Source organism: Glandiceps talaboti, chromosome 6 (assembly GCF_964340395.1).
Source record: "Glandiceps talaboti chromosome 6, keGlaTala1.1, whole genome shotgun sequence".
Classification (NCBI taxonomy): domain Eukaryota; kingdom Metazoa; phylum Hemichordata; class Enteropneusta; family Spengelidae; genus Glandiceps; species Glandiceps talaboti.
Window position 1 is genome coordinate 11,549,740 of NC_135554.1, and position 72,089 is coordinate 11,621,828.

The following is a 72,089-nucleotide window of genomic DNA, read 5'->3' on the forward strand; positions in this document are numbered from 1 at the left end:
ATAATACGTTTTTGTCACTCGGTCCCGCTTCAGTTACTGCACATACAACTTAAATCATACGCGTACTCAACTGTGACAAGTTCATTAAAACCTTTAATCGTGTGTCTTAACCCTTAAGACGCCCGGGAATAGAAAATAGCAAGGGTGTACGGGTTTGTGAAACATGCACATGGAATCATCCGACACTTATTAACTATGGCTAATGACGGATGTTTCTCTATTTCAACTATCAATTCCATTTTCAAAGGTTGACAATATGTCTCATGACATTAATACATGTATATCAATATTTGATTGATTGTTGTAATATACATGTAATCAAAAAGGCAAGTAGCACATTCACCTCGCAGATAAATCATGGTGATGAAAATGTCAACATGAATGAGTGTACAGTGTTAAATAACTATACCCACGAGAGAGGTTTTTGTTTATGGGTCAATTGCAAGGCGACGAAAATCGGAAATGACTATATGTACTTCAGTTATATGTTGGTTAGATAGAAATAACGATTTTTGTAATTTTAAGGTGCACTTTATTACTGAGTAAAAAGTCATTCTGTTATTTAAATTAATAATTTCCAATGTTTCTTTTCCAAATGTCTAGAGGGTGCCACAAGAGTCACACGTGGTTGTCTCTTAAGAGTTATCATTATTTGATTGTCTGCTATCGCCCATCCAAGCTTTCAGGTAGTTCAGACCAAAGTACATGTCCCTTTTATTGACATCCAAGAACATGCTGAACACATACAATTATAACTACAATTCGAAAACCTGGTATGTCATTTGTGTAGTAAATATGTACTACCAAACCAGAGAGACTTTAGAGTTTCTATCAGGCGACAAAATGCTTTTTGTTATGAATTACACAAACCAAATACAAACACTGATAGCGCACACACACAGGAGATGTTACATTTTACTCACTGTGAATACAGAAAAAAGGGTTCCTGTTTGAATCTTTCTCGTTTCCTCCGACAGTGATGTAGATTTGTGTTCAAAGTGAGATAAAATGTATCATTTTATATGCTTGCGCGCTATCAGTTTCTGTACACTGTTTTACGTAATTTGTAACTGCCTAATTGAAACTTTAATGTCACTCTGGTTTTGTAGTAAGACATGTTTTAATGCACATGCATTATCTCATGTCACTGATAATCATTTGCTGAATGCTAGGGATGACTAGACACGAAGGTACACACGCTGAAGGGTATATCAAACAAAACTCAAGTACCTACTTTAATATCTATTAATCCGGCAACCTACAAACACGTCTTTTTGAAACTTAGGTTATAGAAAGTTTACCCGATTCTTCCAAACTCGTTTTTACATAACAATCTTCTATCGACACATTTGTACATTTGAGCGTACTACAGGTGTAACACGTACCAATAACACCTATTTCTCTCGCAGCATTCATGCTCACCTGTAGGCCAAATCGTACAAGTAGCTCTAAATTTTTAAATACAAACATGCATTCGTGCCGTTGATGGGTTATCTATGAGATCATAGTTTTAAGTACAGGTCACGCCAATCTAAACATAAACACGTGTTCGTGCCTTTGATGACTTCTCCGTGTAAGCATAGTTGTAAAAGCAGATATTCTTATTCACGATGATCAAACATTGGCAGACAATCTGTCTCTCTTCATTAACCCTCATCCTGCCACAGCCATTATCTTTTACGTGGACTTGCATCTGAAGACTTGAAAGTTAATGTTGTATAACTTGTCAGAATATATGTATATTTAGATATTATTGCCTAATATTCTTCGTCGTCCAGCCACGAAAAATACAAGTTACCTAAGGAGACTTGTAACCACGAGTCGCTAGAAACCTTAGACGAGTAGTGATAATCCTCCAGCATAATATATGAAAAATCGGGCAAATAACCAATTTCGAGCACGAGCAAACCAGTGACGTGGACACAGATTGTCGTGACGTAGAGCGACCAGGGTACATACAATCCAGTGTCAATAAATTGGGCATTGCATACCATAATATCCAATACTGTACCTCATCAAATGATTCACATCTATCGTCTAAACGTATACGAGTTCGTTATATCATCAATATTTCCAAAATTACCCCGACTGTATACTTTATATAAACTTGGGATAACCAACAATATCCGATTTCCAATGATTATGCAATATACGGTATAATTTGATTTTTAATATCATAATTAAAATAAAAAAATATTGGATATCAGAATCACGAAAGAAAAATATCGAAATACGAGATAACGAAAACGATTTCCGTTATGATTGAATATTTGTCAATACAGTGGTTGGAATTCAAATATGCTGAGTGTTGCAGTAGTGGAAGAACATCACTCATGAAAACGGTCAAAGAGTACGGAAGGATGTTTTGGTTACATGTAATCTATCTGGAAAGATGTAACAGAATGTAGGTAATAATTGAAACACGTACATGTATTCGTATATGTAGTCGGGATCATCACCCCAGTGTAGCCGTTAATCAATTTTAGAATTGAAACGATTGAGTCGGTGTACACGCACGCGGTTGAATATAGTCAACGTTTCTATTAGAAGTCACAATTTTTACGGTGAAAATTTATTAAAAAATGACGACACTACATCATTTTGATAATTACGAGACAACACCTCTCATCTACTATACACATTTCCCCAAACCTCGCACAAATCAAACATTCGGAAGGAGATCACACCACAAGATTGAAGATGTCACCTGTGGTCTAAAACTTTTCTTTAATAAATAGTCCACACGGTACTATAATTTTTTCATCGGAGAAATATTGATTCAAAATCCACATTCAAATATATTATTACCAGGATAAAAATTTAAGTCTGGTAGATTTGTGTGTAAAAATGAAAAGTAACGGTGTTTTCATCAAATGACCGAAACAATTTGTTATATACTGAATACTCATTGTTCTTAGATCGCTAGATTAACTGTGTGAACGGTAGACGTTTCCCAGGTGACAACAGAAGCATATCGTACGACTGAAATGCCATACATCGGTGATTATTCGTTCAAAGATGGCAGTTAAAGAGAATAAAGTTTAATCGACTGAGACATTGATAATACATTTTTATGAGGTACGCCTCAGCTGCCGCAAGATCACATTTCTCCTCTTGGGGGCCAAGCCGCTACTATTTACAACAGACAGTCTGAAATAAAAAGTGTGAACAGACGAGAATTAAATTCAATTTGATTTGTGTTGTAAATTAGAGGAATAGTTTTACGAACTAAGTCGGCAGTCAAGGCACTTCTTATTTGACGATTACATACATGAATCGATCAATTTGTTATGAACTTGAATATCGATTACAATAACTGTACTATACAAAGGGAGCATACACAAATTTACAATGACAAACACTTCACCTGACACATGATAGAGTCTTCTTGCTCCGTCAATACAAGTCATATTAGCAATTACATTGTATCGTTTGTCAACATAAATCTTACTTACATTGCTACATTGCCTCTGCGTGAAAGAACACTAGCCTCAAAGAACTAAGCCGAATTATTTTCAATGTAACATATATACTCTGTATTAAGATAATGGTATCTCACGCAAAGAAAAATATTTAAAAAAAACTTGAATCTAATAAGGAACTTTGTTGAGTCATAGGACAGGTCACGTAATGAAATGTGGCAATTTCGAGTAGACAATAAAATGTAACAATGTCTGACGCGTTTATTGAGTCAGAGGATGAAATGTGGCAATGTTGAGTAGATGTTTGACAAGTCAGACTATAAAATGTAACAATGTCTAACGCGTTTGTTGAGTCAGAGGATGAAATGTACCAATGTTAAGAAGATTGTCGAGTCGGACGACGCGTTATTCCGGGGTGAAATGGTTTCCATTGTACATTGATGTTAAAATTTAATCAAAAAAAATGAAAAGAAATTACATTATTTCTTCAATGATAACTGCGGTTTCTAATATTCAAAGGTTAGCAATTCAAAGATGTCCTTTAACTGTGTTCAAATACTTGTCACTAGTCTTGTTATGTATCCTAAGGGATGGTCCCGTCTGACTTCAAGTTGATTAATCTCTACGCTTCTAATTAAGTACATGCATTTCAATATCTGTATCTCTGTATTCACATCACATCATGTAGGAAGTTCATTTCTCCCCCTACTTATTTACGGCTCCCTCCCCCTCATCTATCAAAAGTTAATCACCAGATTGTGCCTTCTTAAAACTCAATTTATCTCACAATCTATTACTGCATCTTCTAATGCCTAGTTTTTCTTCTATTAAACATTTTGTACCTTTCTTGCAATGTATTGAGTTGTGAACACTGAGTTTGTCAATTTTGATTCTCTTTGATTTTTCAAGTAGAAATTGTTTTTATCAATTAAAAATCCAAAATAAATACCCCAATTTTCATCCATATGACCACTTTGAAGTTCATGATATTACAAAGTGCTAATCAATTATCTTCCCTAAATGTATAGATATTTCGACTATTTACATTTTTACCCCCCCCCCCACCACCACCACCACCACCCCTCATTTGACACAATAGCTGTGGGAGCCTTGCAGCTGTCCACGTCTCTTATGATACATGTATTTATGCATTCGTCTCAATGGCTTTCACCTGTTGTACGTCGGTGTACCCTTTAATCTAGCTAGGTGTCCCTTGTGTCAGAACAGACCTCCGTACAATCCGTGATACATATATACTGCTATAGTCATGCACCACTGCAAGCTAACCACCTTCACAGTTTTAGAATAATTCTATAACTGGTCGATTCAATGGTTTTTGATAGTATGTTTTAATGGTGTATACGTAGTCGTTAATAAAAGGTTTTTACGAGCTTTGTCATGCACGCTTTCTCATGATATCTATTGTGAAATAGTATTTTCAATATTGTGACGATGTCTGCTCGCGTTACTTAATATTTCATTTAGAATGCCATTGTTAAACACGTATGGGAAATAAGGAAATAAATCTGATTGAAATGCGCTGAGAGATGAATATCTCGACTAGCATATATTCCCACGATTGCAGCTTTTTTTTACTTAGATGATCGCGCCGAGTAAATTGACGTGAAGAAAACCGTCGCAAACAGTAAACTTATAAGCTTCTTTCTTAACACTATAAACGATAGCATATCTTGTATGTGATTGTGATGACACGTAACATATAATCTTTCTGTTAACTAATGCCATAATGGTGCTCTGTCAACATCGATTTAAAAAAACACGGCGTCACGTTTCACACCGACGGCAAAAACGTCTTTGAAATCCGATAAATTTTAACCCAAAATGCAATAGTGATTATTTAAGGGTTAGTGCCTAATACAAGTTAATAACAACTACACCAAGATTTGTGTTTGCAATAAATCCTTCACGTTTTTTTTAGACCGAACTACTAAGTATTGTATCGCTAATTGGGTTTCATTGTAATCCGATCAGGAATACATTTGTAAGGTCACATAGGGTCAGATTTATCTGGTCGTAGGTGCTACAAAGGGTATGCAGGTATGACTTTATGATTATTTAATCAATTTTAAATTTATAATGTCATAAGCTGTTGACATTTAGAAACATTCTTTTGGAGAAATAAACTTTCATAAACCAATTACATAATTATATATGTGTAGGTCCTAAGTACGTTACCTTCATACAGGACTGTTAGTGATCTTTTACATTTCATGAATATTTTACACAAATTCTAAAGAATATGCTTAGTATATATTTACTGGTAAACTTAATGTTCTCTTCGTGATTTGAGGTTTATACTATCTCTGTCCTTGAAACCATCGTCTAATTGGTTAATTTAGTTAGACTACAGATGTTAACAGTTTTACGTACAATAAAACCTTTAGCTGATTTCCAATTGCAGATGCTGAACAAGAAAACGATTTTTTTCTCGAACAGAGAGCTTTATCATATCGAATGAAACCTTGATATTGCCCAGATTATAGTACAAACGTTTTGTGAGAAAAAAATATAATATTAGAAACGCGTTAACAATTTTCGGCTTACCCCCCACTTGTTTTATAAATAGTAAAGTCGTGTAAGTCGTTAAGCCTTGTCTCTGAATCATTCATATTTCAGTGTAGCTGTTTTACACCTTATTTCTTCTATATCCGAAGGTAAGGTTTTCGATATCGTTATCTCACGTGTTTCCTTTTACGTGCGGTTGTCATGGCAGCCAGCCGTTTTCCTGTATCGAATTTTTCAAAGTTCTCTCATTTTCGTAATTATTCGAAGTACATAGCACACGGTACGTTTATCAGAATTAACGCCTCGGGGATATTTGAAGTATATTTGTAATAATTATAATAAAGCTATTTACGTAGTAATATCGATAATTATAAACACACTCGAAGACTTCTATAGTTTGCTATAGTACATTAACCCCTACTCTAATCACGATTAACATTTTTATAGTGCTGAAATTCCGTTAAAATGAAAGTTATGGAAAATATTCACTCAGCTAATTAGCAGGAGAGTTGGAATTTTTGAAGCTGTATTGAAATTTTATCTTAATGTGATTGTTGACGTACTTGACTTCGAGGTGGAGTTGAACTAATGAAAGTGATTATGTTTGATTGGCAGTGGATTTTTAAGGGGATATAGAAAGCAATATTTTCGTAAAATGGTTACAATTAGTGTAAATATATAGTGCCAAGAATTTGGAAAATGATGGATTAAAGGCACCGAAGCTGTAACCCTTGATAATGTTTTCTTACATGATTCCGGTCTTTGATGTAATTTGCCATTGATGTTATCGTACATATATGCTATCACCCAGTAAACTATAGACTTTGTATATAATTATTGTATGCAACTTATCCGTTTCAAACAGATGTCATTTACGTTGTCAAAATAGTTTCAGGGCCTTCCTAAAACTACTACAGTTTTAGAACACATAATTAGAAGAAACGAAGCCGGAGCGTGTGAACATTTCAGCGGTCGATTGCTGCCACGGGGTGCTTTTTCAAAATATTGACAATTCATTTTATCATAACAAAAGCTGTACCTATATTATTCGGGCTTGTGTATTCCTATCAGGAAGAGAATAATTAAAATTGTCCCGTGTAAATTGTTTAGTATAATAATACACATATTTCACAATTTTCAGAGTTTATGTTCAAATCAAAGTTTACCTTCGATAACTACCCTCGGTTTGCCTTGACAAGTAGATCTTGTAAGTTGCTCAGAGCTCCAGTTTTCCTACAGTAAAAATTGACACACGACAACTCTTCGTCACAGTCTTCGTCTTCCACACAAAAGATCATATGTTGTATTCTGGGTTCTTCACAATAAAATCCCTGACACATGTAGTAATTTGGGCAGTCTCTGTCTGATTTACAGAATGTCCGTGGATACTGAAACGACAAAATTAGAAATTGCACACCGTTTTCCCGCCAAAAATTTCAGACGACGACAACAATTACCATAATAGATTACGATAACGTATTAGCTCAAAAGGTCTGTCTGGGCTACCAGAATGTCCGTAGATACTTTTAATGACAACATTTACAACCTTTCCTCATTTTCTCCGCCAAAACTGCCGGATGGCAATAACTCCTCAGTAAGTTATGTTAAAGTAATGACGTGTTAGCATGAAAATCTGTCTGATTTAAAGGATATTGAAACAACAAAATTTGAAATTATTTTTTGCCGCCAACAGTGTTAGACGACACGTAAATATACGACGTATTGTTACTCCGAAGAAGATTCTCAGGCTGATTAACGGTGACGGTAACGTAACATTTCCAGGACAGCCTGATTTATCGGCAGTACATGAGGAAATACTGGAATATTCATTGTCAGCCTGTGTCAACTCTTAGGAAGTAACAGCATACAATTTAAGAGAGAGAAATCAATCTGCCTCTATGTGCTCTGTACCCATAGATTAGAATTGAGAAATGTACTCTTCTCACAAAAACGAGTAGACGACACATTCGCAGAGTGAGAGTTTTGAAGTCCACCTATATTTTTGTTTGAGTAAGCCCATTTTTGAACATTTGGTGCCAGTGCCAACATATCAGCTTCGCTGTCAAATATTCATCTGAGATAAATAATACTATGTCACTCTGATGCAATGAAAAAATCTGAAATAAGTCCGTTACCAGTGCAACAGTTACTAGACAGTGCTCTTGTGTGAATTATCAATTTTTCTACAATTCGCCATGTCGTCTGGTTGAAAACCCGAAAATTATTTTAAATGTTTGGAAAAAAGACTAAACACAGAGCAAGAAGCCTTAGCTAAAAATAAAACCCACTTTCGCAATGAAATGGTTTGGAGTCATTCCAAATGTCGAGTTATTTACATTGCATATATATGACACCGAAAGACTTTGCAATTCGATATCTCCACCGAGACACACAGGTACATTAGGCTACAGTTCGTCGTGGATGACTTGTCGTGCATGTGTACACAGCAGGCTTACATATCTAATTCTGATGTTACGTTGTGATAAAAAGTGCAATTACGACTAAAACGTCAAAATACTTACAAAAGTGTAGCTCTGAACTGCACAAACCATCGCCAAAATCACCAACAGGATCGTCGTCAGCCTCGTTCGCTCCATTTGTTTTATCTTATTATTTGTTAACAGGTGATACAAGTCTTGTAGAGCTGATGCAGGTCAAATACACACTGTCACTTCAACAAGATAGCCGTCATTTTATAGCCTCGATACATGGTCGACATAGCGTCATCTTCGTTGAGGAAACAGTCAAATCGCAGCAAATTACGTTTTGATTGGTTGATGCGAGGGCGATTGTACGGTCATGGGCAAACTTTTAGTTGGCGGTGATGTGCTGTCAGGCAGATTTCGCAACTAAGATAATTAGGTTCAATGGGCGAAATCATAAGTGGAATGGAGGACACAGCTGATGCACTGGATGGAGTTAAGATTTAGTAAATATTATACTTGTAATGCGGTCGTAATTAGGGGCGTGTCAATTGGCACGTGTATTACATATTAAAGAGTTGTAACTGAAATGTTATCATGCATGTAAAGAGCCGATTAGCCTGTTTAAGGTGCTGGCTGTGGCTCTCGTTTACAGCGCTGACTTGTGACTCTAATTGCTCTCACCATTCTCCTCTCGCAGTCACAGTCAGAGCCGTAAACATGTTAATAACAAAGCTACAGTATTAAGCATACTGCGATTACACCGTATATTTTATAGAGCGAATTATCAGTTTGAAGAAATGTTATTTCCGATAGCACTTTTGGGGAGGGAAATGTATGTCACTTTTGAAGTTTGAAAAAAACGAAAAAAAAAACGGAGAACGTAACAGTTCCGCGATTAAAAGTGTGCACAATATCAGATGATAGCTAGAGAAAGGAGAGTGTATATCGACACACAGCTTGTGGCAAAATTGATGGAAGAATGGTATTAGTGAACATGACAATTTCTATCACCCTAATGCATCACACGGACCTAGTTTATCCCTCCAAAATATTTGATCGACATTTATAGATACATTTAGTCACCGTAAAATGGTATGAGATTATGGAATAACTCCATTAGTCACGATATTGTGAGAGTTAGAATCTTCTAGAAAGAAATGAATTCTTTTTATCTGATCGCTTAAAGGATCCTAATATTGGCAATAGTTAGTACCCTGTTCTTTTGCTTGAATTTTATATCTTTTGGACTAGCGTTCACTGTAGGCTTCGTTATATCGAGTATAGTATGACAATATGGCTCATGTAAACCTCTAAACGAAAGCAAAATTAATTGCTGGGACAAAGTATGATGTCTTAAGCCTCAGGTAGACACGTTTCTGGTAAGACTATACTTGTTGCATGTATAATATAGATAAGTTGGATTTATTTCCCACAGCCATATTTGCAATTAATTCAGTTCGTGTGTCCATTCCTACATATTATTAAGTCGTGATTTATCACATCATCTGTGCATGATACCAAGGAATCGGTTTATACTGATCAAACTTAAACCCAATCTCTTATAATACCCACATTTTGTGACGTCACATTTCTCCTTGTTGTCAACGAATGGTGGTATTTAAATACTCCGAATTTATACTAAACCTAACACAATATACTCCATTTGTAGTGAAAACCGAGTTACTGTAATTAGGATGCAAATATATGTGTAAGTGATGGAAAAGTGCCATAAAAGAAGATATCGATAGCATCTTCCCAGGAATGCGTACATATCCAAGTCAGTCAGTATGCGTTAACTACCATACACTTTCAACGTTAAGCACGCCTGACCCACCCCACAGCCACGTGAGGATCTCGCAAAGCATGCTTTGACAACGAGAGGGATTGTACACTGCTAACTCTAAATTTAGTCGACTTCAGCTATCAACCCCTGTGCCAAAATATTAAAAGGGATACCGCCGTCTTTATCCCCAACCCCCGTCCAAAAAAAAACATTATAGGTTATTTTCTTAATTCCCAAGTGGCCTCAGCGAAGACATGCCGCTAGGTAATAGTGTAAGTGATTCATCTCATCATTATTATCCTATATATATGGCCAAGGTAAGAAGTATTTCCCAGCGGGTACCTACATGTATGCAATATTTACTATCACAAGGACAGTCTTGTGGGAACTGAAACAAACGTTCCCATCGCCTCATTCCACACGACATGACACTTCTGGGGACGAGACTCAGGTTGTTGGTTTGTGAAAGAACAATTGTAATCGATAGCTGAACGATTCTTGTAACGTGTACAAATATATCAAAACTGTCGAGCTTGCACATCGATATTAGATCTAAATTCTATCAATCGTTTGAATTAATATAGAAATATGATGGTGAATATCAAATTGGCTGGAACTTTTATCAAAATAGAGATTGTTTATATCTCCGGATTCTTTGATTGATTACTTTTCCCAGTCTTCTCTGAAATTAATCGTTACATCATTATTAAATGTGCAGTATTATTATAATTCTAGTTAGAGTTCAAGTCTACAGAGTATGGTATGGATAAACATACTCCTATAAAAAAGTTACATATTAAAAATACTATTATAAGAAAGTTAGATTTTGAATCTACCTAGAATTTTGTTCGTTTTCTTTGATTCGTCAACTTTGAATAGTGTAAACATTTTCTGTTCCAATAGAAACGTTAAGAACAGAAGAGGAAATGCACATTTCGTGGGTTTTTTTCTTACCATATTTAAAATGGATACATTGTAAGATACGTCATGTCGTTCAACCCTATTCTGTCTTCTCTTTACGGCGGTACTGGCTGATGCTGACACGGTACTACACGTCGTATCTCACTGACTGTACAAAAGGAATTGTATGTATGCCTAAGGTCGTCCGCAATTGCTGTCAGTCTGGTGTCCAATATCTACATTTTATTCCGTTCCATTCCATTCCATTCAATTCAATTACTGTTTAACATTACATTACATTACATTTCATTACGTTACGTTACGTTACGTTACGTTACGTTACGTAATTACGTAATTACGTTACATTACACCGTAACGGTGCATTGCATTGTACTGTATTGCATTGCATTGCAGTACAGTACATTTCATTACACCAATCACACTACATTATATTATATAGATAACATTATTACATTACATTACATTACATTACATTACATGACATTACATTACATTACACTACATGCTACGTACACTACATTGCAATACATTACATTACATTACATTACATGATTACTATCTTAATAAGCTTACAAGTGAAAGGGGATTGATTTACAGCCACCTAATCTTTGATCGTATGCGATTATCAGTGGGAGAGTGGAACAGATAGTTCCGGCCTGACAAATGGGAGAGTGGAACAGATAGTTCCGGCCTGACAAATGGGAGAGTGGAACAGATAGTTCCGGCCTGACAAATTGTAAACTTTTGTGATAAGGAAGCTAGCTCTGTGACGTCAAATGACCTGAGTATAAATCTTTCGTTTCCTTTCAGTGTATGTTTATGAAAAGTAAAAGTGATGGTACTACAGCTGGGTTTGTCAAATTGGAATAAGGAAGTGGTTAATACGAAGTCCCTTGTGAAGAAATTATGAAGTATGTGTTGTACATTTAGGAGAGCGATGACCCTTCCCCTTTCCTCTGAAACCGTCAGACAACTTGATCATGACTGACTGACTGAGTGACTGACTGACTTTGGGAAATCTGAACCATAATAGTATCCCTGTCAAAACCAATTGTATAATCTGGCGCCTGGTAGGATACAGATTGAAATGTGAAAGGGTTTAATCCTATGCGATTACAGTGGCTGCAATGAATTGTATTCTCCCGAGGGAATTGAAGAAGTATAGACTAGAATCCAGAATGTGTCACTATAGGTCCATGCTAGGAATAATAAGTGTAAAGCGCTTTGAGCAAAGAGTGGGAAAGCACTATTATATATATTTATATATAAAAATGTTATTATTATACCCATTAAACGAGGAAATCTAGTGAAAAACATTTGAAAAGGAAATTTGAGAGAAAAAAACACTCCTTTATTTGTCACTTAACTTTTAATGATTCAATTTATTTTAAGTAAATTGATATTAGTTCTATTGTTAGTGACAAGGGTAATCAGGGAAGGTTGTAAATTAGTTTAAATTACTTCACACAGCCTAAGTTCTGTGCTATTCTTACCATCAATCACCCCACTTCCTTCATTTAACAGACGTATTGTTGAGAGCCACAATACTTTAATTCGAATCTGCATAGACTCTGATGCATACTATAGTTCAAACTGTTGGAGAAAGTATAGGATTGTCATGTATACTTCAAGATAGTTGCTAGTTTACTATTATTTTATCTGTCTCTTTCTTGGTGACTGTATGTTTTATATATTTTTATGGGACATCTTGGTGGCCTGAATTAAAGAAATAATAATAATAATAATAATAATAATAATAATAATTTGGCAAATACTACCATATTTAACTTTATCTAGAATTGAATGATAAATTCTTGTCTTTTAGTTTGAACCGAATGATATAAATAATGCTTTTTATCGGTCTGTCCTTTTAGCAGGGTATGTGTGCTTTTGCGTGGTCAGGTTTCATAGCTGTACTCATAGACATGTAACAGGTCTGTTGAAGCAGGCATGTATATCGGTTTTTAATTCTCTGACTGTATACACTGATCTACGTGTGATTGTATATATTGACATGGGAAGTGAGCGTTACAGTTTACTCTGTAATTTGTATCTGGTGTTAACTAATACGCCACATTATATAGTTTGAAAGTGTAGAAATGTTGCGGTTTTGACATGACTACTACCAAAGCCTAGGCGATGGGATGGCGTGCAATGATTGAGTGCTTCAATGAAAGTACGCCCTCTAGCGGCATGATAGTTACCATGGAGAAACAATCTGGGTTGTGGTCTCCTAATTCACGACGGTTATGGAAATGGTTATTTCTCCCGGCATGTTACCCTCTGATCAACGTACACGTAGTGAGGGCATACCCTCGGCATACCGCCCATAGATATACTGTATTCACACCCAAAGTCGAACGTATATATACTGAAGCTTCTGTATGTACACAATGTACTGATCAGAAGGTACATTTTTAAGTTGAAGGATTTACTCGAATATGTCAGACAAATCCAAGAGCCAAATACATTCATAAACGGGTTTTTAGCTAATTAGGATTCCTTCAACATCTATGCTGTTAGAGTTTTAATGAAACATATTTTACCAATTGTCTATATTTGATTGATTGTATTTGGCCAAACATATTCAGAAAACCATAATCTAAAACGAATATATAATACGACAGTTATCATATTCGCATGAAAGACAAAACAGATACATCACCGAGGATAACACACAAAAAAAGTTTTAACAACTTATTTCCATTGTGGTCCTCACACATAAAATATTACAAAAAATTCCACAAGAACGATGAAAAATAATACATGATAACAGACAAAATATATTAAAAAGACAAAATCTGACCCAACTACATATGAATGAAAATAAAAATAGAACGAGGTCAGACTAATGGAAATAAATGAACTTACTTTCTTCTACTTCAGATAATTTATCATACATACAATTTTTAACTCTTTTTCTTAATTGTCCTCATTGTAATGTGCATATAAATGAGATGTAAATGAATGAATACGGCTGATATTTGATTTTTAGAAACTCACATTGTAAATAAGTATCCCCAACTTTATTTTTATTAGGAACGATCGATGTAATAACATTACCATATAGAGTATCCAAATTAGGCATCTTCGGGTATTTGGGGACGGAGTTGAAAGAAGAGTCTACCTACATTTCCAATATGACTAGTCCCCATTTCTCGTATTTAATCTCAAAAAGTCACCATTTATTGGGTTTGACACTTACATTGATGCAGTCGCTGTTATCTTCCCTTTTATTATTATTGTTGTTGTTGTTGTTAGTAGTAGTAGTAGTAGTAGTAGTAGTAGTAGTAGTAGTAGTAGCAGTAGTGGTTGTGTTGTTATAGTAGTTTGTTCTTGTTGGATGTGGTGGTGGTGGTGTCGGTGATCATGGTGGTTATGTTCTTGGTGATGTTGCTGCTCCTGTTGTTGTTATTGTTGTTGTTGTTGGTGGTGGTGGTGGTGGTGGCGGTAGTGGTAGTGATGGTAGTAGTAGTAGTGGTGGTACTCGCACCTCGTGGCATTCATGGCAGTAGTGGACACTGCCATAAGATCATCGATAACGTCATCACTTAGACTCAGGTAAATACCCCATCAATCTATTCCTTAATCAACTAAATTAGACGTAATAGATCGAATAAGTCGGAAGTGACCTATATTCAAGTTGTATTGTATTGTATTGTATTGTATTGTATTGTATTGTATTGTATTGTATTGTATTGTATTGTATAAATACCTATTAGATGCAACCCTATGTAATCAGATATAGCATTCATGTATAATAATTGTTTTAGCTTCATACGATTTGTTTACAAGTGCGATGACGTAATGTGAATAATTTATTTCTATGTATTATACAAATCGGATTGTCGTAATATAAACTATACTCAACACGTTATATGTAACTGAATCCTGGCAACAAATTACAATTTGTTCATGTTGACCACTGGGGGCGCACTCCAGGTAATACTACTGCAAAGGCACTTAATTTAAACCGACTATTACTTTAATAAAGGCAGAAGTTCTACTCTCGTTTTCTTATCTATTCTTTCATCATGCAAAATTGAATATATGTGTAATGAAAAAATTTGCAACAAAAATTAAGGTTCCAAAATTAGGCTAGGTAAAAAGTTAGGCTAACTCAAAGTTGATGCACTTTTGGAAAACTTCATCACACATTTCTTTTGTTTCAATTGTGTTGTGCAATTAGGGGTTTATCAAACAAAATGGAGAGGTCAAAATGATATCAGCACATTGTGTTAATTTATTTGAAAAAAAAACTATAAAATATTGTCAATTTCCATGAAAACAGGCTGTTGACCTCACATTTTCTTGTATTTTTTTGAAATATGAAACCTTCCTTTATATCACCCTTTCAATTTTTGAGAACTGAGGAACATTCTATCTTAAAAGAAGTAACCAGATGAACAAAATAAACAAATGATATACATGTAGATGAATACAAAATTAAAGTAAGGATGTGTCCTTTTTTTGAACATTTTCATTTCACAATCTTAAATTTGCATTCCGCAACATGACACAACATTTCTCACCTATACATCTCTTGTATTAGTCATCAAGTTGTGCATCACACGTGCAATCATGTTATTACGTCGACGTCACAGGATATTTAATGATATCATAGGAAATGACAATTGTTACGATTTCCAAGAATGGTTGAGTTTATTGAACGTTTGCAGGTAGGTTAATCACGTACAGTTCATTTAGCGAAAGAAATAAAGATTGAGTTATTTTAAAAAGAGATACATTTCAAAGCACCCATATACACCCCCCTGTGTGATAACAAAATACCGTACATTATGTTCTGATAAATATAGCTAGCTACAAAATTCAAAATAAACAGTTCTTCACACCCTTTCCCATCTTACGCTTGAAACATCTATGGTACAAACTTGTGTTGTGGAATTCACGATATTCGTGTTACTATCTGCATGTAAAACTGTTTAATGATAACTTTAATTTTGTGTGTCGTATTTTCTCAAGTGCATAAAATAGTTGGCAAATATGAATGCATTATAAGATCTACACAGATTGGAAATCACAGTAAAATACTAACATCGTGTGTATATTTTCCTAACCAATCAGAGTCGACCTTATTAAATGCTTCACGAATATGATGTCTACTCCTTTTTGTAAGCATTATTTATTTAACAATATCACTTTTGAGAAATCACTCACATGAAATTGCTAGTTTAGAATCAATCGTTATTGCATGCAAATACCTTTGTTATTAATTTCATAACTTGTTCTATATGTAACATTGAAAATGATAAACCCACTCTTAAACTGTTTCTTCATAGTAATGAAAAAAAAGCACTACACCATATATGAACAAACCTTTATTTTGAATTAGAGAAGAAAAAAAAACGTTCACCAGAACTGGAGAAAGCGAGCGAAAAAAAACAGACCTTAAACCATTTATCAAAATACAATAACATAAAATATATACCCCGTTCAAATGTTGTTTAGATTTAACAACAGAACATACTAGATATTATAACTAACGTGGGGTGGTATGAGACGACACATCCACTTCGATTCTCATTTGTGATATCGATGTCTTTGATTTTTTAATTTCTGGACCATAAGTTTTGACCATGGACCAGGAGAACGCCTCTTTTCACTGAAAAGATAAAAGAACGGCATTAAACAAATTAGTTCTTGTGTCTATCACTTAATTAATTAATTAATTAATTAATCAATCAATCAATCAATCAATCAATCAATATCAATCAATCAATTGACAGACTAATGACTACTAGCAGGCTAATTGGCTTTATTATTCAATTGATTGATTAATTGATTGATTGGTTGAAAGATTCTAGCTGTCCCAACAATTTGTCAGCCGAAAGACAGGCAGACAGACATACAGACAGACAGACAGACAGACAGACATCTGATTGATTGATTGATTGTCAGCCGAAAGACAGACAGACAGACAGACAGACACACAGACATACAGACAGACAGACAGACAGACCATGACATAATGCTTGACGGCTGACAATCAATCAATCAATCAATCAATCAATCAATCAGTCAGTCAGTCAGTCAGTCAGTCAGTCAGTCAGTCAGTCAATCAATCAATCAATCAATCAATCAATCAATCAATCAATCAATCAATCAATCAATCAATCAATCAATCAATCAATCAATCAATCAATCAAACTAAGTAGTTGCTTAATGTGTCCGTTAATTCAGGTATTCACTCACGTCCGCCACTCAGCCTGTAAAACAACGGCCAATTATAAAGCCAGAGTGTGAATTAACATTTCGCCAGTCTCCAGCAAATAAGTAATATAATCGGCATATCCGTTGAGAAGTCATTGGGTTCAAATGTCACTTAGCTGGTTGTTCTGTCAATCACAATCTCTCCGTCCCCTCCGTTGTCATTCCATCGGTCAGTTAGTCAGTCAGTCAGTCAGTCAGTCAGCCAGTCAGTCAGTCAGTCAGTCAGTCAGGGAGTCAGTCATGGAGTGAGTCTTAATTTATATCCATCTCCCAGTCATTTGACCAGTGGTGAATTCTGTCTGTCTGTCTGTCTGTCTGTCTGTCTGTCTGTCTGTCTGTCTGTCTGTCTGTCTGTCTGTCTGTCGGCTGACATCGTTGGGACAGCCAGAATCTTTCAACCAACCAATCAATCAATTGAATAATAAAGCCAATTGGCCTGCTAAGAGTCATTAGTCTGTCAATCACTCGCTATACAAGAACTGTGCCAAGCATATGAATACTATCATGAGGCAACGCTACTCCTTTTGCATGTGACAGAGATATAAACGCCAATGCCAATATCTTAGTTACATAATTATATATATTTGAATTCCTATACACATATTAAATTGATAGGATCATGGCGAGCTGCCGTTTGTTTCACAATGGCTAAAGCTCCTTGGACAATATTTGAATAAAGAGTGTGCCTCAGTCAACCCAGCTGTATAAATGGGGACCCGGTAGGATAGAGCGTGCAATGTGAATGATTTAATCATATGTGATTATACATGTAAAGACTGCAATTGATTGTATGCTCCCCAGGGAGTCGAGGGGAGTATAAAGGGCCATTGTGCTGCCATTGATCCGTGCCAGGGTAATAACTGTGATCGCCTTGAGCTCTCAGGAGGGAAAGGCGCATTATAAATTCTCATTATTATTATTATATTGTTAGTACTTACGGCATGTTGTTATCCGGATCACGGCAATACCTGTCGATACATTTATATTTCCCTTCACAGGAATCGTCTGATGAACAGCTATGTAGTTTAATTGTTGCGTCACATACTAAGTCAACACATACTTGACCATACTCACAATCCGAGTTGTATTCACAACTATTCATATCACTGTACAGGTACTGCAAAAAACAAAAGGGAAATAAGTTTAGGTTTGACTACTTTGATGGCGCTGTTTTCAGTTGTCAGTGTATCGCCAAAGATAGTGCGAGCTTGCGTTCGTCTTGTGTATGAAGATATCTATGTTACGAGATATTAGAATGGAATGAATTTTTTTTCTGTTTAATATCAAGTGCCAAATCATACAAACGAAAAGTGAAGGTCAACAAATCACTGATATTGCACATTTCATTCAACAATATAATCTCAAATGATGTTTTATTAAACATATTCATTGTCACAGTGATTGGCATATGTGATTTTTAGGTCGCAGTCGCATTTTGAAGCGTATATTTTTATTTTTGAAGACCAATATCTCAATCTACATATCAATATGGGTACATGATCATGAATGGATGGGTAGGGTTGTGTGCTGCTTACAGGAGAGTTGTCAAATACAAATGTAACAAAATACTGAGCAAACACTAGTGTAAGTGATAATTTGTGTGTTTTCTTCATTGTGTCTGTCCCAACAAGAAACCTTGTGATCAGTTTCACTGATCTTAATACATCGTTTAATAGCATTTGTAAGCTAAGACGACATCTATAATATAAGTCGGAAACAAAATTGATAACGATATAACCACAGGGAGCTCAGGCTCAGTTAGTTTTGTTTACAAATACAAACAAACAAGTAAACAAACAAACAAACAAACCACAAAACAAATAAATAACAAATGAAAAAAAATATTTAAAAAATAAACCGATAAATGAGTAGATAAATAAATGAATAAACAACAACAAACAAACAAACAAATACTACCCCCCCCCCCAATAGTCACCAATGGAGATCTCCGATGGTGACTATTTTATGGGAGGGGGGTGTCAGTATTTGTTTGTTTGTTTGTTGTTGTTTATTCATTTATTATCTACTCATTTATCGGTTTATTTGTTTATGTTGTTGTTTGTCTGTCTGTTTGTTTGTCTGTTTGTTTGTTTACTTATTTGTTTGTATTTGTAAGCAAAACTGAGCCTGACCTCCCTGTGATATAACTGGTACACCATGTATATATTCAGACCCATACAGATCATTTTCAATTATACAGTACCTACGTCATGTCAACTCATGACGTCACGACAAGATCAACGTTTTTAGATCATCTCGTTGTTTATATTGTTGACGCTGTTTTTATTTTGTTGTAGTTTTTGTTGATCTTTATATTGTTGTTATTTGGTTTTTTTTATTATATTTATTGTTGTCCCTATCGTTGTGTATATGCTTCAGGCTTTGTTTTTTTAGTCTCTTCATGCTCTTTGTGTGCTTGAAAATACAATGATTGGGAGATCATGTCGAGACGATGATTTTTCTGAGAAACGATGAGTTAGCGTTGCTGGCCAGCTGCGAAGTGAATTTACAGTGATGACTTAGATCAGCGTCTTTCTACAGAAGCCTCGTCATTATGGTGATTGATACACATTACATGTACGTGTACAGGTAATTTTACAATTGAGTACAAAGTGACTTCTAATCTTCCTGTAGTTGTTTACGAGGTGTTTGTTGATTGTTTCCTCAGTTGTTTTATCACCGTAAAGGATGTAATTACCGTCAAATGTTTAAATTGAAAGGGTTGTGATTTCAGGTGATGTGTTTATTAGTTAAAGATTCCACCATAATATTGATTGATTGATTGATTGATTGATTGATTGATTGATTGATTGATTGATTGATTGATTGATTGATTGATTGATTGATTGATTGATTGATTGATTGATTGATTGATTCAATGATTAATAATTGGTGGTTAAATATAACTTATTTTTTGTGTGATATTGATCAAGTGACTGAATGATTTTTGTGGTGAAATAAACCTTTTTCTTTCTTTCCGTGGCTACTTTTATCTTTCAGCTGTGTATAATTCTCTCTTTATTGACTTAATAAAGACATTGTGTCCATTCTTCTCCTCTTATCTAAATTAAAAACACCCCTAGTCTGATAATTACCAAGGCATCGGTTACAGGAACAATTTTCTTTTATTCTTATCTTCTGGGAGATCACACTCTTTCAATCAATCAATCAATCAATCAATCAATCAATCAATCAATCAATCAATCAATCAATCAATCAATCAATCAATCAATCAGTCAGTCAGTCAGCCAGTCAGTCAGTCAGTCAGTCAGTCAGTCATTTAGTCAGTCAGTCAGTCAATCAATCAATCAATCAATCAATCAATCAATCAATCAATCAATCAATCAATTACATGCCTGCTGATCCCTGTGATTAAACCTCGATTAAACTATTTCTAGTATAATATCTTTGTCAAAGCATGTCTTCTATGACAACAATTGTCATCTCGCGCCCCAAAACTCAGCTTTAACGATTCCCAGGATCTAATATATGTGTCTGATGATGGTTACACACGAGTTGAGAAAGGTTGCACCTATCTAACTATTGATTTGGAGGAAAATGAAAGTGACTGCATGTCAAAAGAGTTATTCACTGACGCAGTTTCCCATAATGTATTCCTTGTTTTAAGACTATAAAATCCTTCTTTTCCAAAAGCTAAGATAGACACATACTTAACACTTTAATATTGGTATTTGTTAGTTTTGATGTGAAATGGGTGGCAGTTGTGTCCTGACGTTGTATATAAAGTTGTACTGCATTCAAGGTAGTGCAACTCTTGAAGACCCATAACATGATGTGGCCTGGAAGATTACACATTGCCAGGCAAAACGTTCGGCCTTTCAACAGACTAATCATTCTAGTGTGAGTATGATCACATTGATAGATTACTGTCAACACGTCACAAAATACTGTTATTGTGTTTCTTGAAAGTGCCTTCGACAGGGTAATATTATTATCACCCTTTCAGCTTGATAATGGACGAGGTTGGCTGTTTCCTTTAAGAAAGGTCCTAAGAAATATTGATTGCATTATCCGTATTCATTGTTAACAGTCTCATCAAATCATTGCAAACCTTACCGAAAGTGGTAATAAATAGTAACACTCAAATTTAATAAGTGACTTTTACCCTCAACCATTATCCGTGAACAACTCCTGTTGGTTAACAACTCGTGTGTAACCATCATCAGACACATATATTAGATCCTGGGAATCGTTAAAGCTGAGTTTTGGGGCGCGAGATGACAATTGTTGTCATAGAAGACATGCTTTGACAAAGATATTATACTAGAAATAGTTTAATCGAGGTTTAATCACAACTGTTCCTGTACTATTGCATTATTTCATTATGTACTGATTTTCGCGGTCTGAGAATTGTCAATAATTTCATCATCCAAGTGTTCGTCTAGTCATTTTTACCGACACTGATAATTTGTACAAATTTCGGCTTCTGTTTTGGTACAAGGAAGAATTCTACTGAAAGGTTCAAATAATGTATGTAGCGCTTCTTTGATGTCATTTATTATTAATCTAACGTATTTGTGTGCGAAGTGAAGCATCACGAACTCTCAATTGGAAGTGAGACCGTAATTTTAAAGTATACCCAGTTGCAATCAAAAACCAAGTATCGTGAATTTTGTACAACACCGAGAAAGCAGATAAGAATGACGATTGTATATTTATTGAAGGTTATACAATTTTAACTTACATCGACTTCATTTTACATTTTGAAATCAAAGCTCCCCCCATCATGCTACTCTATAAATGCATAACAGAACTTCACACTACAAGTTCCGACTACAGAGTTCTGGGGTATAATCTCCAACACTAGTAGTAATTATTTTGTAAAGGCATTGAAGGCGTTTGGAAGTTTTATCCCAATTTTGTTGAAACTCCTTTCTGGATCTTTAGTAATAGACTAGTACAAACATAACTATATATATTATGAATTCCCTTCTGTTATCATCTATTAAAAGAGTATGGCATAGTTTACTAGATTAGGTCCTGTACAGGGATACAGTTTCAGAAATTCATCGAAAAGAGAGATCTAAAAACAAATCCAAGGGGCATGGACAGTATGTATTTATATACATCTTCTATTATAATAAACGAGAACAAAACTGATCATAAAGGTTATATTTCATTTCTGCATTCATGTATTCCAAATAAGTATGGTCTACTTACAGGTGAACATACTGAATTTAGCATATTTTGATTACTGGAGTAGATTAAGTCATGTGCAGGGATATACTATCAGAAATTAATCATAACGTTCTATTTATTCATCCAAAGAGTACAGTTAGTACTTACCTATGTATAGCATCTATAATAAAGTACAGTGAATGATTATAATGTTATGCAGCCATTCCTGCACTTTCAGTTCATTTATCATGTAACTTTAATCTCCGCAGACTAATATTTAGCTTATTTGGTGGACACGGTGATTAAGGTTATTTAAAAGGAGACATGTTGCCGTGGTTGCTTGAAGTAATTATTCATATTCGTGATAGGTAATCTTCCTCTGGCATAAAGAAGATGAAAATGAAATTCAATCTTCGTGTTATCATAATTCTATAGACAGAATGTCATGACAAGTTTACCTATGAGACCCGTGTCGTCGCCTTTACGTCTAACCTCAACATATGTGCGTGGGAAGGGGTTACTTTAAATTTATACAAGTTAAATAACAAGTCTTTAATTTCAAAGATGTATTAAATCCACCTTAATTGTCCAAACCCAAACCATTTCTTCAAGCAACTCTTTTTTTTAGTAGACCAAGCAACGATACAAAAGTTTCATAGACGTGATTCATTTAATACAAAAGGCATGTTTGTCGATTCCTAACCTATCTATTCCTATCCTCTGTCTTTTCTCTTTATCCATAAAGTATACCGAAACTGTATGTGAAATCATACAGTTGTTGGAGAGTCTATGGTGAAATCGACTTTACGTCCACGGGGTATTTTAGGCGGGTGGGAGATAAGCGAGTTGTACAAAGAAACGTATAAAGAATGTGTATACTTATTCAAGCCATCGACTATTACTGTTCTTCCATCTTTTGGCCGGAAACGTGACAAAGGATAACATGAACAAATATGAGTTCTTGTGATTATATATATAGTACATTCATTGTATAGCAATAATGAAAATGACTTAGGTCAAAGTTCAATATCAAAACACATGTCATTTCTTTGCTATAATCCCATGACGCATCGTGCACGGATAGGTCGTGCGACGTAAGAACAGGAAAAACATGTTTGTTTCATTTGGCTTTGTACTGACATGCTGTGCTGTATTAATTTTAAAGGAGTTCCATTTATAGGACACTACTCCAATTTATCTGGGATACATTCCTCTGAGATTTGCATTGGCTTTGCGGGAAATCGTTGAAACACTCCAGGTGTAAAGAATTGAATGTTCATTCCATTTCATTACTTCAAAATTGTCCTTAAGGTCAAAAGAAATGTATTCATCCAAATGGACTCCAGAAATGATTTACTGGGTAGTTAGAGAACTAATGAATGGTTTGTCAACTCTTTCCCTGCCCCCTTCCCTTGAAGTTTCCGTTCGTTTGCCATTGCATTCGTGTCTATCAATCACTTATTACCATCATTTGGTAAAATTGAAACTTATTCAACTGTAATGAGTTTAAATTAAAGAGATTTAGCTCAAAACGCGTCGCCCTTTCTGAAAAGGTTCCACACCATTTTTAGTATTTCTAGAACACCTCATTCGTAATGTGGACGGTGCATTTTGCTAATATAACTATTGTACACGGGAAATTCATCGGAGTGTCATTTGTCGTAACCGCGTACCCTTGACATTAGAAGATCTGAAGTTATCGGAAGTTGATGTAATAGCTTTTTGTCATACTCGTAACATCAACGAACATGTTATTAACTTATTACTCTCAGACACACGGTTTATTGGGTTTTTATGACAAATCTAAGAGATACATTTTAGTACTCATGTCTTTACGTGTTACCTTTTTAAAAAGAAATTACGTATAATTTCAATAAAAACTGAGCAATGAAAATAACACACACGTTATAAGAATGTGACACGGAACTTTAGTATCTTCGCAACGAATCTTGCATTGATTCATCCGGACTTGTATATCTATTATATATGATTCATTTCCCATTTTACCGCTTCTTGATCGACTAATCAGTGCCTACAGAAAGTACTGAATCCTTTTATGAGTAATCTGGAATTGGTCAGGGAACTGCTTAATGATCTGAGTCAATTCATGCCATTAAACTACAAATTTCCAATTGACATAGACGATAAGCTTGTCTAGTTATCTTAAACGGCAAAGAAGACTGCAATGAACGACTCATCTCACTAGAGAAATAATGCTTCCAAGATAGTGAATAGTTTCCCTGTAGAATAAAACGTAGACACGAATGGAATACTTGGCAAATGCTTCGTCATCTGTAAATGTACAGATTATATATATGTTAGTCGTATATACATTGTCTGTACCCCTTTTAAATATAAGTTACATTTACACAATATAACTGTCTGTGCAAATTGCATATATAAAATGCTCGCTTTAATACTTAGAAAACCTATTTTATTATCAATGCACACGTGCACGAACCGATGTCTGGACAAAATTCTAACAGCTGTTCAACATGATTTATCACGAAATAATATACATGTATAAACACCAAAAAGTGAGACTCCCACCATAAAGTCAGACTGTACTCTTTAAAATAGACAATCTCACTTCTTTCAGGGTAATGATAGGATTGGATCGTGGCTGATTGAAGTCTATGCAAATGTGTGTACCCCAAGCTAGCATTGTCTCTGGTGCTGTAAATGTGACTATTTGTATGTAGGCCTACAAGGTACTAAATGTCTAGACGAAATTCAGGCGCGCTCTTGTCAGCCAGTTTGAGAACAATACTTTGGTAATGAAGAAGACGCTAAATTGCAAATTATCACACGAAATATCACAAATTACGCAGAAAGTCAACTATTGAGACACACTAACATATAACGTGGCGAAGGAACATGCTGTGAGAATCGTAGAACCAAGCGATGCCGATTGTATCATATGCAAATGTCGTGAGTGGCAGACGACAGTCACCCAGCATGGTTGATATCTCTCCTGCCTTATTCTGTTCCATCAATAGCGATGCATGCTGTGAGAACCTTAGCACACACTTAAACCTTTTCTAACCATTCAATTTTAGATGAGAGGGTTTAATGTCTTCATTTTCACCCACTTCTTATTTACAGGCATACTGTTTGGATGTCTGATAACGTAATATAGCAATACATGTCACACGAGTTAGGCCTATTTAGTCTTTCTATATGATAAGTAAGTAAGTAATTGAAAGTTGTGAACCGTGTATGTGGATTGTAAGTGAGTAAACTACTTCAAAAGGGACAGGGAATACATATCAAATGTCGACTTTGTGTACGGTTAAGCTTTAGAAAGCCTTTGATCTATATGCATTATTCCGTACAAAATTCGCAGTTCTTAAATTGCTACTGCGATATCCATGTAATACTAATAGCATTATGGATGTTATCAAAAATAATAACTTCATTGTATTGATAATCATCCTAGGTCAAGAACAAGCGTGCAATAGAACGTGATGGTTGCTTCATAAAGTTACTACCAAACTTGAAAGACTTTAGAGTTTCAAGTAGACAGCACCATGTTTTTTTTCCATGTCCTACAAGGTGTGTTCTTTCACTAGTAGAAAAAATAGTACAGTTTACGACATTTTCCGTACTATAGTTCAGATTGAGTTCAATTCTGTACTTTTATGCTGATGAGGTGGACGTTTCTGTACTTTCCCATTAGCGCCTGTCTAATCGGATTATACTCGATCTGAAAAATAGTTCAGATTGCGAGTCGGAAGTGATTTGAATACATTTGCATTTAGTTCAGAATATATTCATGAGTTCACCCCCATAACCGGGCAGTAAACAAATGAATATTCAAATCTATCTCGCCTGCATGTGATTCAAGGCGTGTACACTAATTGTTTGACCCACAGAAAACTAACAGTAACACTATTTAGTTAGTTAGTTGTCTGTGTTTGACCACATGAAGGCAGAGGGGGAGGGTGCAAAAGAAAAGGGTTACACACATGTACAGTGTATGATATGATGAGAGCTACATTTAATGTACATGTACATACGAACTGACATGTATACGTACATGTACAACTACGCTAGCATGTAAACGTTAGCAAAAACTCTTACTACTACCTCAGACCACTAAAATACAGAGTGGTCTGAGCTACTACTACTTGCAAAAAGTATTTACAAGCATTTCCATGTAGGTCAATGAAATATCACCTATGTGGGTTATACTTCAATAGTCGGTCAAACAGCGTAAAGGTCTACATTCTACAATGATAAATACATTCGATGTTAGTCAAAGAGGACAACAATGACAGACATGATTGGTCAACTCGGTGCGATCTAAGATGAATTCACGGTGTATATTTGGTTACGTCGCCTTTGAATTGATGATGATGACGACTCGTCCGACCTAGACTGTTCTGGTCCAGTTTCAAGTGAAAGTCAGAATTATCACGGTGCCATTGATTATACTAACTGTGATGAAACTCGCCCACTCTAGTCTCTATGACTTCATTAGCCCCAAAATGCAAGAACTTAATAATGGTATTGTAAATCGAAGTTCATGCATGCTCTGACTGTCGCCTGTTTTTTGTTTTCTTACATTTTATACAATTTTGAATTGTTAGCTTTGTATTTCCTGCATTAATGTTGAAAACTGGTCTTTTTACTGTGCGTCTTCAATGCGCAGGTAAAATAGTGTGTTAATCTAGCATCGTGAGTACGCGCTCGCTTATGGTTTTGCATACCTTGGACTGCCTGTCATTCAGTATTGTTTTAGCCTACAATTTATTTCTAAAGAAAAATGGTCTGTAAAGGGACTGCTTTAGTTGTCACAGTGCCTTTGTGGATTTATAAATCGATTTATGACAAGTGAGTCTACCTATTTTTTTTCCGACCCACTCAGTCAAGGAGTGCGATACACCAATCACCGTGTATTTAGCTTTGTATACAGTGTATGGATAATAGCAAGTTTCGGGACTGAAAAATCATAAATTGTTTGTTAGACTTATTTTTTATTCAATATAATCTGGGTTGATTGGGAATTTTCAGATATCAGGATTTAAACCTCGGATTTCAACTCAGAAAGGCTATATTTTTTGCCTCAGTCTGAATTATATTAGTAGAACTCTCACCAACGTTCCCAATGTGAAGTGATTTTTTTTAAAGTTGGTGAGAGGTCCTCACGTTGGATTGCAGCACTGCATGTTCTTGCCGAGAAGATAAAGAGGTGTAGTAATTATGGTTTAAAACTGACTTTTACAAACGCCAGTCGTGTAGGGTCTATGATTTTTTATGTTGTGGATGAATGCGGCACTTTGATCTGAACCTCAGACCACTATAATAGGAACAGACTAGAATCGCTTTTTGTTTTAGGTGTGAATGGGGCTCTAAACCCATCTTCTCTGTCGTGCATGGTTACCCTTCAAACCTGCTTCAAGCCGAACGTTGTGCAAAACGATACTTCGTGTCTTTACGGGTTTTTTTTGCAATTCTGTTTTAGTGGCCTGAGTCTGAACAAGTGTTCATACAGTACAGCAAAGTCCCACCAACAAAATCCATAGCAATAGATGCAGGAAAACCTCAGTATGGGCGACGGTGAAATCATGGTGTTAATTCTAAAACTTTTGAAAGCAAGAACATATGTTTGTGCAACTTTTGTATTAAAACCATACCATTCCAATTCAAGGACAACGATTTTGTTCAGAAATGGTGGTAGGACTATAATCCTTCCTACCTCCTTCCTTCCTACCTCCATAGTTCAACACCGCTGATCGTAACTGCATGGTACAGCGCATCTACATTTATAGCAATAGATGCAGGAAAACCTCAGTATGGGCGACGGTGAAATCATGGTGTTAATTCTAAAACTTTTGAAAGCAAGAACATATGTTTGTGCAACTTTTGTATTAAAACCATACCATTCCAATTCAAGGACAACGATTTTGTTCAGAAATGGTGGTAGGACTATAATCCTTCCTACCTCCTTCCTTCCTACCTCCATAGTTCAAAACCGCTGATCGTAACTGCATGGTACAGCGCATCTACATTTATTTCTGAGTTACGGAGGGCATTATTTGATAAGTGCTCAATTCGTCCCTGTATTAGATCTTGTATAGTCATAATATTACAAAGATATGTGATTGTTGTGATCATTTCATTTGCTCATTATGTATTCAAGTGTAGTCAAATTTTCTTAGGTGTATGAGCAACTTTACTTCACCAATAAATTCTACTTTCTCACGAGTATTGTAAAATAACATGGCTATAATATGATACTACATAGCACGTTTTAGACGTATTTGCATATCAATGTCATCTTCAAATTTTCTTGAAGAATTCTTCATCCAGATACTCTAACATACCTGCACACCAAATGTCAGCCCATTCAATCGATTAGTTTTGCGGCTGTCATTCATTTTTACTTTGAATTCTTTTAATTACAAAACAAATGACAGTTTTTGACCCCAAAAATGACCAAAAACAGAAAATTGAAAATATCTTGCTGTCATAAACAAATATGAATAGACTTCTCGATAAAATTCCATTTACTCATTGGGAACATCGAACGTACAATGTCAAAAAGTCGCACTGGCGCAAAGTATCATGGGAAAACTTCCTTTGGCACACCTCACTTAGGAAATATAGCCGCAACAAAAAAGTTAATACTGGGATCATGTCTTTTTAAATTTAGCCTTTACCTTATAGAATAGAAGTATCAAAAGTGTATGCACTAACAAGTATCTGTGGTTTGTGCATCGATGACTTAGTAATTGAACACGCAAATGAATTATCATGAACACTGATCTACTACCGATCCGACCCTGGGATTCGATCACAATTCATGGCGTCGCTTGCCAGTCTATGTCTTGGTCACGCAAACGTGAACACTCTGATATCTGAAACACTTCTTTGCTCCAGATACGCACCTTTTTTCATGGAAAATGTCATATAGTTTGAAGTAAGCTGGGAGAAAATATTAATGAGATATTTGTAGATTTAAATAAGAGTGAAATGATAGTCAAGTAATTTTGAACCATCTCCGTGTATTTTGCTTTAGCGAAAACACTGACAACTACTAGTATGTGATCGCCGATATTAGTTCTCGCAAAACCAATATACCACAACATTAGTGTTGAATCTTTTGTACGAATGCCTGAGCATGACAAAATATCCGAAGAATACAGCGAGGGTTGTTGGCTGAGCCGGTATCCGAAAATCAAATAAAGTCTGTTTGAAAACTGCGACTGTGAGTGTATAGTTGATGATTCAAGGACGGTTGCCTATTAAAGACACATCGGTTTGTTCATGGAGGTTGAAAAGACGTGTTCCTACCTCCATGGTTTGTTCAAAAATGGAGGTAGGCTACCTCGAATATTCAAAGTTATCAGTTTTGAATCTGTGTTGCTATTGTTGACCATTACTCACATACCAGTCCCTCACCCTCTTAGAAGTACAACTGCGAAACTTCAAAGATTATCTACAAGGTTGTGAACTTTGTAGCAAGCAAGGTGGGGGTTATAGGAAGGTGTCATCTCTTTGACACTTACAATGTGGTGATTGTTAACTGCCCTCACTTCGTTTTATTTTGTCATTTTTTTAGCTTTAAGTTGACGACATACCACCTTCCATGCAAAGATTCTGTTTTTAACAAAACCAATAGGTAGAGGTATTATTTGTATTTTTTGTATCGCGTTTAACTTTCAGCGATACCAATTTTACTGAAGTTCAAATTGGTCATTAGCTGAAATTTTCACACAGCAATCTATTTAAATCCTACCGGCATAAGTATTACAGTGTTGTTGTGTTAGTTGTCTGTGGTTTTTGCGTAGTAGAAAGTAACAGCACTACGTCCTCTTTGTCCTACATTATCGGCCTGCAAAAGTCATTTCAAGTTCAATTATTTCAACTTCTTCTTTGTATAGTGGGTAATGTCAATCAAGGTATGGGTTTATTGATTTCTGTTCATTTCTTGCCACCTGCGAAGGGGTCACGTGAGAATCACTTTTGACAATGCACATTGCTTGTCCTTATGCCAGGGGACAGTCTTAGTGGTAGAAAAGCAGTAGAGTATGACAGTTAATACAATTAATACCATATACAATTAATTTGTAGGTGAGGTTGCGACCAAGTAGGGAAAAATGTCAGTCATTACCAGTGAATGGCTCACACCTAAACGACTACAAACGTTTGTCGAGACTTAAGCTTACTGATAAACAGCTAGCTACTCAATGACAACCTAATATACTGCCAAAAACATTCGGCCTTATCAATGGCGACGTACTGACTGCTCGAACTTCTGGACTTACTCAAGGCCTCGCCCGGTCGTCAAATTGCAAAGAACAATGAAGAACAGCTGAACACCTTCCTGTGGTCATCTGTTCCTTTCCGTACCGACTCTCAATTGTTTTGCTGTGTTTACTTGTATATCTTTAATAACAATAGTTTTTTAACTAACACCAATGTTCTTCCACTTTCTTTGCTTTCAAAGTCAGTCACTTACTGTAACAGTTGTAGCTTAACTTGCCAGTCAAAGACAGCCATCCTCAACTGGACACACAGCATGACAACAAAGATATACCAGAAAATCATGACGTTTTGAATCATATCATTCGGCCCCCAACCCTGTTTTTGACAATTAAAAAATGCTCTACTACCCATCACAGCCAGTATCAATCAGACTTTTTCCATATATTATATTCCACCCTAACTTAACCCATATGACCGCCCCATTTATAACTCGTATGTCCGGACATGAACATGATTGGCTTTTCGCTGACCAAGGGGTATGAGACCATATGTGGAAGTGGGGGATAAGCTTATCAAATATGACCGTAGTTCCATGTAAATTAAAACTTATAGTTATGCTTATAGTCGTTACGTTTTCAGTTTATTGTGGTACCCGCTTGATGCTTTCTCTGAAGATGCCGACGGGATCAGTCTAAAATTCAGTTCTGGTGTATAAACTACAATGTATCACACATATCATGACTCTCACTATCCAATCCATCGGCTATACACAAGGACTATACTGACTGTTTTCTATCCAGCACGAAATAAATTGAGAATACGTGGAACTTATATGTACATGAACAGTAGCTCCGACAACTCTGACAAGTCTCTATATACCCCACCAGGCCTCTTTGCTGGAGTTCGCGGAGCGTGTGTTGTCAGTGCTAATCTCGTCTAGTTCCTATCACCGTGTTCCTAAACAGTATCGTTACCATTTACACCTCCACTCACTAAACTTGGTTTAGTCATAGAAAATAGAGAGGACCCTCTCTATTGTCTATGGTTTAGTTAGATACCAATTGGCATCTGGACTAGAGCTAATCACGAGTCCATCACAACGTGCATGCATCATTTTCTGATGTCCGCATTTTGGACATTGAAGTAAATGATTTTACATTTCTGAGTCTCATTCTGTATTTTTCCACTGTTCTATATGTGGTAGCTACTACTTTTGGCACAATTAAAAAAAAAAGATGTTACGAAGACGAAAAAAAATATAATCGAGATGCACGATAAACATTTTTGGAAAAAAGTCACATAAATGACTGCAGTATCGATATTTTTAATTGGCATGATTGAAGACTTTAAAAAATGAATGATGATAAAAGTGAGATTTTGCCTCAGTGATGGTTTTTCTATACAAGCGATAACATCACGATACCGGGTACTTCACAAACATTATCTCACTGACTTCAAAACCATAGTGACTAAATCGTTTCATACAATTAGACGGCATGATGTTTTTTACGTCTCGCACAAGCATATACAATGGTACACTTTACCAAATTGTAATAGACCATGTAAATATTACATTGACCGATGCAGATCTTGCTCGCGCAGGTTGGGTAGATTTATATGCTACGTTATGCCTTAGGCCTAAAAAATAACTGTTTGGTTTCTGTTACCCGACCCACCTAGTTTTTCACTGCCGACCCTTAACTTTTTTTACGTGTTCTTGAAAAACTAACAAAATCGCGACAATTGTGAAGTCTCACGAGACATAGTGGATGCAGAAACTGACATCAACTTAAAAAGACAATATAAAACTGTTCCTCCAATCTGTAATGGTTGTACATCTAATGGAAAGAAGCCAATAACACAGAGATCATTTGGAAAAAATGGAAAACCAGAATTAGACACTCGCACATGAATAAAAATAAATCTACCTACCCCACCTATTTATTTATTTTGCCTAATCGGAACAACACAATTTTTTTAACAGGCCTATTTCCTAACTCAAGCTTAAATTATTGGACCCTTGTGAACCAAAAATGTGCGAAAATACAACGCCAAAATAGTAACGCTTTGCACGGTTTTCACACTGAGCAATACGATTAGATCATAGACAGTGAAGTTCTCCAGTGTCTCTGGTTAGACCGACAACAATGAAACCGTTAGCGGGATCTCAGAGTCATACTCATTCACATACAATTTTTTATGGCTGTTCACGTTGGTTAGCAACATCTCTGTCTTTGAGTTTGAATGAAATCGCTGATATTCCCTACAGGAAACTGTTCTATGGAATTACATGCCAGGAGCGCTTTCAATATCATAGAATGTTTTGTTGATCTTTTTTTTTTCTTTTTTTCTTTTTTTCTTTTTTTTTGGGGGGGGGTGGGGGTCGACAACTTTTACCAAGACAACCATTATATTAATCATTATAGTAACTACCTAGCATGGCTAATAGCCATACTGAGGTAGAACTGTAGATTGCTAAAATGTTATGGGTTGCTGGTTGTACACAACCTCAGCATATGCCACTTGACTTTCAGGCATTAATAGGTGGCAGAAATAGTCCGCACCAGGGCCGCTCTGTAGTCCGCATAAAAGGGTGACTAAGCCCAGACAATATTGTCCAGACCAGATTTGGAGGTGTGAACGCATTTAAAGCTGACTCGATCGGTTCTAAATCTTGGTGCATATTCATGAGGTCGACACCTAGAAAATGAACCATGTGTACATTTCTTTTGTCTTTTGTTAGTTAATTTATGCGGGTAAACTGTGTCTTCACTAACATTTTCCACTAAAAGTTTCAAAATTGTCTTGTTTTTTGAAGGACTACTATAATAATATTTCACCGCCCTTGCTTTATTGTCATATCAGGAAAGTCAAGAACTTGACAAAAGCTATTCAAAACAAAGTAATCAAAGTTGCAAAACCAAAATGGTGCCGTGGAGAGTTGTGTCTGGTCATGTTCTGATCATGCATGGATGTATTAGTGAGAATGGATCATGGAAGTATAACCCACGGTCTGATCTAGTAGCAGTATATCAACGACGAATCTACATTACAAACAAACAAACAAACAAACAAACAAACAACACACACACACACACACACACACACACACACGGTGATATTAAAAAGCACGCAACACAAAGGTTGGTTCACATCCCTCGCATCAGTACCGGTACCCATTCTACTGAGTTATAAATATAAATCACATTCTCAGCTACAACATTGAACTTGTATGATACAAAAATCTTCAGAATGTGCGGGCCATATTTTCACTATCGGCATTGGCAGTCACCATCACTGCCTTAAAAAAAATTAATACAGATAAATGGAAGCAAAAACAATCCTCTTGACGGTAGTTTAGTAGTCAATTATGAATTATGTAACGTTAAATAACGCTATTCAAATATTTCCCTCTATGCCTCCCATATACCGATAGTAAATCTTCAAACATCTATACAGACATGCGGACTTTGCTCCCTACTAGATACATCCATGTTTTACGTTACTTTCGTATTGCAAATTTAGCTGATGATGTCATGTCAAAGCCACGTGGTCTAAAAACCTGAGTCTCCGTACATACATTTCGATATGAAATTATTTATCCGTGATGTTTAGAATTTTGGTCGGTCAATATAGTTTCAATGACCAAGTGTGACCCCCACTGATGTCTAAAGTACTAATATCAGTACCTGACCGGCCATGGCCATGGCCTTGTTTTTGTTTTTGATTTTCTTGATTCAATATTCAAATCTACGTAATGTCTGGTTTGTTAGGCCATAAATTCCAAGCATATTTACCATGATATCACAAATATAGACCAGTTACAGAAAGTAATAAGTGTCAGCAAAATACTGTAATATCGACACTGTTTCACGGATTTTAGGGACGCTGGTGCTTGGATTATTTTACGGTTGACATTACCTAGCCAGTAATATAAGGAGTAGTACATGGGTATTTTATCCCTGGACTCTGTTTATATCGAAATGGAATAAGCTGAAACAGTTCTTCTTTGAGCAGGAAATATGTTGTGATTATGGATATTATATATATATAATTGCCAACACATCGGCAACGAGAGTAATGACATTGACTATACGTAATATGTAAAGATGTAGTGTAAAATTGGAATACGGTCGTCAGGAACTAGATTAGGGTAGGGGGAGGCTCAGGAGAAAAATTGTTGTCACGGGAAAAAAACGAATTGGGACGTGCGTGAAAATTCGGATTGTCTGAAAGGGGCCCGGAGTCACGTACAAATATTTTGCTCATGAGTTGAACCAAATTTAACTCCAGGCTTGTAGAGACGAAAAACCCGACTTTCTTCTACCCTCAACATATATATATATATATATATATATATATATATATATATATATATATATATATATATATATATATATATATATATATATATATATATATATATATATATATATATATATTTAGTCACCTGTTCAACTTTAACATTGTCAATAAAAAGGTCGGGCACTACTTTAGGGTTCTTCCTAAAGTCGACCTTTCGTCCAAGTAGTTTTCTTTACACCAAGTAACAAACCTATCAACTTCATCGAAATAAGTACGGTCAGAATTTGACAGGTCAACTAATGCAGAGTTATCAGAATATTTGATAAGTGGATTTGTATCGGTACCTGATGAGCAGTCATTTGTGTAAAGTGTAAATAGTTTGTGTGAGAGTATCGTGCTCTGTGAGGCACCCCTAAATGTTGAAAGGAAGGCTGAACTTAATTTTTGGTAGCGAACAAACTGGGAAAGGTTGACAAGAAAATCCATTATCCAGAGGATGAGTTTGGGGTTAACGTTTAAATAACTAAGTTTATGAGCCATCATGTTTGGTTGACTTCTGTTAACGACTGATGAAAAATCAATAACCAATAGTCTTACAAATGAACTTGGTTTTTCTAGATGTGTATACGCATCGTGAAGTAATGTGAGAGTTGCATTATCAGTACCTCTATTACTTTAATATGTAAATTGGTATGGGTCAAGGTGTGAATGTTTTTGTGGGTTTTGACAAAGTAAAATACGCTCGAAGCATTTCATCACAATGGAAGTCAGTGCTACAGGACGATGCCTTGGAAGTTTTTAGGGACCGGACAGATGGTAGATGTTTTCCAAATGGTTGATATCGTATGATCATTGTACGACCAATTGAACAATCTACTGGAAACACTAGCTAACTGCGATGCATAGACATTCAGTAACCTACCACATATGTTATCAGGACCCATAGCTTTCCTTATATTTAGTTTCTTAAAAATAGACAACTCGTTTATCACTGATTTCAAATTAACTCTTCTTTTCTTCTTATTTACTCTCAAGATCTAACCCGATGTTATCTATTTCCTTTCCAAAATCGTGAATATCAAAGCGACAGTACATTACAACTTCGCCTCGCCACCACCCTGTGTTGCTTGGCAAGGTGGTAAATAAAACAAGTTTGCCTTTGGGATTATATTAACTGGGATTGTCGACACTGAATAATCCGGTCAATCATGGTACTGCGCTCATTGTATGTCACGGCGTACAAGTATAAACGACGTTCATACTTCCATGACCATAGTTTCTGCGACCTGTCATTTGTTTGACCATAGACACTCCACCTTTGTGGAGGGTCCATGGTTTGATGGGATGCGTTAATTCTGGCAAACTTGTTTGGCAAATCGATCTGACGCAATATAGCTTGTGACCGTGGCATGCATAGCTTGGGTCAAAATCTATAACACCATTAAAGTATAAATAATGTTTAAACTTCCACGATAACACATACCTTTGAGAAATTATACTGACAGTATAATTACTCCAAGCACAGACTATTCTCGTGTCAAACCCCGACACGAACTTGTTTTTCCTTGAAGAGTATATCTCGTGAGACCTATGGAAATTATCAAAATCTATATTGTAGTTGAAAAGAGCAAGAATGAAAAGAGGGGAAATTTAAGGGACATCATTTCTATATACACGTGTATTGTGCAAAGAACCCGATATCTTTGACCGCGTTGCCGTCAACCGAGCAATGGTAATATATATATATATATATATATATATATATATATATATATATATATATATATATATATATAACTCGGTGAGTATCAATCTGCTAAGACAGTGCTCTATATCGCAGTGGCAGAGCGTAATAGTTTTGGTAGTACTGGAACTCTTTCTTGGGTGTAACTCGGAGTTTCACGCATATTGCGATCATCAGACATATATATATATATATATATATATATATATATATATAGTAAATAGTATCAAACTCGTAGAATAGAGTGCTCGATGCTTGGGTAAGTTGTCTGATGAACGCATTGAGCGTGAAACTCGGAGTTACAACCAAGCACCTCAAGTTCCAACCAACCTACTTTGATTATATATATATATATATATATATATATATATATATATATATATATATATATATATATATATAGAGGTAAGTCATAAACTGAAGGAAAAGTGCTCAATACTGAGAAGTAGAGCTGTATTTACACAAAGTACACAAGTTATGGTACGGAGGCCGTTACGATCTTCAGACGACTAAATAACGGAAATTCAAGTGATAGAATTCGAACTCACAGAAGAACTGGTACCCGGATGTGATGCGCGTTGTTGAGTGACATGGTGGAATGATAGAATGTATTTGTTTTCGTGGACGATTTAGTGGACGATCTAGTGGAATTAATCTCTAAAAAAAAAACCATGAATCATGGTCTGAGTACTTCACAAATGTATTCAATGCTCAAGTCCAAAGTGATGAAAGTTTCTCGATTTCCATGATCTTATCAGATCCACCTTGATAGACATAAATTCAGGCATTAATGGTGAGATTAATATCCGACTGTAGTCTTTTGGACAAGGTAATTACTTTGATAGTCTAGTTCCTATACTGTATCATTACCATTTATACCTCCACTCACAGTATAGTCAGAGTCGTTACTCTAGAAGTCTTGAAATGCATGAGATGCAATTTAAAATTCATTTACAGCCACCCACACAGTCATTAACATCATGTCTTTGTTAATAAATCACAAAACTCTAACCAATAACACAGTCCCTCATAAAGTTAGTGTTTATTGGGACAGTAATGTTCAAATGTGGTATATTTGTCAGCTCATGATGCTACTTATATACTGTTTACATCACCAAAACATTTAGGTTTCACTGATTGGGTGAACAACTTTTTGTGCTATTTGAGGGGCTTTTGGCTAGACGTGGTTTAGTTAGAAACCATATTGGCATCCAGACTATTACTTTGAAGGAGATCATTGAAGAACAATAAAAATAAAACTCAAGGTGTGGATATGGGATCAGTGTGGCATTCTACATAGACATTCTCCAACAATTCTTGTAGACATGTTATGTAACCATTTTTTCTTCACGAAAGGCATGTTCCCACAGGAATCAATGGGGTAGGGGTTTCTAACATTGTCTTTTGAAAGTAAATTACATGTATGTCAAAACTAAAATTATTGTATTTACTAAGAGATGAAATTCTTAAGAAAATTGAAAAGTGGTTATTGGTGGTCATAAACTCGACGTTCGCTTTTTATGAATATCTAGGCGTGATTATGTCAAGCAGTGGTCTATGGTATTTAGCGCTTGCAGCTCAAGCGAGTAAAGCAATGATTGCGGTCATGAGTCAACTTGCAAAACTTGGGGACCTCCTAGTCAAAACTCAGTTTTTGACTGTAAACTATTACCGATATTAAATTATACGGTGGAGATTTTGGGTTTTAATAGGTCTACTGAAACTGAACGTGTTCAAAGTAAATTTCAGTGTTATATTTTGAGTCGTATATAAACATATATGTTGTCTTTGAGTATGGGAGCTACAAAAATGCTTGACAAGTGTTCATTACGGGAAGTAGGCTGAAATGTTTTGAGATTGCTGAACGAGAGCTGCAAAACTTTAACCTCAGACCACTTCTCCTCAGCCCTGGTTCAAGTTCTTAGGTCATAGTGGTGTAAACTACATCTCAGACCACAATGTAGTGACCTGAGACTACATGTACATGTAGGCCCTACCTACTGGTATATTATGTAACTGCACTTGACGCCAGTGTGATTTCTAACTAAACTGTGTTATTGAAAGAACCGATGTGACGTGATCTGTTTTCTTTGTACCTGACACAATCCTAGCTGCTGTATTTTGGGCATGTTCAAGAGGGACAATGTTTTTAGCTGGCAGCCCATACAGAAGGGCCATTCAGTAGTCAGGTTTCGATGATATAAGTGCATGACCAAGGTTCTGACAAACTCCGTTTGTAAGATACTGGCGTATGCGACCATAGACAGTGGAGGGGCCCCCTCCACTGTCAATGATGCGACCTATTGTTCGGGGGTGAAAAAGAACTGATCTACATGTCAACGAGATGTGCTTCTTGAGGTTATAACGGTCATCAATTGTTACACAAATGGTACATGCTGAATCCACTAACTGCACAGAAGACGATCCCATGTTGATGTGGTTCATGAGACGAGGAAGCCTGTTGAACTGAGACGTGATAAGGAGGACCTCGGTTTTGCCATCATTAAACTAGCTTATTTTGGGTTGTTTAATATCATGTGCAACAGTTTCCATCTTAGTTACTGTAGTTGACGTATGTGATTGGGGAAATATATTGGTAAATCTGGTTGTCGTCTGCATGTTGTTGCATATTGAGATTTTGATGTCGGATTAGCTTTCCAAGTGGTGGTGTGTATAGACAGCATACGCGTGTAAGAGTGGACCAAGCACAGGGTTTTGTGGCACTCCACACTGCAAATGTTTGGTTTCTGATATGCCTTGTACAGAAATGGACTGTTGTATATCTTTGAGGTATAAAGACTCTAGTCGAATGCCTGTAATACCGAGCTCGGAATAAACTTGAAATTATGCTGGAGTCAGAATTTACGGGGGGGGGGGCATGAACAAAATTGAGGTTCAAAGGGAGGGGGGCATGACAATTGTGATGGTCTGAAAGGGCCCCCGAATATTCTGCTCATGATTTGAACCAAAATTAAACCTCAGGAGCAGTTGTTTACCAAGTAAATTTACATTTGTATAAGTGTATGCCTCTCTCTCTCTCTCTCTCTCTCTCTCTCTCTCTCTCTCTCTCTCTCTCTCTCTCTCTCTCTCTCTCTCTCTCTCTCTCTCTCTCTCTCTCTCCCTCCCTCCCTCCCTCCCTCCCTCCCTCCCTCCCTCCCTCCCTCCCTCCCTCCCTCCCTCCCTCCCTCCCTCCCTCCCTCCCTCCCTCCCTCTCTCTCTCTCTCTCTCTCTCTCTCTCTCTCTCTCTCTCTCTCTCTCTCTCTCTCTCTCTCTCTCTCTCTCTCTCTCTCTCTCTCTCTCCCGTCTCCCCCTCTCTCTCGTCTCCGTATCGAAACTTATTCAGTCATAAAATCATCAGGTTTCTGACAATTTCCAATACCTGTTACAAGAAAGACTGCAGTACAAGAACATTTGGTTAGCTACATGTATTACATCTGATGCCTTATACGTGACACGCACGATAATTGTCCAGTTTGCATCAGAGGGTGTGCCTCGCCTTCTGTACATGTGCCGTACATCTGGCTTGTCTGTCAGTGTCACATTTTGCTTCCCCTCTTCAGTTTTCTCAGATGTTTTAAGAATTTAAACATAGTCAGTGTCTGATCGACAAAAATTCTTTCCACTGAAGTTTAGAAAACATTTAGTGCAACTCTACGTAAACGTCATGTTGATGCATCATACATCATCATGAGACGTCACATTGACCTCACACTTCGCTTCGCGCTTCCTTCAACGTCCGGTCGTTATGAAACTAGTTCGAAGGCTTTCGCTAGCGATAGCGTGGCCAGTCTTGTTTTACTGCGTAATCGTCTAATGTTTTCCAAATAATTATGAATTAATTTATCTTTTTGTTTACACTTTGGGTATTTTACTTGCTATTAGAACTCCCGGGCAACTCATATTTAATTTTCCAACCTTAGAATTTGTTCAATGATCGTCAGGTTTGAGTACTTTCCTAAGCCGGTCCCACAACTGTTATACTTATAAGTTATAGCTGGGCGTTGTGACCGGTAACCGGCTATTATCTACATCACTGCCTACTAGGTACGTCAAAAACACACCGTTCGCACATGTGAGCCTGATTTTAGGCAAAATATCGGGCTATTAGAGTGCATACAGGCCCTTTTGTTCGCTTGTATTGTTTGCATTTGGTATTTGGCATTTCGCACGTTGTTTATTTGCACCATTCACAGTGTCTTATCATGCTTTGTGTAACTTGTAAGCCTAATCGACAACTGGGCCAACGGTTTTTACTAGACAAATTTGAAACAAATTTTGCGTCAGTTTGATGGTAAACCTGCTATATTGACTACCAAACTTAGTTAACCCCAGTTATTTCTACTCATGTTGCATCACCATATATTTAGAAAGAGTATATATGAAATATGAGAGCCATGTGAAACTTCTTCAGTGCAAAATGGGATGAAGATATGAGGGCAAAGTCAGTGCTCCTTATAGTCTCGCTGCCAGACTCGAGACTATCGTCCCTAATCTGTTTACCGAGCGGCGCAGCCGCGAGAAGAGAGGGACCAGTCCCCCTCTCTTCTCGCGGCTGCGCCGCTCGGTAAACAGATTAGGGACGATAGTCTCGAGTCTGGCAGCGAGACTATGCTCCTTACAGCAGTTTGTTTTTCCCGCATATGCATACATTACCCATAATCCTTTTAAGTATTCTGCAGATATCTGTGCAATGTGCACTCATGACTCATGAAAATCTGGAATGCACTGATCGAAGCCAATTGTACAGTTATACTATAAAAACAGGAGTTATGAGTATACCACATTGAAATAAAACAAGAGAATAAGAGATGAGGGCCCTCAGAATCGTCACGTAGAGTGATATAACAGTTACATGGATGCCGGGCATGTACCCATAGGTACGGGACCGGGGGGGGGGGGGTTCTGCATGCCGAACGTCATTAAGTATTTCCTTTACTTTGGTGCTCATGATCGTAATTTGGATGATGCCCAAGATATTTGAGGCGTGAATACCTGTTGTTCTTCTAAAGGCTTGTTTATTACTGTGAAGATCACACCCTAACACTTAATTGTTCTATAAACGACACATGGACAAGAATACTATTCCCATAGAGGTTAGTCTAGTTAATTCCTGATGGACCGTATTTCGTTCAGCGTTACGTTGTACATAACACCAGAAACTATAGACGACATGGACGACATGGATGCCATATAATATTCCCAATAGTCACTCAATTTTACTTAGCTAGAAATAATGTCCACAGACTCAAATCTGTCAGCACGTCTCTACTGTGAGTTTGTTGACGCTATTGGCCGGTCAGGTTTGTTAAGAAGCTCCATACACTAGCAATATTTGTGGCCCAATTTTAAACTATTATTGGAAACGATTGTCATGTCATCTAAATCTGTATTACTACGCATCAAACGCGTAGAAATGTGAAACACGTTTAGTGGTGGCGGTATGTAGTGCATAATGAAAAGGCGTACTACGAACATTTATTTCAAAATGAGCCCTGTGATATTACAATCTACGTACGTCCTAACCATGTAGTTCATATCATAAGCCTGCTTATATACATACATATGTATCGAATACACTAGCTACACGTATAGCGTTTATGTACGTATTGATTGCAAGCACGGTAGATTTGAATATTCATTTGTTTACTGCCCGGTTATGGGGGTGAACTCATGAATATATTCTGAACTAAATGCAAATGTATTCAAATCACTTCCGACTCGCAATCTGAACTATTTTTCAGATCGAGTATAATCCGATTAGACAGGCGCTAATGGGAAAGTACAGAAACGTCCACCTCATCAGCATAAAAGTACAGAATTGAACTCAATCTGAACTATAGTACGGAAAATGTCGTAAACTGTACTATTTTTTCTACTAGTGTTTATATTATATGTTTCACTCTTCCTTATTTCATCTGACAGTCATGTTGATTTGTGTTCACAGAGAGATAAAATGGACTACAGTATCATTTTATATAATTATTATAGTCTGTAATATTGTTTTGTTATTCGTAACATAAAAAAAAATGTTCCGCCTAACTGAAACTCTAAAATATCTCTAGTTTGGTAGTGAATGACTTACTAGAAAACATGTTTTACCCGTAGTATCCATCGTCAATGTTCCTTATCTCTATTCAAACACTTTATATATAAATGATAACTCAACCAAACTTAACGTTTCGGTAAAACTAAAGTAGCATCAGTTATTTTCCAAAATCATTGAAATAAGTAAGTAGAGACAAGAAATTGGCTTTTAATAAATGACAGCACAACCACAGACGAAGAAATGTTTATTTGTTCAGGCTGTGAAGACAAAAATTGCAAGACAACGACCTTTGATGTTATATTTGTCATGCACATACCCCTGCTATAAATACAAATATGTAGTGATCGTGACGGGAAAGGTTGAAGTTGTCTATATACGTTCTCAAATTGTAAAGTTTGGCGTGACGTCACCATTACAGTGATGGAATATACATTCACATTGGCTGACGTCTATATTTATAGAATTAAATACAGAGCGGGTGAAATATTCAAAATGTTTAGTAAAAGCATATCAAACGCTTCCTATTTCAAATTGTGAAAATGGATATAATGACGAAGAAATAACTTAGACGACTGTTTCTACTTAACAGTAGCGAGAAACTCAACATATAACATATATTATCAAGAAATACGATTTTTGTGTGTGAAATTAATGATAACCGGTGATGAGTGATTGCGAAACAATTGGGTGAATGCATGAACCAAGAGACTTGCATCTTCCAGGTGGGTTAGCCGTCATACAAAGTATGGGATAATATTTCACGACAAAGGCGGGACTACATACGTCCCCCGAAAATTACGCACAAAAATCACATAACAGATTCTAATATTATGTAATTTAGTCGTGATTGTTTCCTTGTCGGATTAGCTACAGTAATAGTTGGACCTGTCTATCATTCTCTGTTTGTTTACGGTTAAATATTAATTTAGTGTACACATTCCTGTCCATGTCAGCACTATAGTGACTCACACTAGTCTCTTGAGAAATAACGACTGGGAAAAAGTAACAGTAAAATTGAGGACGTCACCTTTCTTAAGTGAATAACAAACATGTTAAGATAATGTGACTTAAACTGTTTCTAATAAATCTCATAAGGGACAGGTGCCAGTCTACCAAAGACCCACGAAAATACCCTAGTGATGGCCATCTCTGATATCCAAGTCCCTTGTTCTTAATCGATCAAGATTTCATAAAAACTTATGTAGGCCTCTGAAAGCTGTCAAGTGTCTGTCATCCATTATCGGGTTTGCTTCATTTGGAAATATCACATCATTAAATCATTCAATTAATCGAACCGTCAGTCGATAATTTTGCGCTTTTTAGCAAAGTGAGCACTTAATACAAATCTAAGTGTCAATTAACTTGCTTCTAAAGAATGTCATAATTGTTCTCAAGGTGTTAGTGGTATTTGATGTATGATTATGAATAAAAATTGATGGATGTATGAAGAAAGAAAAAATATGTTGTTAATATATATAAACTTTCAAAATTATCAACGTATGAACTAAAAGCTTATTCAGAGGCTGAAGTATATGATACTGGAATATGGTTGAGATACATGAGGCTTGATACTTGGTTTGTCTTTTGTCTACAATTCAGCCATAATAATTTTTAGAGAGTACTTAAATATTGCACAGTCATAACAATTCTGTATTTCTAACGTCGATGTTTGACAAAAATACACATAGAATATACTTGTTTCTCGTTTGATTTGTTATCGTACAATCTGACCGTTTTACGTTGACACAGTTTGTCGGCTATTTGTCTCTGATTACTTAAAACTGAACATCGTTAGTACCCTTTTAATAACGTTAGTAAGTTTAACACGAGCCATTAACTCTATGACACATGGAAAAGGGTTATGCAATAATGGGCATTAAGCATCAGTGTCTCTTAGACTATCAATAATATTGTCCATACACTGTTACCACATAAACAGTGATCGCTAGGAAAACCATTCACATGCCGTCTCCGTTAAGTTGTTGAAATTTAACCCTACTATACAATACAATAACCACGTAATATGATATCAATGTCAGCGTTAGGGAAAGGTAATATCACACACATTATACTGAACTTTGAATTCTTAATCTTGGTGGAATTATGTTTTTCTCTATTGGAACGCCCCAAAAACTTATAATATTTCCCGTGGGGGATAGGGATGGGGGACAGGGGTGGCGGTGGGGTCGAAGAGGATTAAAAAAAAAAACAGTTTATATTTAATAAGTATAATCGTCCACTGAAAATGTTTTCGCCAAACGCTTAAACGTAGCATGAGTACATAAGTGCTCAATACTTGCCCGTGTATGTTGCGTTAAAATTCGATGCTCTCAAAATCCAAGATGTTGGAGGATTAGGGTGAGGAAACACAGATTTTCACTAGTTTATTAGTTGTCGGAAAGATGCATTAGATTGAAGGTGCCCAATCTTGTCATGGACACACGATGACAGATCCTGTAACGTCACTGAATAATGTCAAAGGTTAAATACAATTCGAATGTACCCTTGAGATATACACTGCCATCAAACGTATTGATTTTCCATTCAGCGTGTCTTCAACCAAAGGCAATATTTTAGCATTTAATGAGCACTAATGAATTGCGTGATAACATCAATGCCTTCGGGTAATTCAGTATTCAGACATATATAAACCTATAATCGAAGTAATCCAGCTGTGTTTTTCTTTGGTAAGGTAGAAGAGTTACAGCGCTTTGAGGATAAGAGCGAGAACATGACATAACTGTCCGGAAATGCGACGCCGGTTGTCGGAATGAATATTAAAATACGTGTATGGCATTGAAACCTTCTATTTTTAGTATGAAGGTCTGTGTGTGACGCTTAATAAATTCCAATATGTTAACGGTGCTCGATCTTAAGCTTAGCTTCTGTTTTAAAGTTTACCGATTCGTGCGCAATCTCGTTACAATGTAGGTTTTGTTAGGTCACTCGGAAACCTTGTGAAGAAGTCTATGAATGATGCCGTCTATCATAATTTGCATAAATGCGGAGCAACGTAACATACCCACAACCTATTAATTTCTTCTGCCTGACCTTTTTAAGAAGGTGAGATTGTTATTTAATGATGTCATCGTGTTAGTTCTTATTGGATTAACTGTGAAGATTCAATTTTTTCATTAGCTAGCTTCCCAGTGTACATTGGCGATAATAACCATTTTCTCATCTTGACGTTGATTGACTCTCTCAAAGTGTCATACGCTATTACATTTGCTCCTTTGCTTTACACTAACAAGGATGGTTAAAGGATTTTAAGCATTCACACGATTTCAAAAACCCACAAACTAAGTAAAGACATGTAATTTGTGCAAAGTACACTATGAAATCATTGGAGACGGAAAGGCACAAGGAAATATAAATATGTATGTAGCATAATTACACAGTTACTATAATATGCTCAAAGCTGCACGAGCCCTAGACTGCAGACAGACACTCACATACATACATACATACATACATACATACATACATACATACATACACGCACGCACGCACGCACGCACGCACGAACGAACGAACGCGCACATACATATATCATCCATTCATCCATTCATCCATCCATCCATCCATACATCCATACATACATACATACATACATACATACATACATACATACATACATACCCACCCCATATTTAGGTACTGGATCCGATAGGAAATGGCTATGCTCACTAGATAACGATACAAGTTCATTCACGACTTGTGAATTGGAGGAGATATAACAAATTTAAAAGGAATAATTGAATGTAAAGCTAACTTTGTACACAATGATGGACACTGTGATAAACGTTGATGGATGAACTAATAAAAATGGTGTGAGAGACGTTAGTATTAATCTTCATGTACTACTATTTCAATTTGTGCTACATTGATTCTATAATGAAGACTAGGTGGCAATCACATCACAAATAGCATACAACTAGTTCGTACTAATCACATGGATTTTAGCAGTTGACCATTAATTTCAATCTATACCTGAACGCCTACTCTTCCCATCCCTTCCCAACAATTCAACATTTATCACGTTTTCATCGATTAGTAACATTTTCAACCGTTAAAAGTCATTTAAGATATTTGAAACTCGAAATCTTAACTTAATCCTTTATGGAATTTGTTTACGACTAAAGTTAATGGGCGATTAACGTTAGCCACGCGTATATTATCCAGTAATCTACGTTTACGTACAAAACCAGTGATGTGTCCATCTTGTAATTCGGATCTTGTGTACCATTTTTATAGTTATATCATTTCTAAAGTCTTTAGAAGTACCGCACGACACAATCGTAGAGTGTGAAAATACAATCCTCTGGACACTTCAAAATTTGATGAAATTTTCCATCTTTTTAAAAAGAATCTCCCGCCACGACATTATAGATCATTTGGGATTATCTGTATAGAATCGCTATTATATTATAACAACGGTGTTATTTGCATTTAAACATATATGTATGAGAACTAGTACTGTATCAAACTATCCAGGGCATGCAGCTACATGTTTCTGGAAATGTCATATGAGTTTACATCAATTTTATGTAATCCTGCTAAAGTTATGACTTCCGGGAAAATAAAACATTGATTTTAAAATGACAAGTGCTGTCTCGTTTACATGAAGTCAAAATCGTTTCAGCACTTTGCATAGATATACACATTTGCTTGATAGTCGTTCACTATGTGACCATCATTTAACAATTGCAGGTCGAGGTCTTCGAGGTCTTTTTCTTTTTGGGAACGGATAGTTTTCAGTAAAGTATACCAAGAGACCATTTTTTTGAAAACAGTGTCAAATGGATAGCTTGACAGACAATATGACAAAAACATAAAATTAGCATGTTGTGATTGAATATGCAGTACATGTATATGAAAGGGCAGATTGTATGTCGAGATAGCTACGAAAAGAAGGTCTTGAGAACCAATAAATTATGGTTCTTAAGTCACGTTTTTGAAAACATTCCTTTTCCCAAAACAAAATAAATCAACTTTTAATAGCATATTCCACGATAGACCTGTTGTGATAGGGAGGATTCCATGTGCTACAGTTTTGACATTTTTGTCACATGTTCATCTGATTACTTTCTGAACAGAGTTAAGGCGATAGCTTGTAATGCATGGGACTCATTCATCCATAACTACGGCTTAACCTTGCAGATTCAGTAAAGGCCGTTAAGTCGTTATCCCGGGAATATTACGTTGTCCCTTATGGATATTCAATCGAGATCTAATACATTAAGTTTTGACAAGCTTGCACATGTTATCGATATGGTAATTACTTCAAAGTTTATTATGTGTTGCTTTAAATGTTGCAAAAAACAGTTCTAGTTGTCATTTACTCAGTTGATGTGAATTGTGATTGAATAGAACATTGACAAATTAAGGTCTTAACCGCACCTTTATGAGCCCCCCCCCCCCCCATTTCTCATTCAAAGAATCACATGTACATGTTTTGTATTTAGTAGATGGCTTCCATTTCAGGTGTCTATAAGATTAAGACCAGGGGTTCTCATTGTCTGGGTGTTAAAGCTGTGACAGGTTATATAAAGGCGAAACGCTTTCATTTAGAAAGGTGCATCTTATAATATATAACATACTTCTGGACTTAATTGACTGTATCCCTTTCTTCGTGTACGTGAGGAACATGAACGATTCGGCGTGCAAATCAAAGGTCTCACAGGACTACACGCCGTCATCCTAATGATGAGGTGAAAGCCTATAATGTTCGTCAACACTTTCAAGAAATTGATGTTTATGCTATTAGTCATATCATGAATGTACACAATCAGCAAATATGGGACGTCTAAAGCTCACTGTGTAAGGGTCTTTGGTTGGTTTGTAAAGTGCGAAACGATAATGTTAAACTCTAGACAGACTAGATGTGGCATGGTTTGACGTACAACTAAAAATAGCGTAATGCAGCTAACACTTCGTCAAATACACGTCACATAGTTTGTCCACAAAAACCTCCACGTAGCATTTGTGCAATTGCCTCAGGTTCAACAAAGATGTAATGCGGTCACAAACATGCGTTTTCAATCTGCAAATCTATCAAAATAAAATCATTATGTTATGAGTTATGAATTAGTATATATTAATTGTAATATTTTTTTATTCGATATTATAATTCATTAATACAGCAAAAAGGGTATTTATCAAACGTAAAATGTTTACCTTTTAGCGACCGAAATACACACCATGGCTTAGTAGCGAGGAATAACAAAGGCTGTACAACTGACAAAATGAAGCCATCTAATTTAATTGTACAAATTAAAATAACTATCTGCTGCTTATGTTATCGCATTAAACTACTCTTAGTAGACTCAGTTCAAGCTTTAAAAAAAGCAATTTCCCGTGTCCCTACTTAGAACAAAAAGGAGAATCCTTTAGTAATGATCAAATGCGAATCGAAATTTCCGTCTCTAGATTTACGACTATAACTTTACCTTGCAATTATCAATGAGGTATGATACGCTTTATATTGAATTACACCACTTATATACTTAAATAACATTTATATCAAATCGAGATCAAAGCATAAATGTATGGGTCGGTCACTGCCATAAGAGCATAACTACGGAAACGTTATTTGAAAAAAAGGCCGAAAACGAATTTTCGTCATGAGGCCCTTGTAATGATTCTTAGTCAAATTTAAAGCAATTTTTTCCCTCATTATCTGTCTTCACCGAGGATAATTATTCTTGAGATAAGAGAATGAACAATAAACTATCGTAAAGTGACATAGCTGCTATTTTTGAAAAATGTGTCATGTTTTGAAAATGACAAAAAACAAACAATTTTTTTTTCACTAGGCTCTCTTGACAATGAACCAAGTTTAATTCACGTTTCAACCTAGCTATCTTTTAGAATAATGGTTGGCCTTGTGTGGGATTGGAAAACACACATGAACATAGTTCAAATTTTACAAGTGAAGTCACAAAAAATGATGTAAAGCACTTTTGGCATTCACCCCTTGAAATGATTAATTTTTATTACCGTAGTACTACGTTTGCCATACAATTTCCCATCTACTTTCCTTCCTCAATATATATGCAATTATCTCCTGTTATGGAGTTCACGTGCGTACATTTTCCATTAGTTGCACTGAGATGAGATGCATTAAAAAAGGCTATCTTTAGGGACTTGGGGCTTGTCTCAATTAAAATTACTTTAGCATTAACACTATGATCAAAATAAGATTGTGACGCTATTAAAATCAACACATTTCCATCACGACAGGAGCACAAAAAAGCTGTAAATATGCGATTGAATCTTAGACTGATCTAGTCATCAATCGATGTATGTCTATCACTGAGATATCTCTCGAATAGTTAATTAAGTGGAATATTAGATAAGTTTTTATTTGGATTACACACAGGGGACTCGCTTATATCATTGTTATGTTCGCAACAATTAAATTAAACATAAAAGAAAAAAACATCCATAATTCCATTTCTAGAAGTCGTTCTGAAATAAGAATTATTTTATTCTAATTTATCTTTTCAACTGTTGCTAAGTAATAACTTGATGTGACTTTCATGTTCAGAAAAACAACGCAAACTAAAAAAATATAAAGTGATCAGAAAATAGAGCTGATATTCATTTATTTTGACTTGATAATGTATGACATGTTTTTCCCATGTGAAGCAAATGGACAGGAAGCCTTTTAGTTGGAAACAAGTCTGTCGTCATATTGAATCTGAAGTTAAGACATTCAAAATTAGTATCAAATATTTAATTATAAACTCATAAATGGTTACTGTCTCCTTAAACATATTCCTGATGCGAAAGGCAGAATAGAAATTTTCAAATACTATCTACCATATGTGCAGGGTATAAATTTAGCTATGATGGAATATTTGCATTTACTAATTTTGCAAACAGGAACTGATAGTTTTTACACTTATGTACATAAAACACACTTACCGGCTTAATACCCGAAACACTGCATACGGCAAACAATGCCAACACGGAGATAGGTCCGACGATGTGAAGACGTTTCATGCTTTCAGCTTTTAGGTAATGACAGTACTGGTGCTCACAACATAAGATCGGGTATAGTGCTTCTTCGCTCGTTTCTACCTACTTTTATATATAATACTTGGCTGTATATGTGGGTGGTGGATTGAATCGAACGGTACTGAGTGGCATTTTATAGACTGAACTTAGGAGCGATAAAAGAGGGTTTGTAATGTTAATGATTTAGCAAATTACTTACTAAACGCTGCATCTATTATCTACGATATTCCGGTCACTTTTTTAAAGGATGCGCGTGATTGGAGGAGAAGTAATCATCTGGACGTGTATGAGAACGTAATGATGTAATCTGCATATGATTGACAGTGAATACATATAATGGTTTATCAGTCACTATCCCTACATCATAATAAATTTAATCATATCAATATGAAAGAACATAACTTTATATCAGCACTGTTTGATTGCTAACCACAAGAGTGTGCGCGACAACTGACAAAGGAACTGTATATATTCAAGAAATATATGATACCCATTAAATGTAATGCCAGTGGTAACAAGGGATATATATATATATATATATATATATATATATATATATATATATATATATATATATATATATATATATATATATATATATATATATATATATATATATATATATATATATATATGTATATATATATATGTATATATATATAACTTTCATTTCACAGCCAATGTTGGCAACTACTGTGAAGGTACCAAAGTCATTGCTTTATTCAGTATTAAATATCAAAATGTTAAAATATCTTTATTGTATTGTTATTAAAACAAGTGGAAAGTCGTCTTTTGGTTACTGTGAGTGATAGTCCTTTTATGTGTGTTCAATGACAGATTTTAATGTAATTTTTGTGTAATATGTTTTAACTGCTGTTATATGTATATATGTTTGTAATTTTTCATGTCAAGTGAAAGAATATGATCAACATCTAGCGCCATGGTTGAAAATGGTTTTAAAAATTCCACTTGCGTTTACATTGTAAGGAAATGCTAAACATAAAGCAAAGTATAGCTAACGAAATGTTGATGTCTTTCGCTGCCGTCATGTCTACGTGTTGGTTCCTTTCTTTGCCGAAATATATCTTGTATTTACCTCAAATTGACATGTAACAACAATTTTACGATGTAGAGATTACCTACGTACTGAGAATCGTTTATATAACATACTGACAACGGCGGTCTTCTGCATGGATGCCTTGTTTAACTATTGAAACGAGGGAAAGGTTTGATATTGATGGCCATACTCGGGAGATAATGAGTGTCACTTGTAGGAAATAACGGTAGGAATCAACAGAAAGCACCACGACAGGAAGAGGATTAGTATGGCAGAAACTCCTACATTTAAATGTAGTATAAGGCAAGGGTATCCGAGATACATAGCCCCGCAGAAGTGCTACTTTCACATGTACACATTTAAATGTCGTATAGTTTATTTTATAAACCAAAACTGTTAACGAATAAGTTAGGCCCATGTAACCGCATGTCGCAGACATCTGCCTAGCCACACCGCACATGTAACGCTATTTTGATAGATAAATTTCCCATCCTTCCACAAATGTCACTTTATATTGAAGATGTCTCTTAATAACAACGCAATTGAATATGACCGCTGAACAGTTATTTGTACGATATACACCAAGAACCTTAACTTAATGACGACATGCGTAATTTTAGTGTCTATATCCATGCAGTCAAGGGTACAGTGTCTACACAATTCTGTGTAACTTTGACCTAGGTATCGATATGCAAGGTCAGATGTCAAATGCTACATATTTTAGTACTACGAAGCATGTATTGCATATATGTCTGGTAAACTTTAAAGCGTGCATGAGCTTGAATGGGTAAATAGGCCAACCTTTGATTTTATGTCAAGTACTTGCGAAATCGTATCCGATATAACGTACGGTATTGAAGTCTGGGGAAGCACTTTTTCCTCCTATTTGAATTGTATTTTACTAGCTCAAAAAATGGCTGTGCGAGCAATCACACATAGCCAGTCCATGACACATTCTTCACCACTTTTCAACACTCTAGAAATTCTTGATGTACATAAACTGCACAGGTTTTTGGTCAGTACCTTTGTTTATGATTTGCTGCACAATAACTTACCACACTCTGTTGATGAATACTGCAATGTGTTAAACTATGAGTACAATACACGACAAAAAGAACAAAATAATTTATGCGTACCTACTGTGAAAACATTCTATGGTAAACAGTCAATGACATACACAGGTGCAGTTACATGGAATTCAATACAACACAGCACAAGAAATGAACCACGAAGGCAGCGATTCAAGTCATCACTATGTAAAGATTTACTAAAAGAGTTTGTAATATAACATTGTACAGTTCTAATGTAATATATGACTTCTTTTCATTATGGCACTCATATACTAGTATATAGGGGGGGTGAGGGGAGGGGGTTAAGGGTAGAGCTACTTTTTGTATATTTATTTGCACTCTAAACTTGTACCATTATTTACTTTGGCCAGGGGTCAGACACGATTAGCATAGCTATTTTCTGACTCCTGTTATCCGATCTAGTTTGCTTTTCCTGTATTTACGTTTGTATTGTACTTATTTTTGATCGGGTAATAAAATATATATCATATCATATCATATCATATATCATATTAGAAGTCTGATTTATACCTTTTACAATATAGTCTAAATGGTCCAATCGTTAGTCCGCTTACGTAATCACTCACTACCGTATTATATAAGCGGAAACAACGCGTGGATCTTTCGGGCGACTTTTACAAAGTGTTACTTTATCATTATAACGTTTACGACATACGCATTTAGTTATCATCCATATTAGCAGACTGCAGACACAATTCATACACAAATACTCTTCTTACACTGTTGATTGACATGTGTTGAACAAAGCACTTCTCCTCTGTGTCGAGTGGCACCCATCAGATATGCTAACAGGACACCTTTCTGAGGTGGAATCTGCAACAAAATATCATATAACTCACATTGCAAGGTTAACCCCCCAAAACCACCTCTGGCAACTGGACTAAACAATACAGGAAACAAAACAAAAAGTCAAAAGTGAAAAAAAAGAGAACTTCTGTATGAATCATGGTGCTTCCACGATGGGCATACAATAGTGTTACATAAACACAAATCATTTTTATTGTCTGCGAGTTTTGAACAAATCTGATATGTAGTAGTGAACATGCAAGTATATTTTCTAGTATGATCTGTTTGGCCTAATTGTGACCTAAAAGGTCAGGGGTCAGGGAAATAATGGATATTTAGGTACACTTGCCATATAATTAGTAGTCACTGTGACACTTAGGATTTTTACAGTAGACCAAACACGACGAGATATACGTGCCATTATTTTGAAGTAACCTGTAGTCATCAACTATAATAGTTAATAAGCCCATCATCTGTTCCTTCGTCACTTTGTTCGTTTATTTTGGTGTGGCTTGTTATGTGTCAGATTACATGTATACATCCATTACTTACATCAGCAACACGAGAAAAAAACTTAATTATCCAGTTTTCAACACGCTAATTAATGAAATCCGGTCAACAGCTTGTAAGACAAAAAACCAGATCAATTTTTATTACCATCATGAAAACTAAGGTATCACAACAGAGTATATTCTAATTAAGGAATAACACATTTTACTTTTTTTCCGGAGAGATTTTCGAGTCATTAATTTTCTGACAGATTACCCTAAAGAGTTTGATCAGATTACAAATGTCAACATAAATTATCAAACAGTGTATTTGAAATCAATATACTCTCCTTGGCGTAGAGTTTGTCATGGTCATTACAGAACGTGACAAGCACCACAATCGGGAGGCGGGGGGAGGGAGGGGTACTCACATAGAAAAGGTATTGTACCGCGGTTTTGACCCCCCCCCCCCCTTTTCGACGCATGTAGATTTTTGAGTCTTGATTTTTACAGCATTATGTAGAGGTTTGACCAACTTATTTTTATGACTTTTGACCCCGTGTTTTGAATGTAGTTTTTTCCACAGGTAATTTTCAGTCATCTTTATCGGAAGTAGGTGCCCCCCCCCCCCCAGTCCCCAATGAACTAGCGATGGCTGAAGCATGCACGTGTCACGTGAAAGTGTATCATTTGACTCCTGTTTCTGGCTAAAATGTTGACATTTGACCCGGGGCCATACTTATTGTACATTTGTAGAGTTTTTTGTTGTAATTTTTGTCCGGATACATATGTACCCATTACCCACCCGGGTACCCCCCCCCCCCCTCCCGACCTCAATATAGATATTAGCAATACAGATAATAGATGATATTAAGTATTTTTTAAGACAAACATCTTTAAGAATCGACACATATAGACCATGCTTTAGCTGCAAAACGGACGATATGACAAGATACTGACCGCAGCGTATAAACGTGCACAAGGTTGTGCGCATGTGCAACATTGAGCTAGTCTTTTTGCATGACTTACTGTTGTCCGTTTTGCGACCCGAGCGACCCTTAGAATAGAAATGACAGAATAGACTAGACGTAGGTTGAATTTAGCTATTTCGAGTTCAGTTCTGTATTTTTATAGTCATTAACAAGTGTATGGGCGCCAAAATCCGTTCGTATGAAATCTGTGTGCTGTCTCGCGTTTTGCTAATAGGAGGAACCGTAGCTGAGAAACGTGTACAACAATCTCAGAAGAGACACGTGAAATGAGCTTGAGAGAAATAGCTGGGATGTCCATGCCTGCATCGCGGTTTAAAGTGAATAATATAGTTATGTGATGACACAAAGAACCCGGATGAGAGAAGCGGAGAATAGACAGAAGGAAAGAACTTCTTAAAACAATTCATTCAATGTGCCATTTATCCCCGCCACCCTCCTCGATATCCATGAAAAACACCTTAAATCGTCATTTCATAGAGACAATTGAAATTTCTGTCACACTCAAGTTCAAGTACACATATCTGGTGTCAGGAGACAGTGGAGATAAAAAAAACAACTTTGGAAAAACATAAAGTAGTTAGATCAGACGGGTAAACATATTGATCGATGTGTAGTTTGACCCTTTTATTATTCACAATTGATCTAATTATTTGATCCTGACAGATGTAGTGCTGATTCTATCTCGGCTACAATTTATAAACCTACTACATGTTACCGATACTCTGAATAATGTAAATGAGTATTATTTACAAGCAAAAATATTATATGAATAGCATTGTCTATCCAGGAGAGAAATGACATAGACAATTGTTGTAACTGTACTCGAAAACAGAGATATAAATTCTCGATTTGAAAGATACTATGTACCCAAGAGTCTCATTTTGTTTGCTAATGGTTCTAAGTTCATTTTGTCATATAGTGCTAGAATTGCAACAACGATAGACAACGTCTTCACCTGTGAAATTGTTAAGGTACTGGAGCAGCAATTCACTGATATACTATCATGTTTATCAAGTTTCGAAGAGTATTGCAGACAGCTTTCATGATTACATTTAGAAGTCTTATGTTTACATTCGAATAGTGATTGTTTGGTAGTATAACTTAGAATGTATCATTTACATCATGGCTGATAAGTGCCTTATGTTTAGAAATTGTAGAAGAATTGGTTGGTACTGTTATTAGTGACAGATTAGCGACATGGTTTGACGTGTTACAGGCCAGTCGGATGACAACGTTTAAAGTTACAAGTGTCATTTAACGTTAAAGTACATATATTTGGGTCATAATACACCATCGACATTTACCAAAGCTTTGTTCTACTTAATGATTCTGACGTGTTATACAGTTACAATAGATGGATGCAATGAGGCGTCAGCAACCACTTCTCAGATAATCAGGAACGTAATTTCCGTTATATGTTTTTGCTTTGACCAGTACCGAATTTAATTTGCCCACATGAAATTCGATTTGACCCCATATTATGCAAATTATGACGCGTCGCTAATAACGGCAAAGATAAAACAGCCTTATGTAATCAAACTAAACTTAGATTTTCCGTAGACCTGAAATCTGGCTAACATTGCATTTATGATTTTGCTATAATTATTACATCTGAAAGTCATTCACAGAAATTATGTACTTGCAAATGGAGAAGCAATCAATTTAATTCCGTTTGTTATCTATAGGAAACCGTTTTTTATTTTGTTTAATTTAAAGTTATTTCAAGATTTCAAAAAAACAAAACGACTTAAATTCTGAACATCATATAACATATAGAATGCACATCAAAATATACAGACGGAGAATTCCCTTCCTTCAACCTAGCTGTTACAATCTTATTTGATTATACCGGAGGTGTACATTACACATTCACATATAGCGTTTCCCCGACCACACGTAAGAATTGATGTAGCTACATACCGTCAACACAAACCAATGCAATCAATGCTGAATATTCGTTGTATTATGTGTAATACTTGTACAAGATTAGAGCCATGGATTTATGAGACACGTCCCCTCACAGTTAAGTTGATATAATACATATTTTTTATTGCAAGCGTTTCTCACAATCATTACCCCTTTGTCATATATCTCAACCGAGACTTGTAGTATCTTCACTGAGTGTAACTATTGTGCGGGTTGCGGGCTGCTGCGGGCCGCTGCGGGTCACTTTGTTCAGGTTGCGGGCTGCTGCGGGTAACTTGGTTCAGGTTGAGGGCTGCTGCGGGTCGCTGCGGGTAACTTTGTTCAGGTTGCGGGCTGCTGTGGGCCTGGGAATGTAACTGTTGCGGGCCACTGCGGGTTACTGTGGGGAAGTGAGTAACTATTGTGCAGGCTGTGGGTTGCTATTTTTACTCACTTTTCAAAACTTGTTTGGTCACATGCGACATGCACTGTATTATTCGACAGAACCTATGTGTTGGGCTAACTGCACACATAATTTTGTATATTATACCCCCACCCCTAAACGTGATGGCTATTTTAAAACAATGATTATAGTTAGCATAGCATTGACCTCAGAAAATATCTCAATTCCACTATTACAATGTACTTTAAATGATTACATAACATTAACTATTTACTGTAACAGAGATGACAGTGGACCAACTTATCTCTGAAACAACTCTTACTGATAACAGGAAGTGGTCCTGTTGTTTTAAAAAACACCAAGTCGAGATTATGGCTGAAATCTATCTTATACAATCAAATTAGTCTGACTAGTTACGCAATGGCTCCCACACACTATCCTGACCACAGTAAGATGACAACCAGTAGTCAGGCAGTAGTTTAATACATCACTGAGGAACAGAAAGGAATAGTGGAACAGCCACAACCTTGAAAGTGAATAATGAATAATTGAATAATCAGTACATCCAGTAATTTTGTCTCTATCACAACAGAGCTCCAAAAAAATAATCATCATCATAGTGAGGTTGACCACCATTGACTGAATACTTATGTGCTCATACAGATTATTTACGTATATGTATTCATTTGTCATTATATTTTGTAAACTTATATAAGTTTTGGATGATTTTATACAAATAATTGTCGTTTGAACAACCCGCAAATTGACCCGCAGTTAGGCCTGTCGACCCGCAAAATAACGATACTGATCTTCACTTGGGTAATGTGGAGCGATTAAGATGGATGTCATCATGATACATTTGGGGGTTTTTGGGGAAATACTTAAATATACTTTGTTGACAGCAAATGACATCACAATGTACAACGCAAACGACGCAGCCATATTGAATGAATCTATCATGATTTAACATAACTAGGCGACCAGTCAAGTGTCATCTGGACTACCCATGTTTAGGAAAACAAAGGTGCAAAAGATAATAACACAGTACTTGACAGTATTAAAATCACCAATGTTTCAAGTCAAAGTTTTTAAGATAAATGATTATCGCGATTGTAACAATAATCCTGGTATACGCTATGGGGAGTAAAGCTATAACTAGTCTTTCGATGATATGAAATACAACTAACCAGTTTGAATAAACGACGAGATACTTACATATCGGTGTCTTCATTTTAAGACCTAATGTTCACACCGACGCTTCGAGGATCATGTTGTGTGTTTACTTAAACCTTTGTCGGAGAGAACGGACATCCTCGTTGCATTAAGGTATTCGTGAAAACTCAATCTCACTTTGTTTTGGGTTCTTCATTTCTCCCCCCCCCCCAAGAGATATTATGAGAGGACAGTTGGGAAAAGGTCGTAAAGGGTGAATGGTATATCTCAACATTGTCTTTGCACGAGCGTGACGTGATAATTAGCCTATATCTTTACAATGCACTAAACCATGTTGTATTACTGTAACAATTATATTTACATGATCCACTATGCAAAAAAAACATATTGCATTGATACTAAAAGAACATTTTTTAAAAATTACAGAAAGAGATGCATACACAAGAAACGCAATACATATACGTTCTTGGTCTCAAGTGACTGTCGTAAAATACAAGATATTTTGTTCACTGTTCAAATTAATACATAGACATGAATCACACTTGAACCTTGTTTATTAGCACGACAGAAATGTTTCTGGTCATGCATAAAAAGGCTGTCTATTAGTTTTTTAAGTAATTTGTTATTTTAAAACATTACTGTACCTTAATGCATTCAGAAATGTCTTCATAAGTGCTGATACAAATCTAGTATTATATCTCATTTGCTCGAATGTGACGGCGGAGGCGGTCGTTGACACTGCACTCTAACAGCATTTCATGTTGGTGAATACAGTTAAGATGAAGTTGGTTTGGCGTTTCCCTCATGACACATTACGTTTTTTGACACAAAAATAGACATATTTCAACTCTAGACTAACAATAACAGAGACACAGCAAACACAGCAGGATCCTTTGCCCAATCACATTGAACAGTGTTAACCTAAGCATTGCTATTTTTCACTGTGCAGTAAAAACCGTCTTCTAATGAAAACAACAATGGACTTGGTGATTTTAATGGCTTCAATTGTTTATTTTCTAACTGATGAACTAGACTATTTCTACATCACCCACTGTGCACGGCGCCTATATAATTTCTTTTGCATTATAAGTTGTCTGAGTGTGTGTAAAGTGCCATGTTAGACGAGTGAAAGACCAAACCAACGTCATTTTAGCTGTAACGTACCTAATTTGCATGTCAGACTACATGTACATACATTATGTAGCACTTCTTATTGGTGGTACTTTAGCCTATTGAGACGCATCAAAGATGACAACTCTCCCTGTAGTATAGTATCAACATGTTTATACCGTCATGGACCTCTAATGCCATCAGTCTCCACTGAGAGACTACAAGATTGGAACTATGTCCCTCGACTTTCTCTAGCAACATTTCGTATAAATATTTCAATGGTGCTGGAATAATTGTTGTCGCTCTGATATATATATATATATATTTGATCACACCTTAGAAGCACACATATTTAGCTGTTCTAGTATTACGTATGTTGCAGGTATTTTATTTGTGTTAACGTATCACCCCTGGGTTTGAATGTATGCATAAATCCATACCTCAAGTTGATGCTACATATCAGAAACGAATGAAGTCGTGCGCTCCATAGGGTGTTTATTTCAATCAAATCTACGTTTACAATCGATTGCAATTTATCAGCAAATTGCACTTCCTTTGAATCTATCCTATTACGGTTTGAAGAGGGACCACAGGGGATGTTGTTGTTCTAAAGGGGCTATATATCTTGAAACGGTGTGTTTATTTGAAATAATCTCATATAATGCTATCCCGTGTGATGAAATAATATTATATAATAAATCATACCTTACAATTGATGGAAGGTCCTACGAAGTATTCGGATATGAAATCAATCTATTAGCATGACGTAATTTATTGGCTGCAAATACATTGGAAAAAGAATAACACTCACGATTACTCATTGAGCATTGTAACTACCTCGAGCTCTGTCCTTGAAGCTGCACTAGTAGCTGAAAGTCGAACGTTTTGTGTTAAAGGTTTGTTAAATGTAATGACTTACTGATAATATCGTACACTCTGTACAGTATGGAATCAAATGTGGGTGAAAGTAATGGTGTAGCAGTACACATAGTATGGTGGATAAATTTAATAAATTGAGTTTTGGGTCCGCACTCTAAATACAGCGCCCCCCCCTATGCAGTCACTATTTCAACCTGTTGCTGTACTACTTATGGTTGACTTGACAACTAATTTGCATATGAAATGTCTAAATATGGGCATTTTGAATATTATTAGTGAACGATTTTTTGGTTGATCAACACAATACTCAAGTTAAAGTTAGTTCACTTTTTTAAAAAGTTTTAGTGCATAACATGTGTGAATTTTGTTGGGCCTCGTTACTGACAGTGCCACTTTATATTGCAATCTATATCATATTGAAATCACGAAACAAAGTATTTTACCAACAGTGATACATTTTATCGTCTGGTTCAAAATATCTTCCCTGATCCAACAGTGTTATATTTTATCGTCTGGTTCAATGGGAATCTTACCAACAGAGATATATTTGTCGAGCAAAACGATACAGTGTAGCACTTCTAGTAGGATTTGGGGGGGGGGGTTAAAATATAGCAATTCTAGTAAGATTTTTGTTGGGCTAGACGATATAATGTAGCATTACAGTAAGATTTCTGTGGAGACAGACAGCGTTTTATATCAGTGTTTGAGATTTTACTTGTAGTGTGCCCAAACTAAACACACACACACACACACACACACACACACACACACAAACAGACAAACAAACAAACAAACAAACAAACAAACAAACAAACAAACAAACAAAATAAATGCCTCTAAATATCCAGGTGCACGTGAAGTTTTTGATATTTATACGATACAAACGGTAGGATAAATTTTACATATAACTGGTAAATGTACAAGCTACACAATTTTCGTGAGTGCGATGTATTACCTAGAAACATGTGTTTGAATGTCAAATAAAAATTCAATAAAAATGTTACCGTCAAAAGTGCGAAATGGTACACATTAATGACTACTTTATGACGTAGCGTTCCCTTTTCTCTAAAGAAACTGCATCGATTATTATAGATCTGTACGTTTTCATTTATTGACACCCAATGGATTTGTGTATGGGGATCGCTTCAAACATTGTAATGAATTTTGTAAGGTGATAGATAAACTCTCTGAAGCGTTCAAATGTTCAAATAATAACAGTGTATACTCGGCGTAGGCGTAGCATAATTTGCAATTCGTTTTGACAGTATTATTATCGTTGTTATTCACCAGGGACGCAAGGAAGCCGTCATATGCATATACAACAATGTAGCATATTGATTAGATAACCAAGTTGGAACTACATGAATCCATTTGTTATATCATCAAATTTATATTTGTTTGTGTATTATAGTTAGGGTTTTGTAAGTTTGCTTATTGTTTTGGTCATTCATACATTTATGATTTGAATTGACCGTCCGTTCACTACATGCTGTGAAGTGAACATGGTTCACAGGTAATGTTACATGTAAGACATCTTTCAAGAATTCTGTTGAAGTTCAAACAAAAGTTGGTAGAATCTGTTAAACGTTTAAAACATATGCTCACACACAAAGTCCCTATGGAAAGTCCTAGAAATGAAAAATAAAATATGCAGGAAAACTGTTTCAGTATATTGACTGCATTTTTAGGTACACATGTAATATGGGAGTATTCTACCAGCTTTCACTGGCTGCTGATCATGGATCGTGTTTGAACTTCAACAGATTATACCTTGTGTAGTAGTGTGCATGCTTTTACTGTTTACATCATTAACTAAATACAGAGCCCACACGGTGTAAATGATGTTTGTGTTTATTCTTTTTGGTGTCTATCTCAACATGAAACTTTGTGATCAGGCTCACTGATCTTGATAGTTCAGAACTAGCTATATAACCGAATCTCTCGGTGTATACCGAGTTCACAGTTCTCTTCAGCGACATAAAATTTGTAAATTTGTAAAATTTGTGTCTCTGTCAAGTTGAAAGTTAACACTGTCGTTCATGTCACGGAACGTAGTTTGTGCAATGCAGTACCCTACCGTCAGTGTGTAGTGTAGAGTTTTACGTACTGTGGTACAGTCCGACTCAGATAACCGCTATAACAGAGATTCGTTCGGAGTTCGTTCTAGCTCGGGGCGAATATTTATTATAGTGAGTGATTACCATAGAAAATCGAAAACCCAGAAAGATAACATTAAAATAATGTACAGAGTATTGTTGCATATTATAAATGTTTTCTTGTGACATTTTGGAAGTGCAAGCTGTGTATGTGTATATGGAGTGCGGAAGAATGCCATATGTACATGTACGTGTAAACATTTGTATTTCTGAAATACATGTAATGTGCATGCAAACTAGGAAAAGACGCACCGTAATGGACATATAGTTAAAAGATTTTATAAATGGGGCTACACATGCAGAACGGCTGCACCAAATTCAATTAAACTTGCTACATCTACAGATCATATAAAAGATATACGGGAGCATTTTCAGTTCATCTCTGGATGTTTTTTATGTTTGTCGTTGTCGTGTAGGTAGATATTGTCCATTTTGTTCAACTATATAGATTATATACCGGTAGTTTTGATTTTGACAAGCTTTGATAATTTATTTCTCTTCGGCTATATCCATGAACGATGCCATTGGTAGCGATGATAGCGGGAAAACGACAACTTCGTTGTTGTTGTTGTTGTTGTTGTTGTTGTTGTTGTTGTTGTTGATTTGTTGTTGTTGTTGTTGTTGCTGCTGCTGCTGCTGCTGTTGTTGCCAATGATGACATTGCCTTGTCATTGTTGTTTGTAAGTGTTGTGTTGTTCGTGTTGTTTATTGCTTTGTTGTCCTAGCTTGTTGTTAACACTGATGGTGCAGATAATACTCCTAGTTTTGATACTACGATATTGCTGACCATATCGTTATTGGGATACATTAATTGCTTCTGTTACTTTTCTTCTTCTCTCCAGTCAACTGATAAGCGATCACGTGACGTAGTGGATAATGGTGATGATAGATGACATCAGGGAAAGTCGTTCACCATATGCTCTAGATTTGAATAGCGCCCGCATATCAAATACTCGTACATGTATTGTAAATGTCTGTCTGACTTCAACTGAACGTATAGTAATATGATACCATCTTTAATTGTTTGAATGAATATTCTAAATAAGCGCATTATTATTAATTTATGCACAACTATATTGAAGAGTATGGTAATATTTGCTCTTGGGATGCAAGTCATTTCAATCTGTTGTCACGTTACGTCACGTTGAGTTTCATTGGTCCAATCAATCGTGTGTCAAGACTACAATTTTTCTGGTTTCCTCACTCGTATAATACATTCCGTTCATTTTACAGTTAATATTTATGGATATGTTTGTGAATTACTGTTGTTTCTGGGCATGCTTTTGATAAGTGGAGGTAAAGTTAAAATGTATGCACCTAGCAATACATGAATTACAGCTAACAGATGTTGGTGTGGTGTTTCTCTCATGGTGCGTTACATTTTTGACACAAAGATATTTCACCTCTAGACTAACAATTATACAGAAACACAACAAACACAGTTTGATCATTTGCCCAATCATATGAACACTGATGATAAGCATTGCTATTCTTTCACAGTGCAGTAAAAACAGGCTTCTAATGAAAACATTGCACATGAACTTGATGATTTTAATGGCTTCAATTGTTTATTTTCTTACTGATAATCAACATAGATTACTTCTACATCCCCACTGTGCACAGCAGCTAGATGTAATTGACGCTTTTGCATCAGAAGTTGTCTGAGTGGTTTAAAAAAAAAATAATTTTGTTACATGAGTGAAACACCAAACCAACATCATTTTAGCTGTATATGTGGCCATGAATACAGTGCTGGCTGGTAAGCATGTGTATGACTGTATCTGTATTAAACGCCCTCAGCGGCAGTGTGACGGTTCCATTTCCGTACGTTCGTATATTAACACTCTTATCTGAATTTGTTATAGCGCCGCCATATATACCTTCAGGATCGTGAATATCGAGTCGACCCGGAGATGATTTCCCTGTGGCAGGATGGTCCCACTTTGCAACAGATAAAGTAAGATCTCCAAGTCACAAAATAGTTTTGTAAAAAATCCCAAATTCAGAACATTTTGTAAAAAAATCAATACAGTGTGGTTTAAACTGACTCTAGTATAGTGGCCATATGAATGGCAAATGGGTATTCATAAAACAACTTAACTATCATGAATTCCCACTTGAAAACATAATATGAAATATCATGTACTCATGTCCTGATTTGTAACGCAGCTTTTTGCAACTGATGATGTTAGTGTGAAAGTTTAGGCAAATATAAACATTTCCTTAAACTCTTACATGTTTCATTGTTTTAACAACAGCTCCAATCATGTTCTCCGAAGTGCAATAGTTGTGGTGTAGTTATAGTAAACATTGCTTGTACTTTCAGATGAAGCACGACTGGCGAGTTTTGCCTTAATAGCTACAGGTTAAAGGGAGGAAAGCGTGTATGTGTTGAGAAATTCGACTGGGCAGAATCTCGCTTAACACTAAATTGGCACTATAAAACAAAAACTTTATATGACGTAATCACACAAAAATGGAGTTAGATATAAAAATTAATACACAGTTATTTCATCACCCAGCAAGCCAGTCTTACAAGTCACCGTAAAATGAATGAAATTATTCCAAAAGCCTAAACAAACTTTATAATAATGGAAATACATACATAACTAATATATATTTGGAGAATACTAAGTCGAAATAGATAAACGGTTACACCTTCTGGAGCATACATGTTACTCCTGACTTAATAACCATTATAGCATGTTCTTTGTCATTGTCGCAAGTATTTTATTTATACTTTCTTGTCATTTCCGTTATTAAAGTTACAAATATTAATTATCTTAATAAATAAATGTCATTTGAAAACTGAATAAACATATCAATTTCATGAATTTTTTTTTAGATTTTGGTCAGAATAATAGCTTATGTAATGCAGTCATTGGCTTCATACTTACTTTGAACCCTGAACTCATGGTGTCACCTCATTCATTTATTGGAAAGTGTACGTACCCAGTTTCAAACATTGGTTTTGGAATAGATCACTCTGTGATAGGGGAGATAAGGTTGTAGTAATTTTTCATTTTAGTGTATGTGTGAAATATTATATTGTCACACAACTGACTGTGAACTCTAGCGGGCGCGATTTACATTCATCCATTTTAATTATTTATTTTTGTATTTGTCAGATTGAGAGTCTGCAAAATGTATACGTAATAATTGAACGATTGATATCCGTCTATTTTCACCACAGATAATAAGCACTTAGGAGTCATGAATATTTATTCACAGACAAATCACTACGAGTGTTAGATTTTTGTTTTGTTTTTATGATTACAAAAAAATATATAAATTCTGTCACGATATTCATTCTATCTTTGCATGACATGACATGGCATGCCATGCCATAAATGCAGTCATCGACACTACATGTTATACACATACAGTTGCCTATACATTGTTACTTTGCCCACTAAAAAAGCGACCAGCAAAAACAAGATATCTCATTTTTCAAACGTGTTGTAGTAGTCCTGCCTTTGTTCAATTTATTTACCTAAATGCATTGAACAAAGGCATTCAGAATATTCTCAACAATGGATAAAACGTTTGAAATTTTAGAATAAAACAATTTATCTTTATGGTTTACATGTATTTACTAATAAATGACCTTCGTATTGCTATCAGGCCTGCCTGATACTACGTCAAGCCATCCATCATAAAGACATAACACGTGTCATATTCATCATCTTTTTTTTGCTTGAAAGCTAGTCCTTGATGTCGCTCCATTAGGTTATTTCTTTTATCTCCTTCACACGATTCCTACATCTTCTTCCTCCCCTCCCCTACCCTACCTGTCATTACAGCGCAGGGTGTTTAATGTTGAGAAGGGAAGTTTTGATGTCGGGATCACTCAAAAGTATAGCATTTTCTAAAGATCATATGAAAATGACATGAACGTCCTTGATATGATATGATATGCCAGCACAAGTGTAACTGGAGATATAAATACACACATAGTCCGGTCAAAATAAGGTTTGACCCAGGAAATATTGCAACATGATTTTTTAGTGCATCTTGCTAAGGATGTTATGCTCAACAACATATCAAAGTCTCATGAGAAAAATATGGTTATAGTTCTCTAAATAGTTACGATTGGCGTGGGAGGTGATACAGAGTCCTGTAATACCTGATACGAGTAGAAGTAATTGAAATTCATTTTCAACCGACGTTCACTGCACTCTAAAGCCAATTGGGATTATAAGGTAAGGAAACAGTCAAAACTATTAACATTTAATTTGTCAGCTATTTGTGTTGATGATTTGTCATAGAGCTTTTATGAATCATTATATGCTTTGTAAACAGGCAAGTCTAATTTTATTCATAGAGCGATATAATTGATGACAGTGTGTGTATACATTTCACGATTGCTTGATGTTTACAGGTTGAGTTCCCTTACTTGCATCCTTGTCACGTATGTAAGGTTTTTGTGATTCGTTGTTGGATCATAATGATTGATAGTTATAGTACACGTCAGAGGACATGCACTGTTTTTTTTATTAGGACAGTTTTCGTTAACCCGTCAGTTAACCAAAACTTTCGCTTCTGATAAAAACAGTAAATGACCGCTATAGACTAAAGTTATACTTTGAATTCGACGAGTTTTTAGGTTTGTCACCAGAAAGTCAACCTTATTATCTAGAGCTATGTTATATATAACCTCTTACCCATCATCATGTTGATTACAAAATTCACTATAGAAATCTCATTTGGCCAAATCATCTGATGTTTACCCCAAAAGTAGTTCAGTGTGAATTACAAGAACCTGGCAATGGCACTTCTGTAACAAAATATGTTCTTTTTACTCACTCGTATTTCTGTTACTAAGTCACTTTGTAGTGAAGTGGTTATAGAGCATGTCTTTGCAATGCATAGATAGGTACAGAACTAGATGTGCTGTCTTTGAGAGGAGTCATGTAAGGGTGATTTTCTTTGCACGCACATTACAGAATAACAGATGCAGAATTAGGTACGGTAGCACATTGCATGGTAACAGTGACAAGGTGGAGACAGTGCCATAGGAATGATTAACAAGCTGCGGACTTGTTTCATTCATTGGTATAAAGTGTTAGCGGATAGTTACATGGATTAACGGTATGCGGACACTTTCTTTGTATCAAAAGTGTACCTGTTACAGTGTACATATTAACTGAAAAAGTGTCTGCTAAATTGAAATGAAGAGCACAATTGAAATTTTGCTTCTGTTTGTTTATTCTCCAAAACGTTGATCAATAATTTTACTGAATGTACGTTTATGGAAGTGTGAAATATTCATTTACAGGTTGGACCTTGAGTGTTCTCATTTACAATATCACTTATTTGGTTCACAAGTACACCAGCAGGCATATAGCTCATTGTCTCTCGTGTTAGATAACTATAGATCATAAAAGCCTGATGATGATGTGTGGCTTTGTAATATTTGTCATTACAATATTCTTGACTGTGACAAGGGCAGCTGCAGGTAAGTGACTATTTTTTTTTGCAATCAGTGAGTTTACTACTGCATTGTAATATGCAAATGTTTAGATCGTATAAGAGTGACATTTTATTTATTAATTTGTTCATAGATAGCCACAAACTAATAAGGTCTTCTTTTCTTTAGATTTGCATGAGAATGATATTTCTATCAAATAGAAAAATGAAAAAAAAAATTTTGTTAAATATTTCTAGCTGTTGTGCTAATAAGGAGGAAGGTAATGTTTTGTCAGTCCATCCATCCATCCATCCATCCATCCGTGTTTATGTGTGTGTGTGTGTGTGTGTGTGTGTGTGTGTGTGCGTGCGTGCGTGCATGCATTCATGTATGTATGTATGTATGTATGTATGTATGTATGTATGTATGTATGTGTTGACACAACTCCATCCCTACTTGTATGTATGTATGTATGTATGTATGTATGTATGTATGTATGTGTTGACACAACTCCATCCCTACTTAAAAGTCCAAACCAAAAGTTCTGGTCTCGCCAACAAATAACATGAGTATAGAAAAACAATAAATGCTTCGTGAGTTGCTTTTAGTTTTGATCATCTTCTTTATGTTTTTTTTAGAGTGTGTTGATAGTCATCAGAGTTGTGTAGTATGGGCGGCAAGCGGGGAATGTCAAATAAACCCGTTTTGGATGATACCAAACTGTAAACTAAGTTGTAATCAATGTGGACAGATTGATACTACACACGACAATGGTAAATATTGGATATCATTATAATAAAACTGAAAATATGAATCTTTACGAAGCAAATACATTGTTAGACAAGAAGTGATTTATCATTGAGGTAGGAAGACACATAGATAATCAGAGGGGCATAGCCGTAAGTTCGTCCGTCCGTCCGTCCATCAATTCATCCATCCATCCATCCTTCCATCCATCAATGCATCTATCCATGCTTATACATACATACATACATACATACATACATAGTTAGTTAGTTAGTTATTTTATTCACTGTACTTTTTAGATGTAGATACACACAATCCAAGGCAATGGTACCGCTAACATAAGTTTAACACACTAAAGTAAAAGTCGATAAGTACAGAGGGTCAACCAAAGGCAGATGGCACATAATTATTTTACATGTAACAGTTCAGACCTGGAGTCAAAAAACACTGAAAATTTTAAACACTTCGGATTTACGACAGTGTATATGGACATTTTCATATATGGATGGGGGACAAGCTATAATAAGCAGTTTGAGATTATCTTTGGTCGTAGATGTTAGGAATGTCTGATGAGATTTTGACCATGGTAACAATATCCGTTTTACAGAAAAAGTCTTTTAATGAAACAAAGCTGGCACCTGGGTTGGCTTGTCTTATATGATATGATTGTGGACAATTCAGTATTACATGAGCCTCACTTTGTACATCGCCACAACTACAACTACGTGCTTCACGTGGTGTAATTGGTCGAGTCCATCGGCCGGTCTCAATAGCAAGATTATGCGAAGAGGTACGAAGTCGCGTAAAGTCAATTCGTTGATGTTCTGATAATGTAGATAAACGGTCCGTATTACATTATGAATCAGCAAGTCCGGATTAATCTCTGTTCTGTATGATACAAACTTTGAGCCAGCTTCTAACTGTACACGCGATTTAATGTCTATCATATGGTCTCTATCACTTTCTTTACAGACTTTATCTAGATACAGGAAATATTTAGTTTTCGCTGATTTACATAGCATCCACACGTACATACATACATACATACATACATACATACATTAATACATACATACATACATGCGTATTTCTTATGTCTATTGCGATTTTCCACATATTGACAACTCAACTTGGAAAGTCACAAAAGACTGTTCTTGCTAAAAATTAACACGTGATTCAGGATTGAGGAAAAATAATCATGTAGAATGTGCTTAATTCTTGCTTTCATCACCCTTTATTTCTTTTCGCAGAGTGTTTTGACAGTCACAAGTATTGTGCGGGATGGGCAATTCTAGGAGAATGTCTAATAAACCCGTCATGGATGTTACCAAACTGTAGCCGAAGCTGTGGACAATGTGAAGATGGAAAGGGAGTTGGTATGTACTTTAATAAAACATCATTTTCGATATATCTGAAATTAAGAGTCTTTTATTATTATTGTTATTATTTAAACTTTATTACTGACACATAGTCCAGAGAAGAAGAAATACATACCACACGACAGATTAATATTATATAACAAATACAAACAGAAAAATATTACAAAGGTTTAACATATTTACATAAAGTGTATAATTTTATGAGACAAACATCTACATACATACATACATACATACATACATACATACATACATACATACATACATACATACAAACATACATACATACATACATACATACATACATACATACACACACACACATACATACATACATACATACATACATACATACATACATACATACATACATACATACATACATACATACATACATACATACAGGGGACGGGCAGACATACACAGACGATTTATCCGGAATGTCTTCTGCTATGATGATAATTTTCGTTATTTTTTTTCAGATTGTGTTGACAGTCACAGTAATTGTGCAGATTGGGCATTTCTAGAAGAATGTCAGAATAATCCATCATGGATGTTACCAAACTGTAGACGAAGTTGTAGACAATGTGAAGATGGAAAGGGAGTTGGTAAGGAAAACACTGATGTACTTACAATATCATTTTCGATATATCTAAAATTACGAGTCTTTACATAAAGTGTAGATCTTATGACACAAACATCTGCATACATACATACATACATACATACATACATACATACATACATACATACATGCATACATACATACATACATACATACATACATACATACATACATACGCACGCACGCACACACACACAGACACACACACATACATACATACATACATACATACATACATACATACATACATACATACATACATACATACAAGGGCCGGGCAAATAGACACACAGACCATTTATTTCGAATGTCCTGTTTGCTATGATTATCACCTTCTTTACCTTTTTTTCAGATTGTGTTGATAGTCACAATCATTGTGCAATATGGGCAATTCAAGGAGAATGTCAGAAAAACCCATCATGGATGTTACCAAACTGTAGACGAAGTTGTAACCAATGTGGACTATATATTGGTAATACTGATACGCTTTGGAAATAAATCTAAAAGTTAAATTCATTACTTAAGAAGTAGATTAATAGAGACAGACAGGTGGACACGAATATGCAGATTCACATTCTAACAATCACATAGCGATACATCACAATAGTGAACATAATTATATACTCATGAACGTTACAATATTACAGTCAGTCGTCGAAATTAAAATCCTTCCCTTAAAATGAAGGACTTTTAAATTGGTTTACTTGTCAAAAATCCTGAAACAATATTTTCTGTTTAAGATAACCTCTTGTAAACTTGATCAACTCCTATTGCCCTATAAATTACTTTTGGATCTTAGAAGAAGAATCAAACAAATAATACATAATTTATTCCTAAGCCGGGTTTTCTTGTACATGAATGTCGACCTTGATTGTACGTCTATCTATTTGAAACATCGCAAAGTCATGATCTTAATCGGACACTTGATATATACGATATGAAATATATAGTTATTCATAATTTTCTTTTTTTGCTTTGATCAGCCTCTTTACTTCTTTTTTTTCTTCAGCGTGTGTCGATAGCCACCATAGTTGTGTTAAATGGTCAGTTTTGGGGGAATGTCAGAAAAACCCGTCGTGGATGTTACCAAATTGTCAACTGAGTTGTAA

At 35.8% G+C, this 72,089-nt stretch overlaps 2 protein-coding genes and 1 long non-coding RNA gene across 3 annotated transcripts in view; 1 reads left to right on the forward strand and 2 right to left on the reverse strand.

The window, feature by feature from the left end:
* Nucleotides 1–2,749: 2,749 nt before the first annotated feature.
* Nucleotides 2,750–8,596, reverse strand: LOC144436051 (uncharacterized). Its single transcript, XR_013480925.1, has 3 exons — nucleotides 8,471–8,596; nucleotides 7,115–7,336; nucleotides 2,750–3,150 (listed from the first exon to the last, which is right to left on the reverse strand). It is a non-coding gene; the product is annotated as an uncharacterized LOC144436051 (long non-coding RNA).
* Nucleotides 8,597–15,743: 7,147 nt separating this feature from the next.
* On the reverse strand, nucleotides 15,744–50,898 carry LOC144436672 (uncharacterized). The gene is made up of 3 exons (XM_078125514.1): nucleotides 50,687–50,898; nucleotides 18,248–18,426; nucleotides 15,744–16,701 (listed from the first exon to the last, which is right to left on the reverse strand). The coding sequence occupies exons 1-3, from the start codon at nucleotides 50,762–50,764 to the stop codon at nucleotides 16,620–16,622; spliced, it is 339 nt and encodes a 112-aa protein (XP_077981640.1). The 5' UTR covers nucleotides 50,765–50,898; the 3' UTR covers nucleotides 15,744–16,619.
* Nucleotides 50,899–66,812: 15,914 nt separating this feature from the next.
* The window catches only part of LOC144437079 (uncharacterized), a 6,058-nt gene continuing 781 nt past the window's right edge, over nucleotides 66,813–72,089 (forward strand). The window contains exons 1-7 of the mRNA XM_078125948.1: nucleotides 66,813–67,021; nucleotides 68,098–68,277; nucleotides 68,868–69,002; nucleotides 70,227–70,352; nucleotides 70,838–70,963; nucleotides 71,333–71,452; nucleotides 71,990–72,089. The exon at nucleotides 71,990–72,089 is cut by the window's right edge and continues 26 nt beyond it. Of these exons, the coding sequence (XP_077982074.1) occupies nucleotides 68,211–68,277; nucleotides 68,868–69,002; nucleotides 70,227–70,352; nucleotides 70,838–70,963; nucleotides 71,333–71,452; nucleotides 71,990–72,089 (674 nt within the window). The 5' untranslated portion in view covers nucleotides 66,813–67,021; nucleotides 68,098–68,210. The remainder of the gene's footprint in view (nucleotides 67,022–68,097; nucleotides 68,278–68,867; nucleotides 69,003–70,226; nucleotides 70,353–70,837; nucleotides 70,964–71,332; nucleotides 71,453–71,989) is intronic.

Coding starts and splice junctions, on each gene's coding strand:
- LOC144436672 (XM_078125514.1), bottom strand. CDS start 50,764: ATGAAACGTCTTCACATCGTCGGACCTATCTCCGTGTTGGCATTGTTT. Junction 18,427..50,686: donor GTGTTTCGGGTATTAAGCCG/GTAAGTGTGTTT, acceptor TGTTTTTTGCAG/TACCTGTACAGTGATATGAA. Junction 16,702..18,247: donor GATCCGGATAACAACATGCC/GTAAGTACTAAC, acceptor TTATCTTTTCAG/TGAAAAGAGGCGTTCTCCTG.